Below are 69,970 nucleotides of genomic sequence, written 5' to 3' on the forward strand. Positions count from 1 at the left end.
ATCCTGTAATCCCGTAATCCCAGCACTTTGGGAGGCCGAGGTGAGCCCAGGAATTTGAAACCAACCTGGCCGACATGGTGAAACCCCGTCTCTACTAAAAATACAAAAATTAGCCGGGTGTGGTGGCACGTGCCTGTAACCCCAGCTACTCGGGAGGCTGGGCAAAAGAACTGTTTGAACCCAGAAGGCAGAAGTTGCAGTGAGCCCAGATTGCGCCAATGCACTCTCAGCCTGGGCAACAGAGCGAGACTCCATCTCAAAAACAAACAGGCTGTGCGTGGTGGCTCACGCCTGTAATCCCAGCACTTTGGGAGGTGGGCGGATCGTGAGGTCAGGAGATTGAGACCATCCTGGCTAACACGGTGAAACCCTGTCTCAACTAAAAATACAAAAAATTAGCCAGCCGTGGTGGCGGGCACCTGTAGTCCCAGCTACTTGGGAGACTGAGGCAGGAGAATGGCGTGAACTCAGGAGGTGGAGCTTGCAGTGAGCCGAGATCACACCACTGCACTCCAGCCTGGGCGACAGAGAGAGACTCCATCTTAAAAAAAAAAAAAAAAAAAGGGACCCAAGCTCGGATGCCAGGCCCCTGAACATTGAATTTGGCTCCTTCGGAAATCTCCTAACTAAGATCAGGCTGAACCTCAGGGGCTGGGACAGAGCTGAGCCCAGCAGTGGCGTGCCGGGACTTCTGCTGCAAGGAGGGGACCAGAAGCTGCAGGGTGAGAACCCAGCATGGTCTGAATCTTGTGAACTCATCCCTGAATCTGGCCTTTTTTTTTTTTTTTTTTGAGATGGAGTCTCGCTCTGTTGCCCAGGCTGGAGTGCAGTGGTGTGATCTTGGCTCACTGCAACCTCCACCTCCCAGGTTCAAGCGATTCTCCTGCCTCAGCCTCCTGAGTAGCTGGGACTACAGGCGCACACCACCATGCTTGGCTAATTTTTGTATTTTTAGTAGAGACAGGGTTTCACCATGTTGGCCAGGATGGTCTCGATTTCTTGACATCATGATCCACCAGTCTCAGCCTCCCAAAGTGCTGGGATTACAGGCGTGAGCCACGGCACCTGGCTTGAATCTGGCCTTTGAATCAGATCCCTCCTGAAGCTGGCATTGCCCTTTCCAGAACTTCAGAGCAACGTGATGCCTAAAGTCCTCTTGGCTTTCCCAGCTGCCTAGGTGTTGCCCAGTCTTGGCCACAGGTGACTTAATTGTGGCTCCTGTCTCCAGGACAGATTAGAGAGATGCACATAGTCTGTCTTAACCTCCTTGGTTTTTGTTTGGTTTTGTTTTTGTTTTTCTTTGAGACGGAGTCTTGCTTTGTCGCCCAGGCTGGAGTGCAGTGGTGCGATCTTGGCTCACTGCAATCTCCACCTCCCAGGTTCAAGCGATTCTCCTGCCTCAGCCTCTGGAGTAGCTGGGATTACAGGTGCCCACCACCTGGCTAATTTTTGTATTTTTGGTAGAGACGGGGTTTCTCCATGTTGGCCAGGCTGATCTCGAACTCTTGGCCTCAAGTGATCTGCCAACCTTGGCCCCCCAAAGTGCTGGGATTATGGGCTTGAGCCACCGCGTCCAGCCTCAACCCCCTTATTTTGTCCACCTGCTGGCTCATCTCCCTTCAGGGCCAAGGAAGAGAAGACGAAAGAGTGTGGCCGGATCTCCACGCTTGCACGACACCAGGAAACCTCATGTGGCCAGCTCCAGCCCATATTGAAAGGGGTTTCACTCAACATAAAAAGAGAAGCATCTTCACTCACAGCTGTCACCTCTGCAGGGTTATTTGACATTTCAGGTCCAGTAACTCCCGAGGTATCCTCTCGACCTGTGTGGCCCAGAAGATGTCCTGAAAAAGAGCCCATGGGGAGAAATGACTTTGGTGTCACATAGGTCCAGGAAACACTGTGCACCAGGGTCCCTTCTTAGAAGGTCAAAGCTCCTATTTTATGTATGTCTGTGTGTATTTATTTATTTATTTAGAGACAGAGTCTCTGTCACCCAAGCTGGAATGCAGTGGCATGATCTCAGCTCACTGCAACCTCCGCCTGCCAGGTTCAAGCAATTTTCTCTTAGCCTGCTGGGTAGCTGGGATTACAGACACCCACCACCATGCCCAGCTCATTTTTGTATTTTAAAGCCCCTATGAACAATTCAAGATAGCCAGGCCTGGTGGCATGCACCTGTAGTCCCAGCTACTCTGAAGGCTGAGACAGGAGGATCGCTTGTGCCCAGGAATTCCAGGCTGCAGTGAGTTATAATTCCACCACTTCAGTCCAGCCTGGGTGACAGAGTAAGACCCTGTCTCTAAAAAATAAATAAAAATTAAAAATTAAAAAAATTCAAGGCTCTGATAAGTCCTGCAAGATAATAGCCGGTCTGACTTTGTGTTTCCTAGGCTTCTTGGATCCAGAAGCTTTTCCCCCTCCCAAAGTAATAGTCAATGGAGCATCACTTGGGAAACACATCCAAAATGCAGAGGGCATCCTTCCAGAGTTCCGAGAAGGAAAAACAGGAGTTGGAGAAGCATCTTGCTAAAGAGGCATAGAAGGCAGGGGATACTGGAGATCCACGAAGGCTCAGCCTCTCTCAACCTCCAGGAGCCCCCATCTCCAGAGCCACTGTCCCCAGAAAAGGTGTCATTGAGCAGAAACCTCAGAGGAGGGGAAAGATTCCTTAGCTGTCTAAGAGACAGCCTCAGGTAGGCTGGTGCGCCCAGCCAGCAAGGGAATGAGAGGCATCTCCCAGCATGCCCTGGGGAAGGTACAGCCTGGTCCTCTGGTTGGACTTGAATTCTCAGACCAGCTCATGTCTGTCTACACCTGACTCCCCAACTCTGCACAGTAGGACATATGACATCTGTCCCCCACCCCCCTCCCTGATTCTGTCCTCTCCTAGGTCTTCTGCATCTGCCTAGGGTGTGAGATGACCTCCTAACCCCCCACCTGGGGGCTTGGAGGCTCCTGTCCTCTTTGGAGTGGAGGAGAGAGAAAAAACTCCTGCCTCAGCTACCTCCCGCCTGCTTAGACTCTTGGCTGCCTTCTGAAGCCAGACAATACAGGGAAATGTTTGCGCCCAAACAACTTTGCTGCATCAGGAACTGCTTGACCCTGCCCAGGAAAGTAAACTTCTAGAGCTCCACCCTTTTGCTCCCTCGGTCTGCAAACCAGGGATCAAAGCTGGAGGGGCAGCCCAGCAAGGGGTTATCAGAGCCAAAGGGGTCACAGGTGTCCCAAGGTGGGCAAGAGGGGAGAGCTCAGGGGTCGCCTCTCTCTAGGGACCCGGGCTTGCCTTCCTGGCTAATTCAGAAAAGGAGTTCTGTCCTTGACAGTGAAATATGCAAAAGCCAGATTGCCAGTAGTTTTCTGGAGAGCTATGGCTCTGAATTTAATCTGGTCTAAAGATAATGAAAATAGCACTTTGACTTGATTTGAAAAATGTATTAATTCATTCCACAAGCATTTGCTGCACTTGGGTTCTGTGCCAAGCCTAGCGTTGGGCACTGGAGATCCAGTGTGGATCAGCTAAACGCTGCCCCGGAGAGACCCACGGTCTAATGGGGGAGAGAGACACACAAATGGAATCGGAGGGCAGGCATCTCTGCTTGGTCCCCAGCTGAAGTTCCCCCTGGGAAATGCCAACCTTGGCTAAACTAAAGGCTCAGGAGATTGGCACACACATAGCTGGGACAGGTTAGGGGGCCTGTCACTAAATACACCTGCAGCCATCTGGCCGCCCTACCATGGAAACTATAGGATCAGTGCATAGTTTCAAAACCGGACGTCCTGTCCTCATATTCGATAAAGACTCCAATGCCCTCCAGGGTCCCCTCCCGGCAGCCCTTCCCTTCCTCTCCGATGGGAAGTCCCTTTGCCAACCTCAACACAGCCCTGAGGTGATGAACATCAGCTGTGAGCCAACATTGAGAAAAGCAACACGGGGCAAGAGAAGATCGGCTTCTCCTGGCTCATGGGCACAAACACATTCACAAATATGTGGACACTCCCAGAGGATGACCTCCGGGCATTCCAGTGCGTCGACCTTTGGGACATGTCAGCTTCCCATTTCCAGCAGCGGGCTGTGGAGGGGAGGGAGAACCAGTGATCCAGTGACTGCCTCCCCTGTCCAGGCTCCCAACTCAACCCTAGTGGAGCTTGGACAGCAACTCATCCTGTCTTAGCCTTTGGGGACATCAAGCACGGGGTGGAAGGGGCCAGGAAGATGGAGAGCAGGAGGCCAGGGGCGGCTAAGGTCAAGACAGTCAGTCTGTTTGTCATGGCCCCTCACGCCCACCTCGCCCGCATGCCAGAGACTGTGTGTTTTCGTCTTTTTCTTGGAGGGGGAGGGATGCGGCTCAGGGCCTTGAGTGATGAGTTAAGTGACAATGAATTTGAACCACATGGAGCCCGGGCTTAAGGGGAAAGTGTTTTGGTGAAATGCAGCTGGGATTTCATCAGCCCCCACCCCCCAGACGGTACAAAAATAGTCCAGGCCAGGCAGGCTGTGACCCACAGGCCTGGCCCAATTTCGCCACCCCCTGTCCTGGAGAAAGGCTCGGAGTGGCCTCTTTCCCTCGATCTGGGTTTCGTAATCTGCCTCTTTGTTTTGGTCGCTGGTTTGTTGATGGGCTGGGTTTGTCTGGGAGAATTTGCTCCCTCTGGAAGAGAGGGTGAAGCCAGGAGACCCTCTCTTACTGTTTGTAACAAGTCTCCTTGGGGCGTCGGGGAGGGGCCAGAGCTGGGCTTGCTGGCCCCAGGCAGGGTAAGAGTGACATGGTCACGGCTTGGGACCAAGACCAGCTCGGGGAGCCCTGCAGCTTTGGGGATGTGGGTGGGTCATGGGCACTGGGGCAAGAGGTGGGCTTCACTCAAGCAAAAGCTGAAAGGTCTATCACCCTCTCAAAGCCAGCTCCACCCTTCAGAGGGGGAAACTGAGGCAGAGGCAGGGTGTGAGTGATCCCAGGCACTGGAGTCTGTTAACAGCATGGAGGAGGCATCTGGAAGTGTTTGTGGGTTGAGAAAATGACAAAAGCCCTTTGCCCCAGTCCCTCTCAGCTGAGCCCAGGAAGGAAAGGAAGGCAGGGCTGCCTGAAACCCCCACCCCAGGGCACACCCGGAAGGTGGACAGGCCCCACCTCCCAGAGCTTCTGTCACACATCATCTCCTTCCCTCCTTCCCCATATGTGAATGGTGGTAGCCACCTCCCTGGGTTGGGATGAGGGGAGGTGACCCTAATCGTGCCCTTGCAGGCTGGTGGCAGCAGGACCCACAGGGCGGCAGCTCCCAGAGGGAAAGAGATGCACACGCTGTGAGGCCAGGGGCTGCTGGGACGGGGAGCGAGCCTGGGGTAACAGGGCCATTAATTTGACAGTCGAAAGTCACATCATCCAGGCTGGGCACAGTGGCTCACGCCTGTAATCCCAGCATTTTGGGAGGCCAAGGTGGGCAGATCCCCTGAGGCCAGGAGTTCGAGACCAGCTTGGCCAACATGGCGAAACCGTCTCTACTAAAAATACGAAAAATTAGGCGGGCATGGTGGCGGGCACCTGCAATCCCAGCTACTCTGGAGGCTGAGGCAGTAGAATTGCTTGAATCAGGGAGGCGGAGGCTGCAGTGAGCCGAGATCACGCCATTGCACTCCAGCCTGGGCAACAAGAGCGAGACTCCATCTTAAAAAAAAAAAAAAAAAAGGCCGGGTGGGGTGGCTCACGCCTGTAATCCCAGCACTTTGGGAGGCTGAGGTGGGCAGATCCCGAGTTCAGGAGATAGAGACCATCCTGGCTAACATGGTGAAACCCCATCTCTACTAAAAATACAAAAAATTAGCCGGGCATGGTGGCAGGCGCCTGTAGTCCCAGCTACTCAGGAGGCTGAGGCAGGAGAATGGCGTGAACCCGGGAGGTGGAGCTGGCAGTGAGCCAAGATCGCGCCACTGCACTCCAGCCTGGGTGACAGAGCGAGACTCTGTCTCAAAAAAAAAGATAGAAAGAAAGAAGAAGAAAAAAAGTCACGTCCAGAAACTCGGCCCATCCTGGGTACCTAGAACAATGCTGGGTCTTGCCATCTTGTCTGTTGGGATCATGTGTGACAATCCCCAAGGGAACGAGGCTGCAGGGACACAGGTGTTCAAGGCCGCTTTGAGAACTAGTCTCCCATCTCGCGGGACTCAGGCAGGACCCGGGTGACCGACCAGAGCACCGAGGTCCAGAGAGACCCGGTCCTGGGGACCAGGGGTGGACACAGGGCAGGTGGCCCTTAAACACTGCTGGACATGTGCTTTAGGACCATAGCAAGGGACATGAAGGGTGACTCAGACTGACCCGGGGTGCCCATCTGTACTCAGGCCCTTGGGGTGGGGTGAGGGACCAGGAAGGGCCACCTTGAGAGACTGTAGGGGTAGCCAGAGTGGCTGGGGGTAAAACCAGAGCCTTCTGTCCAGCCCCAGGCAGGGACGCTGAACCCATCACAATTCCCTGCCCAGGGGCTGAACCAGCAGCTTCCTCCTAATACCAAGTTCAACAGTGTAAAGTCAAGTTAATCTTAGCCTTACCAGAATCACAGCACTTTGGGAGGCCAAGGTGGGAGGATCGCTTGAGGCCAAGAGTTCAAGACCAGCCTGGGCAACATAGCAAGACTACATCTCTACAAAAAAAAAAAAATTAGCTGGACGTGGTGGTATGTACCTGTAGTACTAGCTACTCAGGAGGCTGAGGCCGGAGGATCACTAGAGCCCGGGAGTTGGAAGCTGCAGTGAACTATGATCATGCCATTGCACTCCAGCCTGGGTGACAGAATAAGACCCTGTTTCAAAAAAAAAGAAAAAGAAAGAGGTCGGGCATGGTGGCTCACGCCTGCAATCCCAGCAATTTGGGAGGCCGAGGTGGGCAGATCCCCTGAGGTCAGGAGTTCGAGACCAGCCTGGCCAACCTGGTGAAACCCCATCTCTAATAAAAATACAAAAATTAGCTGAGTGTGGTGGTGCATGCCTGTAATCCCAGCTACTCGGGGAGCTGAGGCATGAGAATCACTTAAACCTGGGAGGTGGAGGTTGCAGTGAGCCAAGATCGTGCCACTGAACTCCAGCCTGAGCGACAGAGCAAGACTCTGTCTCAAAAAAAAGAGAGAAAAGAAAAAGAAAGAAACTTCCTCCTCTGTCCCCTTCAGGCCACAGCTCCCCAGGGAGAGCCAGGCCCCTAGGACCTCAAGACAGGGCCCATGTTGGTCCTTCCTGCCTCAGTCTCCCCATGCAGGGCTGGGCCAGAGCACCTCAAAAGCACACAGGAAGCGTGGCCGGGGCGACCCCTTTCTCCCTGCCTCTGCCCCCTGCCCCAGGGACCCCAGGACCCAGCCTGTCTGGAAACCCCTGCTGGCCTGGCCTCCTTCCCTGCTCTTGCTACCCAGAGAGTTTCTGTTCCCTCCACTCCATTGTTCTCCCAGTACCGCTGGCCCTCTCCACTGCCCTCGGCCCTGGGCCAGCCCCCACAGGCCAGGCTGAGCCCAACTGGGGCACAGGGACATCACGCCAAGGCTCTGGGAAGCCTGGTCCCACACCCGGAGTTTGGGGAATGCGGGAAGTTTCTTCTCGGCCCTCTTGGCCGAGGTGCGAATTAGGGGCTCGATGAGGCAGCTCCACAGAGACACACCAATGGAATCGGAGGGCAGGCGGCTCTGCTTGGCCCCCAGCTGAAACTCCCCCTGGGAAATGCCAACCTTGGCTAAACTAAAGGCTCGGGAGATTGGCACACATATGGCTGGGATGGGCTAGGGGGCCCGTCACCAAATGCACCTGCAGCCGTGTGGCCGCCCCACCATGGAAACTAGAGGATCAGTGCATAGTTTGCAAAACCAGAGATCCTGTCCCCACGTCCGATAAAGACTCCAATGTCTCCTGGGGTCCCCTCCCAGCAGCCCTTCCCATCCCCTCTAATGGGACATCCCTTTGCCAACCTCAACACAGCCCTGAGGTGATGAAGTCACCTGCACTGAAGTCCCGGCTCTGCCGCTTCTCAGCTATGTAGATACATGACTTTGCCTCTCCGAGCCTTAGTTTCCTCATCCGTAAAATGGGGATGACACTGGGACCTTCCAGCCAAAGGTGTTGTGGGGAGTATGTGGGATATCACATCACGGAGAAGTCCTCTCTGTGTGCCTGGCACGAAGGAAGGGCCCGGTGAAGAGCACCTCTCATGCTTCCTAGAGAGGGGTGGGGACTCTGGGTGACGAGAGAAGTTGCTAGAGCATACCTGCGGATGGGATGAGATAGGAAGGTCCATCAGGATGGTCCAAGGATGATGCCAACGGCCCCAGGGTGCTTTCTGCTCATTCTGTCTCTGTAGGTCCGCTAGCAGGTCAGACAGCTGCAGACACAGAGGGAAGCCCCCCTCACACACCCAAGGGGAGACCCCCAGCCCCAGCCTTGGAAGCCCTGGTGATCATAAAAACAATTAGCCAGGCGAGGTGGCACATACCTTCACCCCCAGGTACTCAGGAGACTGAGATGAGAGGATCACTTGAGCCCAGGGGTTTGAGACTAGCCCTGGGCAACATAGCAAGACCCAATCTCTATAAAAATTAAAAAATTAGCTGGTCATGGTGATGTGCACCTGTAGTCCCAGCTACTTGGGAGGCTTAGGTGGGAGAATCGCTTGAGCCTAGGAGTCTGAGGCTGCAGTGAGCTATGATTGTGCCACTGCACTCCAGCCTGGGCAACAGAGCAAGACCGTCTCAGAAAAGAAAAAAAAAAGGCGTGGGCCGGGCACAGTGGCTTGCGCCTGTAATCCCAACACTTTGGGAAGCTGAGGCAGGTGGATCACCTGAGGTCAGGAGTTCGAGACCAACCTGAGCAACATGGTGAAACCCCGTCTCCACTAAAAATTCAAAAATCAGCCAGGCATGGTGGCACGTGCCTGTAATCCCAGCTACTCCGGAGGCTGAGGCAGAAGAATTGCTGGAACCCAGGAGGCAGAGGCTGCAGTAAGCCGAGATCGCACCACTTCACTCCAGCCTGGGCAACAGGAGTGAAATTCCATCTCAAAAAAAAAAAAAAAAAAAAAGTGTGGAGGTACACAGGCTTTGAAGTCAGACCCTCTGGTTTGAATCCCAGGCAGCACCCTCACCTCAGGGTCAGGTGTTCCCCCAGGAGACTAGGCCACAGTGGGTGGGTCCTCCAAGGTTGACCTCTTGGCCCTCCACAGCCCCAAATTCCCACCCTTTAAAAGAGCCAGGGGAGGCCGGGCACGGTGGCTCACGCCTATAATCCCAGTACTTTGGGAGGCCGAGGCAGGTGGATCACGAGGTCAGGAGATCGAGACCATCCTGGCTAACATGGTGAAACCCCATCTCTACTAAAAATACAAAAAAAAAAAAATTAGCTGGGCATGGTGGCGGGCGCCTGTAGTCCCAGCTACTCGGGAGGCTGAGGCAGGAGAATGGCGTGAACCCAGGAGGCAGAGCTTGCAGTGAGCTGAGATCGCGCCACTGCAGTCCAGCCTGGGCGACAGAGCGAGATTCCCTCTCAAAAAAAAAAAAAAAGAAGAGCCAGGGGAACCCAGCTCCCTGGCCACCGGAATCAGATCATGCAAAGCCCATCTTTGTTTGACTTTGGAAGGCTTGACAAGGTGGGACACTGCCCTTCCACACCTGGACACCTCGTCTGACGACCTGGGGGAGATAGGACAGATGGTCCTGGTAACTCAGCCAATTCTGCTTCTCCTCCTGGGCACAGCCCAGGGACATCACCTCTTAGGGCCTTAGCGCCATCCCTCTCACTGTCTGGCTCTGTCTACCTCTGTCTCTGCTCTTTCTGTCTCCACAACCCCACCCCAGCTTGCAGAGAGGCCGGATGTAGCAGTGGTCCATCCTGGCCAAGGACACAGATTTGGCCAGGCATGGTGGCTCAGACCTGCAATCCCAGCACTTTGGGAAGCCAAGGCAGGAGGATCGCTTAACTCCAGGAATTTGAGACTAGCCTGGGCAACATAGTGATACCCCATCTCTTTTTTTTTTTGAGATGGAGTCTCACTCTGTCGCCCAGGCTGGAGTGCAGAGGTGTGATCTTGGCTCACTGCAACCTTTGCCTCCCAGGTTCAAGTGATTCTCCTGCCTAAGCCTCCTCAGTAGCTGTCACTACAGGTGCATGCCACCATGCCCAGCTAATTTTTGTATCTTTAGGAGTTGCACCATGTTGCCCAGGCTGGTCTTGAACTCCTGAGCTCAAGCAATCTGCCCGCCTCAGCCTCCCAAAGTGCTAGGATTACAGGCATAAGCCACCACACCCAGCCATGAGACTCCAACTCTAAAATATATAAATATGTATTTTATATATATATATATAATATATATATAAGCCAGGTGTGGTAGCTTACACCTGTAGTCCCAGCTACTCAGGAAGCTGAGGCAGGAGGATTGCTTGAGCCCAGGAGTTTGAGGCTGCAGTGAGCTATGATCATGCCACTGCACTCTAGCCTGGGCAACAGAGACCTTGTCTAAAAAAAGGGGGAGGGAGACACAGACTTTGGAGCCAGTCTTCCCGGTTTGCATCCCAGCTCTGCTACCCAATAACTAAGCAGAACTTAAGCCTCAGGTTCCCCATCTGTAAAATGGGTTAAATGGTAACAACAGTGCCTCCCTCCCAGGGAGACTGGAATGAGTTAATACAAGCAAAGCCCTCAAAACAGTATCTGGCCCATAGCGAATATTTAATAAATGCTAGCCCTCGTTATTTTTTATTTGTGTCTTCATCCTGCATGTTTGCTGACTCAAATTTTCCTTGGGTAAGGAGGTGCGGGAGAAGGCATGGGGCTCTGTGGTTTGAATTGCCTGTTGCTCCAGGCCTCCGGGCTGCAGGCTACAATAAAGCACTTCTTTCAATCTGGGCCAATGATGCTTCGATAAAGCTTGACCACAGGATGCAGGATCGCCAGGCTCTGCAAACACAACCCAGGCCTCGGAGGCCGGGCCAGCACCAGAGCTAAGACTGTTCCGGGCAGGCAGGCAGCAAGGTCCCCAGTTCCAGGCCACGGGCTGTGGCCATCCCCTGCTTCCCTCCTCACCCCCCACTCACCCCAACCCTGCATGCCAAATCTCCGGCCTCCACCCCAAGGCTATTCACATCCCCTATCCTAGAAGACTGAGAATCTGGGAAGGCAGCATCGCAGAATCCTTGAATCTTGGAGTTACAAGGCTTTAGCATAGTGCTAGGAGGTTGCCTCACACAGCCTCAGACTCCTTGCAAGAATAACCTCTGCCGACTGGGTTCGGTGGCTCATGCCTGTAATCCCAGCACTTTGGGAGGTCGAGGCAGGCAGATCAACTGAGGTCAGGAGTTTGAGATCAGCCTGGCCAACATGGTGAAACCCCACCTCTACTAAAAATACAAAAAATTAGCCGGGTGTGGTGGTGCATGCCTGTAATCCCAGCTACTCTGGAGGCTGAGGCAGTAGAATTGGTTGAACCTGGGAGGCAGAGGCTGCAGTGAGCTGAGATCACACCATTGCACTCCAGCCTGGGCGACAAGAGTGAGACTCCATCTAAGAAAGAAAAGAAAGAAAGAAAGGAAGAAAGGAAGAAAAGAAAGGAAGAAAGGAAGAAAAGAAAGAAAGAGAGAGAGAGAAAGAGAGAGAGAGAGAAAGGAGGGAGGAAGGAAGGAAGGAAAGAAGAAGGAAGGAAAGCAGGCAGGCAGGCAGGCGAAGGAAAGAAAGAAAGAGAGAGAAAGAAAGAGAAAGAGACAGAGAAAGAAAAGAAGGAAGGAAGGAAAGAAGGAATAACTTCTACCATTGCCATGTTCCTGACAGAGAGCAGTCCCACCAGCTTGGATCCCTCCATGACGGGGAGCTCACTACCACAATTGTGACTTAAGATTCCCACGTGCTTTTAGCTCATTAGGATCACATGTCCCTAGTGAGGTCAGAGGGGCCTACAACCCCACTGAAAAGGAACCTGTCCAGGCCACCACCAGGCAGTTCCCATGGAGTGTCTTTGCCCAGGCAGCCTTTTGTGCCTGAGATGGTCATTTCTTCCAGATGCCCTTGGGTGACCTCCTCCTCAGGCTTTCTTCTCTGAGTCTGGGGCCCCTGGGGAGACATCCAGCCTCTACAGTGCCAAGCACGGGTGTTGGCAGGGAAGGAGGGAGAAGAGAGGATTCCTGGGAAGGGACAGCAGGGCTGGTTGTGTGAAGTGAGTTTCGTGATGGGGACCCCAGTGCAGCGCCCCACCCCCCAACAGTTGGTGGCACCCCCTGCTGTGCCCAAGGCATCCCAGGGGGACGTGGGCAGCCAGGCGATCCAGGGGGCCTCAGAGGCTTTTTCAAGCGCTACCAAGGGGCTGCCGGGTGTGTTGGTGCAGAGTGGCTGCTGTCACCACCCCTGGCAAGGGACTTGTTTCCAGATTATGTCTAAACTAATCTATTCCCCAGGCAGCACCCAGGAGAAGCCCCATGAGCCCTCTGCACACAGGACCCTGCCTCAGGACAGGGAACCCAGGCAGCACCGACTCCAGACCCAGCTAGGCACGGGGAGAGGCGGGGTGACCACAGGGCTCCAGCTGTCCAGATGTGCAGCCAGCATTCTGCCGTAGAGACGGGGCGGAGCTGCCGCGAGGGGCCCAGATGGGCCGCGTTAACCTGGGAACAGGTTCTTTGGGGCCCAGATGCTCTGTGTTTAGCCGGCTAGCTGGTTTTGGTCTCCAGATGTGAGCCTGGGGTGAGGGGCGGGACACAGATCCAGATGTGTGCACTATATGCAGGCGAAGCCGTAGGGACCAGCTGCAGCACCCAGGCCCAGGGCCCTCCTGATCATGCCTTCTCCAGCGCCTCAATCCACGCCTACAGGGCCCTGGTCCAAGAGGGGGTCAAGGTTCACTCAGGCTCAGAAGTTGGCAGAGCCCACAGGCACCCTCATGGCGGGAACAGGGACAGAGCCCAGGGACCTGCCCAGTGCCACACAAGCCAGGGACAGGCAGGACCCCCAACAGGAGTAGAGAGTCTGGGGTCCCTCCAGCCACAGGCAGCTGCAGGTGAGGGGCTTGGGGAAATGCCTTCCTCTCCCTAACCCACACAGACACTCTCAGACACACACAATTAAGTAATCTGGACAGCCCTGGCCAACCAGTGGGAGGAGGTGCTGCATTCACTGTGGAGGAGAATTATCAGGGGACACAGTCCTGCCCCAGGGGGATCTCAAAGAATCCAGCCTTCTCTGGGGGCCCCACCCCTCAGCCTCCTCCTGCTCAACCCAGGAAGTGCAAGAGCCCCGCTAGGTGGAGGACTTGGGGCTGACCGCTGACCCCCCAATCCCAGGCACTTTTGGGATCTCAAGCCCCCAACCCCAAGCCAAGGTGGTCAAAGGCGAAGAGGCGTGAAAGAAGAAAAGGCACTACCACTGCTAAGCAAGCGCTGGATGGAGGGGGCCGGAGAAAGCCTCCCGAGGGATCCCAGACACGACGGCTTCCCAGGTGCCCGGCCATCCTCACCCATCTAGCACAGATATGGGGGGCAGCTGGGGAAGCCCAGAGACCCCTGCATTAGCCCCCAGCATGGTCCTGAGACCCTGCAGCCTCCCCCTCCTGCCACCCAGAGGGCCTCCATCCTAGATAACCCCAAGTCTCCCAGCAGCCCCCTTCTCAATACCAACAGCTGCCCAAGGTCAGCTGCCTCTCCCCAGCACCCTCCATCAGCCCCTAGAAGTGCAGCCGAGAGTCCGGGCGCGGTGGCTCATGCCTGTAATCCCAGCACTTTGGGAGGCTGAGATGGGCGGATCACCTGAGGTCAGGAGTCCGAGACCAGCCTGGCCAACATGGCGAAACCCCGTCTCTACTAAAAATACAAAAATTAGCCGGGCATGGTGGCGGGGCACCTGTAATCCTAGCTACTCAAGAGGCTGAGGCAGGAGAATTGCTTGGACCCAGGAGGTGGAGGTTGCAGTGAACTGAGATCGTGCCCCTGCACTCCAGCCTGGGGGACAGAGCAAGACTGTCTCCAAAACAAAACAAAAAAAGAAGTGCAGCTGAGAAGGCAAGGACCGAGGCACAGGGCAGGACTTCAGGAAAGCCCCTTGTCCTCTAAGTTTCAGTCCCACGACTGTCCAGCGGCCCCAGCTCTGGACTCTGAGACAGGAAGTCATCGTGGCCACGGCGGCCACTGGTCAAGGTCAATGATCAAGTCCACCTGACCATAGGGCAGCCTAGCAGGGGAGGGGCGAACAGGCACAGCTACTCTTGGGGCCATCGGGCATCTTGCCAGCTCCTTCTCACCCTGTCGGGGCAAAGCAGCTCAGGAGAGAGACAACAGGACCGGCACAGTCTGGCCTGGGTGGGGAGGCTGGCTGGGGGAGCTGGATTGAAGCGAGAAGCGCTAATAGGTTATGTCAGGCGAGCGCTCTGGGGAAGGGGCCGCGCCTCTCGGCTCTGGCAGCCCCACCTGGGGCCTGAGCCCAAGAGCTGGGGCCTGGAGAGAGACGCTGGCTCAGTGCTGAACCCAGTGTGCAGACCGGGGAGCAGGAAGGCAGGACAGAAGTGAGCCCCCATCCCCCACTGGGCCTGGGGCAGCAGGGGGTGCTGGTGATAGACACACAGACCCCTCTGGTGGGCTAGGCAGGTCCCAAGTGACAGAGGCCGCCCATGCTTACATGATGGGACTGGGCTTGGTGGAGAGCGAAGCCCCAGGGGGTGGGACCACCCCTCTGCTCAGGGGAACCCTCTTATTATGTATCCCCTCATTTCCTTTTCTGTCCAGTCCCCCCATCCTGGGCGCCAGGATCCCATCCCCAAACCCTCCCGACCCTGATCTCTCCCCCAAACTCCCGCTGCTCTGCGTGGACTTCACCAGCCCCTCCCCCATCCTTCAGTGCGCACTTTGACAGCCCCTAACACCGCAGCCTTTCCTGGGGTTGGGATGAGGTCAGGATGAACCGGGGGACAGGGAGAGGCCTGCAAATGAACCCCTCGCCCGGGAATGTGGGTTCCAGGAGCTCCGGGAGGTGGAGAGGGTCTCAGAACAAGAGGCGGGAGGGGGGTCAGGGAAGGGCCAGGAACTCGGGCCGGGGCCTGCGGGCAGACTGAGGAGGGGGGCCCTTACAATCACAACGGGGCAGCCAGGGCCCTGTGTGTCTTGGCGAAGTGGGACCCCTGGCCCGCCAGGTATGTAACAATTCCAGCCATTTCCTGCCCTATTAATGAAAAAGGGACTGATATAAATACACGCTCAGCATAAATAAATACAGGCCAGGCCCAGGACTGCATAGCAGACAGATTGCGTGAAGCTGCTGGCCGGCCTTGCAGCCAGCTCCCCCCACCCTGCCCATGCCCCGTCCACCCCCTGACACCGGCCACCACTTGTTTTCTTCCAGTAGGCCAGGGCCCCTCCATGCTCACAGGCCTGAGACAGACGGACTGACTGCTCCCACCCCGGGCCTCAGAAGCTGCAGCCCCCAGAAAGGCAGCAGGCCTGGGAGATGGGGAGCCAGGGAGTGGGGTCCCAAGAGCCTCCCATGCCTGCCCTGAGCGGGGACCGCACGTGCACAGACCAGGCAACAGCCCTGTGACATCTGGGGTGCTGTGATTATACCCTGATCACAGGAGGGGAAACTGAGGCTCTCAGGGTTTAGTAAATTGCCAAAGGTTACACAGCTGAGAGGTTGTGGATCCAGCATCCAAACCCAAGGCTCTCTGACCCCAAGGCCTCTGCTGTGCCCACCATTGTGAGTGGCAGCCGAGGGGAGATTCTGGCCTTCTCCCTTTCCCCCAGGATGCCAGGGACCTTGGAAGGCCGGAAGAATTCAAGTCCTAGAAGAGATCTTGCAAAAGCAGCAATAACTCCAGGACAGGGGATTCAGGGAGCCAGAAGTCAGCCAGTGTAGGGCCTTATTGGCAGGCTGCGTAGACAGGGGGACTGCTCCTCTCCTGCCCCACCCCACCTCTTACCTGGGCACTGAGGAACAAGGCCTGGCATCAAGGAACCCCAAATGCTGACTCTCGGCCAGGCGCAGTGGCTCACACCTGTAATCCCAGCACTTTGGGAGGCCAAGGTGGGCAGTTCGTCTGAGGTCAGGAGTTTGAGACCAGCCTGGCCAATATGGTGAAACCCCGTCTCTACTAAAAATACAAAAATTAGCCAGGCATGGTGGCGCTCACCTGTAGTCCCAGCTACTCGAGAGATGAGGCACAAGAATTGTTTGAACCTGGGAGGCGGAGGCTGCAGTGAGCGGAGATCATGCCACCGCACTCCAGCCTGAGTGACAGCGAAACTCTGTCTCAAAAAAACAAAAACCAAACCAAATGCTGACTCCCTTATCGGGGATCACCCCACCCATCCCGCATTGCACAGACATGGGAACCGAAGTCCAGAGTGGGCAAAGAGAGCCTCATCCAAGGTCACACCCAGTGACCTAGGCGGGCAGAGGCAGAGGCACAGAATCCAAGCTTCTGTCCCCAAGCCCGGATCTTCTCCATGGGGCTTGGGCCACATTCCTGTCCATCCCCACCTTGGACCCAAACTGCTCTGGGGCCTCCTCCTTTCCTCCAGTCCCTGCCTCAGCAAAGAGCTGACATCACCTACTCCTGCACTCATGCTTCCCTGAAAGCTGTGTGTATGTTCTAGAATCCCAGTCATGTTACCCCTCTGACCAGGTGCTTATAGGTCCTTCCTGGTACATGTTCTGCCTCATTGGCCAGATGGGACCCCTCAGATGTCCCTCCTAGAGCAGGACAGCCTTGCTGCTTAGACTTGGAGGAAGGGTCTGGAAGTTCACCCACATCCACCCTGAGCTGTAAGGGAGGCCCTCACTGAGCTGGGAACCCAAGTGGAGAAGAGCCATGCTCACACCACCACCCTCTGGCTTGGGAGTAGGTGAGAGGTAACTGCAAACACTCAAGAAACCATCCCTTCCCCTCTCAGCAGAATCACTCACCTGAAGGCTGAGTCTTGGGGATTGGAAGCATCACAGCCTGAGCTGGCATAGCAGCATCAGCCACCCATGCAGCAGGACCCTGTGTCCTTACTCACAGGTTAGGGGAGTGCTGAGATACTGGATAGGTTTCCCCTTTCCCCGGGGAGACAGATGGCTCTTCAACAGATAGCAGGTGAGTGGGTGTGGTTGGTTCTGTGGATGAATGGATGGGTGGGTGGGTGGATGGATGGATGGATGGATGGATGGATGGACGGATGGATGGATGGATGCATGAATGGGTGGATGAATGGGTAGATGAATGGGTGAGTGGATGGTTAGGCAGATGGGTGGCTGAATGGATGGGTGGTTGGGAGGATGGATGGATGGATGGGTAAATGGATCAGTGGATGGATAGATGGATGGATGGATGAATGGATGAATGGATGGATAGAAGGGTGGATGGACGGGTGGATGAGTGGGTGGGTAGATGGATGGATCCATGAATGGGTTGATGAATGGGGAGATTAATGGGTAAGTGGATGGGTAGGCAGATGGGTGGGTGAATGGATGGGTGGGTGGGTGGGTGGATGTATGGATAGGCAAATGGACCAGTGGATGGACAGATGAATGGGTGGATGGATAGATGGATGGATGGATGGATGGATGCATGAATGGGTGGATGAATGGGTAGATGAATGGGTGAGTGGATGGGTAGGCAGATGGGTGGGTGAATGGATGGGTGGTTGGGAGGATGGATGGATGGATGGATATATGGGTAAATTGATCAGTGGGTGGGTAGATGGATGGATAGGTGGGTGTGTGGATGGATGGATGGATGGATGGATGGATGCACGAATGGGTGGATGAATGCATAGATGAATGGGTAATTAAATGGGTAGGTAGATGGGTGGGTCAATGGATGGGTGGTTGGGTGGATGGATGGATGGATAAATGGATCAGTGGATGGATGGATGGATGAATGCGTAGGTTGTTGGGTGATGATGGATGGATGGATGGATGGATGGATGAATGCATAGGTTGTTGGGTGATGATGGATGGATGGATGGATGGATGGATGGGTGGATGGGTGGATGGGTGGATGGATGGGTGGATGGGTGGAGGGATGGATGGGTGGATGTGTGAGTAGATGGGCAGGTGAATGGGTGAGTGGGTGAATGGATTGGTGGGTGGGTGGATGGATGGTTCTGTGGATGGCTTTGTGAGTGGGTGGATAGGTGGATGGATGAATGGCCAAGTGCATGAATGAATGGGCTCCTTGAAGCCTGGCTCACAACTGTTTCTCAAAGATTTCTAAATCTCTGAAATGTGAGGCCCTGGCACCCCCCAGAGGCCAAAGTCTCTAACTGCCCATCTCCCCTAAAGCCCTGGGCACCAATACTTCTGAGAACCAGGGGCACGCACCTAGAGAAAGTTAAGGATTCTGGGAAACAAAAAATCTAGAGACCCAGTGCTGGTTCTGCCCTTGACAGACTGTGACCTTGGGAAAGTTCAACCTTCTGAGGCTCAATTTTCTCAGCTGTAAATGGTGCTAATCAAACCTGATGCCTGTGTTGCTAGGAGATTTAAACCAAATTATGAGTAAATTGTCTGAGATGTTTGATATCTGGCCCATAGAAGATGCTGACGGAAAGTGATTTCCTTCCCAGAGGCAGTCCTGGGCTCACATGCAGGCACACACATGCACATCACTCACACTACATCTCTCCAGCCCATTAGGGAAGAGGGAGTGAGACCATAGGCTAGGCCAGACCAGGAGAGGCAGATACATTTATTCTCTGGGAGTTTCTTGCTCTGGCAAAACTGTTCCAGACTCTGAGTCCGAGGACGCAGACAGTGAGGGCAGCAAGGAAGACCCTGAGACCTCCTGGGTTTCAACCTCCTGGGCCTCGGCCAGCTGGGTCGTGTGCTCAAAGGCAGCCTGCAGCAGGTGGGAGGCCAGGCAGGTGGTCCAGGTGATGAGATAGGCCAGGTGCCAGGAGGTGAGGGCAGTCATAGTCTCCACCCACCAATACAGACGTCTCAGCTGTGCCAGGAGCTTCCTCACCACGCAGTTCACTTGCAAGGCCTGGAACAGGGAGACAGATGGGCAGGTGGCCCTTAGGAGCTCATAGGGTTACACTGCTTGGCTGTGGCTCCCCCCTGCAAGCCCAGCCAGCCCTGACCACACCCAGTACCCCAGGTTTGCCCTCCACACCCCAGCCTCACCCCGAGACCACCCACCTTACTGAGCTGCCTGCCCAGTCGGAAGCAGTGGGACTTCTGACACACCCTCCAGGTCACTACCACCAAGAGCAAGGCCACCAACATCAGGCTATGCAGACATGACAAAAACAGGTCTGTCCAGATGGCCACAGACAGGCCCAGCTGCTCCCAGGCACTGAGCAAGGCCAGGCCCAGGCCCTTGGTGCTGCCCCACATGCCAGCCCACATCAGCCTGGGTCCCTGTAGCACCAGCCACACGGGGACCTGTATCAGAGCCAGCCCAGCCCGGAGAGCCTGGCCCAGGGGGCAGGCTGCAGCTCCCAGGGGTAGGTGGGCCTGCCAGTTACAGGACCCCCGGGCCTCCTGGGCCAGCCCTGACACCCAGTGGTTGAAGAGGTTGATCTTGAGGAGCAGGAAATTATAGAGGTGATCTCGGTTCTGAACCAACTGCAGAAGAAGAGAGACAACCGTCAGCCATCATCACCCTCCTGGGACAGGAACCCCACTTTTTCTTTTTCTTTTTTTTTTTTTTTTTTGAGACGGAGTTTCACTCGTTGCCCAGGCTGAAATGCAATGGCGCTATCTCGGCTCACTGCAACCTCCACTTCCCAGTTTCGGGCGATTCTCCTGCTTCAGCCTCCTGAGTAGCTGGGATTACAGGCGCCTGCCACCACGCCTGGCTAGTTTTTGTATTTTTAGTAGAGATGGAGTTTCACCATGTTGGTCAGGCTGGTCTTGAACTCCTGACCTTAGATGATCCACCCGCCTCAGCCTCCCAAAGTGCTGGGATTACAGGCGTGAGCCACCGCGCCTGGCCAGGAACCCCACTTTTACTGTAGAGGTGAAGCTGCTGGACCACCTTGAGTCAGATCCCCATCTCAAGGCCTCAGCTCCCCGCATGTGCAAGGATGAACTCTGTCCACTTTGAAGGACTCCCTTCTGAGAAGGGAACATTAGAAGGTGTTTCATATTGTATTTGGGTTCCTTTCCATTGGATATTTTTTTTTAAGAAACAGGATCTCACTCTGTTGTCCACGCTGGAGTGCAGTGGTATCATCATAGCTCACTGCAGCCTTGACCTCCCACACTTAAACAATCCTCCCATCTCAGCTTTTCAAAAAGCTGAGACCACGCAAGTGCATGCCACCATGCCTGGCTATTTTTTTTTTTTTTAAAGAAATGGAGTCTTCTTATTATGCCTGGGCTGGTCTTGAACTCCTAGGCTCAAGCAATCCTCCCCCCATTAGCCTCCCAAGTAGCTGGAGCTATAGGTGCATCTCACTACGTCCAGTTAATTTTTTTTTTTTTTTTTTGTAGAGGCGGGGTCTTGCTATGTTATCCAGGCTGGTTTCGAACTCCTGGCCTCAAGCAATCCTCCTGCCTCAGCCTCCCAAAGTGCTGGGATTGCAGGCATGAGCCACTATACCTGGCCTCCATTTGATTTAAATGATTATTTACAATACTCCAGACTGAAGGAGGTTGCATGGCTATTATTACCATGTTACGATCCCCCACCCCAATCCTGTGGGCTTTGAACCCAGGTCACTTGTCTTCTTCCAAGTAGCTGGGCTTTGCCTCTGCACCAGTTGTCCCCTGGCATCAGGAGGGCTGCTGGGGGCAAAGGACAATGCCATTAGGGGCAGGGAGGCGTGAGAGACATGGGGCAGGGGTCACATAATTCACGACAGACCTAATGAGAAGGGTGAAGGAGAGAGATCCAGAAAGACTTCCAGATTTCCAGCCGGACACGGTGGCTCACACCTGTAATCCCAGCACTCTGGGAGGCCGAAGCAGACAGATCACCTGAGGTCAAGATTTCGAGACCAGCTTGGTCACCTGGTGAAACCCCATCTCTACTAAAAATACAAAAATTACCTGGGCATGATGGTGCATGCCTGTAATCCCAGCTACTCGGGAGGCTGAGGCAGGAGAATTGCTTGAACCCAGGAGGCGGAGGTTGCAGTTTGCCAAGATCGCGCCACTGCACTCCAGCCTGGGTAACAGAGTGAGACTCCATCTCAAAAAAAAAAAAAAAGAATTCCAGATTTCTGATCTGGGTGGTGAGTTGGACAACGGCGTCTCCCATTCACTGAGATGAAGCTGCAGGACTGGGGTGAGGTGGGGGAAAGCTGTTCTTGAGTCCTGGAGTTGAAAGACCCTTCATCAGAGCTGGAAAGCCCCCAGCCCTTGAGTGACACCAATCCACCCACCTGGACCCCCCATCCCCGTGTCCACAGGCCCCACCATCTGAGATTGGCTGCAAGACCCCCCACTCATGGGCTGGATTTGCAGAGCTTGGGATGTGGAGGGTGGAGCTATGCTGAGACCAAAGAGTCCAGCAGGGAGAAGAATTAGGGTAGAGCTAGGAAATAGGACCTCCCAGGTTATGGTGCTGAGACCAGGGAGGAGGGAAACCTATGATATCCCACATGATCCCACAAGATCATTTCTATAGGAGAGGAAATGGGCTCAGAGTGGTGAAGTGATTTGCCCAAAGTCACACAGCTAGAGAGTAAAACAGCCAAGATGCAAATCTTTTTTTTTTTTTTTTTTTTTTTTCTGAGACAGAGTTTTGCTCTTGTTGCCCAGGGTTGCCCAGGCTGGAGTGCAATGGTGGGATCTCGGCTCACCGCAACCTCCGCCTCCCAGGTTCAAGCGATTCTCCTGCCTCAGCCTCTTGAGTAGCTGGGATTACAGGCATGCACCACCATGCCTGGCTAATTTTGTATTTTTAGCAGAGACAAGGTTTCTTCATGTTAGTCAGGCTGGTCTGGAACTCCCGACCTCAGGTGATCTGCCCGCCTCGGCCTCCCAACGTGCTGGGATTACAGGTGTGAGCCACAGCTCCCGGTCCCAAGATGCAAATCTAATGGTGTCTGTCTTTCTCAACTGCCCCCTGTTATATGATCTTGGCTCACTGCAGCCTTGGCCTCCCAGGCTCAATCTATCCTCCCACCTCGGCCTCCTAAGTGTGACTGAGTTGTGACCCCAACCGCAAGCATGTGTATGTTTAAAAGAGATGAATGGGCCAGGTGCGGTGGCTCACACCTGTAATCCCAGCACTTTGGGAGGCCGAGGTGGGTGGATTACGAGGTCAGGAGTTTGAGACCAGCCTGGCCAATGTGGTGAAACCCTGTCTCTACTAAAGATACAAAAAATTAGCTGGGCGTGGTGGCGCACGCCTGTAATCCCAGCTACTTGGGAGGCTGAGGCAGGAGAATTGCTTGAACCTGGAGGTGGAGGTTGCAGTGAGCTGAGATCGCACCATTACACTGCAGCCTGCGCGACAGGGCAAGACTGCATCTGAAAAAAAAAAAAAGAGAGAGAAAGATGAATGGGCCAGACGCGGTGCCTTATGTCTGTAATCCCAGCACTTTGGGAACCTGAGGCGGGCAGATCACAAGGTCAGGAGATCGAGACCATCCTGGCTAACAGGGTCTCTACTAAAAATACACACACACAAAAAAAAAATTAGCCAGGGATGATGGCATGTGCCTGTAGTCCCAGCTACTTGGGAAGCTGAGGCAGAAGAACTGCTTGAACCCAGGAGGCAGAGGTTGCAGTGAGCCGAGATCGCACCACTGCACTCCAGCCTGGGCAACAGAGCGAGACTCTGTCTCAAAAAAAAGAAAAAATGAATGGGAAAAACAATGATTCACCCATAGGAGTGACCCTCAATAGAGAAAATGCTGCCAGGTGTGGTGGCTCACATCTATAATCCCAGCACCTTGGGAAGCTGAGGTAGGAGGATCATGTGAGGCCAAGAGTTGGAGACCAGCCTGGGCAACGTAGTGAGACACCATCTCTACAAAATACAAAAATTAGTCAGGCGTGGTGGTGCACACCTATAGTCCCAGCTACTTGGAGGCTGAGTGGGGAGGATTGCTTGAGACCGGGAGTTGGAGGCTGCAATGAGCTGAGCCGGCACCACTGCACTCCAGGCTGGGCGACAGAGCGAGACCCTGTCTCTAAATAAAGAAAAGAAAAGAAAATGTCAGCACTGTAGTTTGGAGTGGGGCTTCTGGGAGATGTCAGATTATTCTGGAAGACAGGCAGCCACCTAGTTCCACTGGATGGGACAGGCAGGGCTTGGGTCCGGCAGCTCTGAGGTGGCTTTGTAAAGGGCCTGGTGTGTGGTCCCCACCCCACTTACCCCCAGCCCCCACTCACCAGCACTGAGAGCCTCATAACCTGCAACAGAATCCCCAAAAGGCTGGATCTGACTGGAGGAAGGGCCTCCATGTCTGGCCTCCCCCACCTACTCCGGCTGGGAGAAGCAGGGTGACCTCACAGATGCCACAGGGTGGGGACCAAGTTACCATGGGGACCCGGTTGCCGCCAGAGACCCACTGCCTTTACCTGGCTCCTGCCGCTCCACTGCTTCCTCTGAAACCTCAGTCCACGTCTGAGCCCAACACGGCCAAGGAGGTCTTAGAGCCAAGCTTCCTTCAGGTCAGATTTCCCCAGATCTTGGAACAGGAATCAAGTGCCGCCTAGGAACGGGGTTCATGCCTGGATTCCCAATGCTTTGGGAGGCCAAGGTAGGAGGATTGCTTGAGGCCAGGAGTTTGAGACCAGCATGGGCAACATAGCAAGACCCTGTCTTACAAAAAAACAAAAAAAGAAAAAAAATTAGCCAGCCTTGGTCATGCACACCTGTAGTCCCAACTACTCAGGAGTCTAAAGTGGGAGAATCGCTTGAGCCCAGGAGATAGAGGTTGCAGTAAGCCAGGATCACTCAAGCCTGGGTGACAGAGCAAGACCCTATCTCTAAACAAAGAAAAAAAATTGAAGGGTGTTGAGTTTATTTGGGGAGTGGGCCCTGCAAGCATCCATAGGAAGTCAGAAAGTGAGGCAAGGGGCCAGGCACGGTGGCTCACACCTGTAATCCCAGCACTTTGGAAGGCCGAGGCAGGCAGATCACGAGGTCAGGAGTTTGAGACCTGTTGGGAACAGGTCCCCAAAATCTGGCCATAAACTGGCCCCAAAACTGGCCATAAACAAAATCTCTGCAGCACTGTGACATGTTCGTGATGGCCATGACACCCACGCTGGAAGGTTGTGGGTTTACCGGAATGAGGGCAAGGAACACCTGGCCCACCCAGGGCGGAAAACTGCTTAAAGGCGTTCTTAAACCACAAACAAGAGCATGAGCGATCTGTGCCTTAAGGACATGCTCCTGCTGCAGATAACTAGCCAAACACATCCCTTTATTTCGGCCCAATCCCTTTGTTTCCCATAAGGGATACTTTTATGGGAATCTAATCTAATCTATAGTTAATCTAATATCTGTAGAAACAATGCTAATGACTGGCTTGCTGTTAATAAATACGTGGGTAAATCTCCGTTTGAGGCTCTCAGCTCTGAAGGCTGTGAGACCCCTGATTTCCCACTTCACACCTCTTTATTTCTCTGTGTGTGTGTGTGTGTGTGTGTGTTTAATTCCTCTAGTGCTGCTGGGTTAGGGTCTCCCCAGCCAAGCTGGTCTCGGCAGAGACCAGCCTGACCAACATGGTGAAACCCCGTCTCTACTAAAAAAAAAAAATTAGTCTGGCATGGTGGCGTGCACCTATAATCTCAGCTGCTCAGGAGGCTGAGGCAGGAGAATTGCTTGAACCCAGAAGGCAGAGGTTGCAGTGAGCTGAAATCGTGCCACTGCACTCCAGCCTGGGCAAGAGAGTGAGACTCTGTGATAAAAAGAGGGAAGGGAAGGGGAGGGGAGGGGAGGGGGAGAGAGAGAGAGAGAGAGAAAGAAAGAAAGAAAGAAAGAAGAAAGAAAGAGAAAGAAAAAGAAGGAAAGAAAGAAAGAGAAAGAAAAGAAAGAAAAAGAAAGAAAAGAAAGAAAGAAAGAAAGAAAGAAAGAAAGAAAGAAAGAAAGAAAGAGGAAGGAAGGAAGGAAAGAAAAGAAAGAGAGGCAAGGACAGATGAGTTTGTGAGCAGGGTTTGAGTTCAGACAACCGGGGCTGATCCCCAAAATCCCCTGGAAAATGGTGCAGAACACACCTCAGAGTCACCCCACCCAGGAGCATGAATACTGGGGTATTTATCTTCCATGACCTGTCTGCTTCCTGTTGGACATTAACTCCCCCTGAACCTCCGATCTTACCAGCACAAACACCAGAGAAAGCCCTCCAGCAGATGGTCGGGTGGGGGTCTTGCAGCAGGCGGCTCAAGCAGTGTGCATGGAAACTAAGGCAGAGGACTCTGGGGTAGGGAGAGCAAAAAGGAATCCAGAACAAATAAACCCCTAGACATGTGATGATGGGAGCCTTGACCAGGGCTGAGGCCCTGGAAATGGAGACAACAGATGCCAGAAATCTGTAGCAGTTACAACAGATAGAATTGGAGGATGTCAAGACCCACGATGATCTGAGACGTTGCCCACTTGCATGCTAACAAGTTAGCCAACCAGAGCTCCACGGCTGCCACAGGAAGACATGAGACTCCCAGGTCAGAGATCAAAGACAATGTTACTCATGGCAATAGCAGTGAACTAGGTTATAAGCATTTTCCATTCATTCCTTGAGCTCCAGAACCCACAGGGTGATATGACAAGGGCCAGATGATGCCTGGCAGTATCTGAGGTGGGTGTGTTACAGGAGAGGTGGCTTGAGTTTAGGGAACCCAAATCTTTTATTTTTTCTTTTTCTTTTCTTTTTTTTTTTCTTTTTTTTTTCTTTTCTTTTTTTTTTTTTTGAGATGGAGTCTTGCTCTGTCACCCAGTGCAGTGGTACAGTCTCGGCTCACCGCAACCTCTGCTTCCGGGGTTCAAGCGATTCTCCTGCCTCAGCCTCCCAAGTAGCTGGGATTATAGGCGCCTACCACCATACCCGGCTACTTTTTTGTATTTTTAGTAGAGACAGGGTTTCTCCAGGTTGGCCAGGCTGGTCTCAGACTCCTAACCTCAGGTGATGCACCCGCCAGTGCCTCCCAAAGTGCTGGGATTACAGGCGGGAGCCACCTTGCCCAGCCTTCTTTTTTTCTTTTTTTGAGATGGAGTCTCACTCTGTCGCCCAGGCTGGAGTGCAGTGGCACCATCTCCGCTTGCTGCAACCTCTGCCTCCCAGGATCAAGGAATTCTCCTGCCTCAGCCTCCCGAGTAGCTGGGATTACAGGCACGCACCACCAAGCCCAGCTAATTTTTGTATTTTTAGTAGGGATGGAGTTTCACCATATTGGCCAGGCTGGTCTCGAACTCCTGACCTCAGGTGATCCGCCTGCCAGCACCTCCCAAAGTGCTGGGATTACAGGCATGAGTCACCGCGCCTGGCCAGGAAACCCAAATCTTTTCTAATGTGCAGTAAGCAGGGCTGCCTTTTGCCCCAGAAGGAGACATTATATCTTCCAAGGTTGTCTGATATACAGATATCCTAGAAAAGAAAGTCCAGGGCAAAAGGCAATCCATTAGTGCCTCACTCACAAGACATACAGAAACGTGAAAGACACATAGACAGAGGCATCCCAACAGAGGAATGAACAGGAAAAGAGGTAAAGCGAGACAGGGGTCAGGGATACCCCCAACCCAGAAGACTCGAGTGAAAGGCAGAAGGTAGCACTGCCCACCAAGTGGGGGCGGGGAAGAGAAGGAGTAGGTTTGGGGAGAGAGGCAAAGGGATTGCTGGGGGTCAGAAGGTGGTGGCTGAGCCGGGTGCAGTGGCTCACTCCTGTAATCCTAGCACTTTTGGAGGCCAAAGCAGGCAGATCACTTGAGGCCAGGAGTTCAAGACCAGCCTGGGCAGCATGATGAAACCTGGTCTCTACCAAAAATATAAAAATTAGCTGGGTGTAGCGGTGCATGCCTGTAATCCCAGCTACTCAGGAGGCTGAGGCAAGAGAATCTCTTGAACCCGGGAGGCAGAGGTTACAGTGAGCCGAGATCAGGCCACTGCACTCCAGCCTGGGTGACAGAGCAAGGCTCCATCTCCAAAAAAAAAGGAAGGAAGGAAAGAAGGAAGGAAGGAAGGGAGGTAGGGAGGGAGGGAGGGAGGAAGGAAGGAGGGAGGGAGAAAAGAAAAGAAAAGAAAAGAAAGAGAGGTGGCTGAGACTGGGATTTGCAGTTTGTTTTCCCTCCTCTCTTTGGTTTGCCACCACCATCACCTGGCATCCCTGTCCCCAGAACTCCACTGCCACAGAGGCTGAGCTGATATCTCCAGCCTCATACTGACCACACTCCCTGTGGTCAGTGTGGGAGCTAGAGCAGAAGAGACCTCACTCTGCCCCACAGCCCCTATGGGCAGCCCCATGGGAATGCTAGGCGCATGTCTCAGTCCCAGCTCTAGTCACCTGCCCTTCCCTGCCCCCACCAAAGCCCTGGTCTTGGTCCCCAAGCTAGACTCCAGCCAGGGCTCTTTGTGGCTCTGTGGCTGCCCAGACCACAGGAACAGGTGCCCACAGAAGCCTGGATACCTAGTGTCAGAGGTCCGGAGCCTCCACTGGGGTGTGAAACCGACTCAGGATGTCCCCTAAGCTAACTGAGGGAGAGCAGTCCCAACCACGCAGGTCCACAAGCCAGAAACCCCGGGATCACCTTCTCATCTTCCTGCCTTCTCCCCTTCCTGCCAAGCCACTTCTGAAGGCAAGGGCCGTGAACCTGCCTCACTGCTGCATCCCATGCTTAGAACGATGCCAGGGGCACAGAAGGAGCTCTGTGTAAATTTGTTGAATTAAGAAATGAAGGCTGGCTGGGCACAGTGGCTAATGCCTGTAATCCCAGCACTTTGGGAGGCCGAGGCTGGTGGATCACCTGAGATCAGGAATTCTAGACCAGCCTGGCCAACATGGCGAAACCCTGTCTCTACTAAAAATACAAAAAAATTAGCCGGACGTGGTGGCACGTGCCTGTAATCCCAGCTACTCAGGAGGCTGAGACAGGAGAATTGCTTGAACCTGGGAGGCAGAGGTTGCAACCAATGAGCCAAGATCATGCCACTGCACTCCAGCCTGGGTGACAGAGCGAGGCTCTGTCTCAAAAAAAAAAAAAAAAAAAAAGAAGAAGAAAGAAAAGAAAAGAAAAATGACGGCTGGGTGCAGTGGCTCAGGCCTGCAATCCCAGCACTTTAGGAGGCAGAGGTGGAAGGATTGCTTGAGCCCAGGAGTTTGAGACCAGCCTGGGCAATATAGCAAGACCCCATCTCTACAAAAAAATTCAAAAATTAGCCGGGCATGGTGGCACGTGCCTGTGTTCCCAGCTACTCAGTAGGCTGAGGCAGAAGGATCGCTTGAGCCCATGAGGTCGAGTCTGCAGTAAGCCTGATTGCACCACTGCACTCCAGCCTGGGTGACAAAGTAAGATCCTGTCCAAAAAAAAGAAAGAAATGAATAACGGCCCTACCTACCAGGTTGCACCTGAAGGTAGCAGGACCTGCTGTGGGAGGAGCCTCCAACGTAGATCAATCAACTGGGAGCCTTGAACCCTCAGTCCAAAGCTTCCCCCCGCTAGCGCCCTTCTGTTTCTTACTCAGCACCAGGTTCAAGGCCATCCATGCACCATTGCTCTGTGTGGCTTTGGAGTTTCACTTTGCAGGGTAGCAGGGAGGACCAGGCGGGAAACCCCAGTTATCAGTAGCCGCTGCCTTGCACAACGCCGCGGGGAGTGGGGCGCCGTTCACCGGCCTCTGCCCTTCTCCGCCCCAGGACCCAGGATGAGAGGAGAAGCAGGAAGCCCACCTCTGAGGTCTGCCAGCCCGGGTACCCATCGGCTCTCAGGTGCGCCCCCTGAGGGTGCAGGACTGCAGCGCGGCCGCACGGGGGCAGCAGACACCGGGGCGCGCCTGGGCGCCCCGCGCGAGTGGGTGGAGAGTTCCCAAAGACTCGCTTGGTCCCCAAGCCCTGCGAGGCCGGTTTCCCGGTAACAGCAACGTCACGTCATCCCCAGGAGTTTGCCCTGTGCAGGTCTTGTCATGCCTGGGTTGCTGGAGGCAAAACCACGGAGAAATGATCAGGACCAAAATCTTTTTTTATGTCATGTTCCTAAGTTAAAACTTCATTTCGTTTCAAATCTTCACTTTTTTTTTTTTGGCCAAAAAATACACAAAAAGGATAAATATGTCTGTATACTTATTGGAGCTTGGTGTTTCTTCTTTCTGTTTTTTGTTTTTGTTTTTAAATATTTTAGAGAGGGGGATCTTGCTATGTTGCCCAGGTTGTCTTGAACTCTTGGCCTCAAATGGTCCTCCTGCCTCAGCCTCCTGAGTAGCTAAGCTACAGGCGTGCACCACCATAACCGGCTATTTGTGTGTGTGTGTGTGTGTGTGTGTGTGTGTGTGTGTGTGTGTGTCTGTAGAGATGGGGTTTCACTAAGTTGCCCAGGCTGATCTCAAACTCCTGAACTCAAGGGATCCTCTCACCTCAGCCTCCCAAAGTGCTGGAATTACAGGTGTGAGCCACCACCCCTGGCCTGCATTTTTTCTTTCTGAAGATGGTTTTACCCAAGCCAATTACATGCGAAAATAATGATCAAAAAGCAATGAAAGTATGAAGGACTGGATCCTGGTTAAAGAAATAGATTCAGAGATGACAAACTTGGGTTTGAACTGAGCTACTACAAGAGCTCCTGCCCCAAATTTCCTTATCTGTAAAACTGGAAAATACTTAGAACCAGGCAGGGAAAGTTGTGGGGAGAAACCAATGAAATAGAGCCTGTGAGGGGTCTTTGACAGCGTATGGGAGCTGATAAGTAATGAAGTCGGTATCTGTGAAGGAAAAGGAACTCAAGAATTTTTCAAAACAAAATAAGCTACAAATGGGACAAAATTGCTTTCAAATAAGTGCAAACTTGTAAAAAAGAAACCACTCAGGGTGCAAAAATTTTATTAATTCACAAACCAATGTGTGGAAATCATTATTGCAACCAGTTTTCAGGCAATTCACTTGGACATGATTTTCACCCGACATGGAAATTCACATGGGAATTCACATGGAATTCACCCGACATGATTTTGAAATTTGAATTTTAAAAAGCTCACTGCCAAATGTAAAGAAAAATCTTTGCTTCCTTAAAATTAATTCAAAAATTTTTGAATAAAAATGAATGGAAACACTTTAAAAATGTTTTAAAAGGGATATAAAGTCGTCAAACCATCCCATGGTTCAAAAACATTATTCATCCCAAAATAAAGTGCCGAGAAATGGACAAAAAAGCATAAATGCAGGCCGGACACAGTGGCTCACACCTGTAATCCCAGCATTTTGGGAGGCTGAAGGAGGATCGCTTAAGCCTAGGAGTTCAAAGCCAGCCCTACAGCATAACAAGACCCCTGTCTCTACCAAAAAAAAAAATACAAAAATTAGGCAGGAGTGGTAGTGAACACCTGTAGTCCCACCTACTCAGGAGGCTGTGGTGGGAGGATCGCATGAGCCCAGGAGGTGGAGGCTGCAGTGAGCTGTGTTTGCGACACTGTACTCCAACCTGAGTGACAGAGCAAGACTGTGTCTCAAAAATAAATACCTAAATAAATTTGAAAATAATCAACATATAACAAAAAGCAATGGAAATTATTCATAACATTCACCAATTCATTTATCAACCAATTTGTTCAGAACCAAACTTTTTAGACATTTGTTTTCTGCCAGCTCACCTAGACCTTTCTCTGGGACATTCTCCCAGCACCCCTGCCCCATCCTCATCCACTCCCTCTTTCTCTAGTTGCTCTTTTTATTTTTGTTTTTGTTTTGTTTTGTTTTGTTTGAGACAGTCTCACTCTATCACCCAGGCTGCAGTGCAGTGGAACATTCTTGGCTCACTGCAACCTTCGCTCCCAGGTTCAAGCGATTCTCCCACCTCAGCTTCCCGAGTAGCTGGGACTACAGGCACACACCACCAGTCCCGGCTACTTTTTGTATTTTTAGTAGAGATGGGATTTTTACCATGTTGGTCAGTCTGGTCTTGAACTCCTGACCTCAGGTGATCCACCTGCCTTGACCTCCCAAAATGCTGTGATTACAGGCATGAGCCACCCCGCCCAGAAATGCTGGGATTACAGGCATGAGCCACCCCGCCCAGACTCGCCTCAGCTTCTTGAGTAGACTACAGATGCATGTCACCAAGGCTGGCTAATTTAAAAAAAAAATTTTTTTTTTGTGGAGGCAGGATCTTGCTATGTTGCCCAGGCTGGTCTTCAACTTCTGGCCTCAAGCAATCCCCCTTCTTCAGCCTCCCAAAGTGCTGGAATTACAGGTGTGAGCCACCACGCCCGGCATCTACCTGCTCTTTTGTCTCATGTCCTAAAGCAAATGTTTCCAGGACATTTCCTAGGGTTTCACAAAGTTAGAAATAAAATAAGAAAAAATAAAATGTTCCTCAAGGCCCCCTCACCTCTCTGTTTAAACCATACTGTGGGTCGGGCGCAGGGGCTCACACCTATAATCCCAGCACTTTGGGAGGCCAAGGCAGGTGGATCACCTGAAGTCAGGAGTTCGAGACCAGCCTGGCCAACATGGCGAAACCCTGTCTCTACTAAAAATGCAAAAATTAGCCGGGTGTGGTGGTGCATGCCTGTAATCCCAGTTACTCAGGAGGCTGTGGCAGGAGAATCGCTTGAACCTGGGAGGCGGAGTTTGCAGTGAGCCAAGGTCACGCCACTGCACTCCAGCCTGGGTGACAGAGCAAGACTGTGTCTCAGAAAAATAAATAAATAAATAAATAGTAAATCATATTGTTGAAAGAAGTCCTGCAGCCCCTCACGGCCACCACCAGCCACCGCCACTGCCCTGGCCCAAGTCACCAAGCAAAGCCAAAAGCTGTGAGAGCCTGGGGGAAATGTTTGCAACGCTGCAAACAGTATCCACAATCTAAAGTATCCAAGGAACTCTTACAAATCAGTAAGATAAAATTAAATGACCCACATGGAATTTTGGTTAGCCAGAAGGAGTGAGTTCAAGACATGTGTTGTACATCACGCTAACTATAGTTGATAACAATCTCATGTACACTTGAAAATTGCTGGCTAGGCACTATTGTTCAAGCCTGTAATCTCTCTCAGCACTTTGGGAGGCCGAGGCAGGTGGATTGCTTGAGCTCAGGAGTTGGAGACCAGCCTGGGAAGCATATTGAGACCTTGTCTCTATTTAAAAAAAAAACGCAAAAATTAGCCAGGCATGGTGGCACGCGCCTGTGGTCCCAACTACTTGGAAGACTGAGGTAGGAGGATTTCTTAAGCCCAGAAGGCAGGGGTTACAGTGAGTGGAGATTGCACCACTGCACTCCAGCCTGAGCAACAGAACAAGATCCAGGCAGGAGGGAGGGAGGGAAGGAAAGAATGAAGGAGGGAAGGCGGGAAGGAGGGAAGCAGGGAAGGGAGGGAGGGAAGGAAGGAAGGGAAAAGAGAGAGAGAAAGAGGGAAAGGAAAGGAAAGGAAGAAAGAGAAAGAAAGAAAGAAGGAAAGGAGGGAGGGAGGAAGGAAGGGAGGGATAAAAGAGAGAAAGAAAGAAAGAGAGAGAGGAAGGGAAGGAGGAAGGGGGAAGGAAGGGAGGAAGGAAGGAAGGAGCGAAGCAGGGAGGGAGGGAGGAAGGGAGGAAGGATGGAAGGAAGGAAGGAAGGAAGGAAGGAAGGAAGGAAGGTTGCCAAGAGAGTAGATTTTAAATGTTCTCACTGCAAACTAATGATATGAGTATGTGAGGTGATGCATATGTTAAAGGGCTTGCTTAGTCATTCAACAATACATCCCTACATCAAAACATCATGTCATACACCATTAATATATACGGTTGTTCCTTGTCAGTTAAAAATAGGGAAAGGGAAAAAAATCAAACGACCCAATGGAATACAACAGCAAAAGCCATTCACAGAAAAGGAAACTCCAGGAGCCAATAAACCGATGGAAAGAGGTTCAACCTCATTAGTCATTAGGGAGGAATGCACATTGAAACCACAGTGAGATATGATCTCACCCTCATTTGCAAAAACAAAAAAGTCTACAGCACACGTGCGTTGATGACTCTGTAGGCTAACCAGAGTCTCAGACACTGCCTGTACCCTGATTCAGTAGTGCCCTTCTGGTTTTTAGTCTCTGGGTGCCACCCATGGTAAGAATTGTATTAAACAGCCTGGACGCAGTGGCTCACATCTGTAATCCCAGCACTTTGGGAGGCCAAAGTGGGAAGATCGCTTGAGGCCAGGAGTTGGAGACCAGCCTGGACCACATAGGGAGACCCAGTCTCTATGAAATATTTTTAAAAATTAGCTGAGCATAATAGTGCATGCCTGTCAACTCAGCCACTCAGGAGGCTGAGGCAGGTGGATCACTTGAGCCCAGAAGGTTGAGACTGTAGTGAGCTAGGATTGTGCCACTGCACTCCAGCCTGGGCGACAGAGTGAGATCTTGTCTCTAAAAAGAAAAAACAAGAAAAAAAAGTATTGCACAAAGCTGTTCATTAAACACACATGTGAAACTGAAGCAAGAGCCTAACAAAACAATAATTACTCCTACTACATGCAGTGTGCTCTTCCAATATCTACTCATTCTATTTCACAACCAGCTGAATTGTTTTCACTACCCTCCAGTGGGTTAAAGCATTCCTTCCAGAAACATCCACTTGTGAACAAAGAGACATGTGCATGGCAACGTTATTTCCTATCCCCAGGAAAGGGGAGCTGTATCAGCTGGGTGTGTCAGCTTGAGGCTTGAGGGATGACTAAGCGGTGGTGAAAACGAACCCAGTCCGCAAGCATCAACACAGAAAGAGCTCATAAATGGCCGGGCGTGGGGGCTCATGCTGGTCATCCCAGCACTTTGGGAGGCCAAGGCGGGCAGACCACTTGAAGTCAGGAGTTTGAGACCAGCTGGGTAACTTGGTGAAATCCCATCTCCACTAAAAAGACAAAAAATTAGCCGGGCCTGGTGGTGCATGCCTGTAGTCCCAGCTGCTCGGGAGGCTGAGGCAGGAGAATCGCTTGAACCCAGGAGGCGGAGGTTGTAGTGAGCCGAGATTGCGCCTCTTCACTCCAGCCTGGGCGACAGAGCAAGACTCCATCTCAAAAAACAAAAAAGCCACTGAAGCAGAGTTGAAGGAAGAGTGGGGCAACATGGCAAAACCCCACCTCTACGAAAAATACAAAAAAAAAAATTAGCTTGGTGTGGTGGTGCACGTCTGTAGTCCCAGCTGCTCGGGAGGCTGAGGTGAGGGGATTTTCCCGGCTGGAAAATAGTGCAAAGGCCCTGTGATAGCCTTGGCACAGTCCAGGAACAGCAGAGGCCAGAGTGGCGGATCGAGGAAAAGAGACGCTACAGATAAGGAGAGGAAAGAAGCTGGATTTTAGGTTTTAAGCAGGGGCGTAAACTCATCAGATGGATACTGTAAAAACACCACTCTGGCTGGGCTCAGTTTGTTAACTATTGAAACGCTCATGAAGAAATACATGGGGAGTTACTACACTAGTCTCTTCTTTTGTGTGTGTTTGAGATTTTCTTCTTCTTTTTTTTCTTTTAGTTTTTTCAGATAGAGTCTTGCTGTGTTGCCCAGGCTGAAGTGCAATGGCGTGATCTTGGCTCACTGCAACCTCTGCCTCCCCGGTTCAAGTGATTCTCCTGCCTCAGCCTCCCAAGTAGGTGGGATTACAGGCATGCACCACCATCCCTGGATAATTTTTGTACTTTTAGTAGAGACAGGGTTTTGCCATGTTGGCCAGGCTGGTCTTGAACTCCTGATCTCAAGTGATCCACCCACCTTGGCCTCCCAAAGTACTGGGATTACAGGTGTGAGCCACCGCACCTGGCTGGTGTAGTTTGAGTCCACAGGATTTGCTGATGAACAGGGTGCGAGATGGGAGAAAAACAGCTTGAGCTGAGCCCCTGAGTGCAAGGTGGTTCAGGGGCATTTGCAGAGACGGGCCCTGAAGAGGAGCAGATTTGGGAGTGGAAAGAATCACTCTCGGGTCTGGGCTTGTTGCCAGACCTGTGGCCTCCAAGGAGATGTCAGTTTCATGGCTGGGTGAACAAGTCCAGAGTTCAGGGGAGAGCCAAGACTAGGAGTCATCAATTTGGGAGTCACCCACAAATAAACAGTATTTAAAACCACGGGACTAGATGAGATCACCTAGGAAGTGGGTGTACACAGAGAAGGAAGAAGACCCAGGACAGAGCCAGGGGCCTCTCCTAAGCTTAGAGGTAGGAGAAGAGCAAGGAGGAGGCAGTGAAGAAGATGAGGTAGGAAGAAAACTCCAAGGAAGGGAAGTTGCCATCTGGTCCTCAACAGCCCCCACACCCCATCAGCACCAAGGTCACCCCTCCTCAGCCGTCCCTGACTCTTGACACTCCAGCTCTTGCCAAGTAACTGCAACAGCCTCGGAACTTGCGGTTCACCCAGCTGGCTCTCCCTGCCGCCTTCTGGAGCCATCTTGGTAAAATGCAAATCTGAAGCCACAACTCCCCATTACACATTCAGGGTTAGAAAGCACGTCCATAGACCAGGCGTGGTGGCTCATGCCTGTAATCCCAGCACTTTGGGAGGCCAAGGCAGGCAGATCACCTGAGGTCAAGAGTTTGAGACCAGCCTGGCCAACGTGGCAAAACCCCATCCCTACTAAAAATACAAAAAAAATTAGCTGGGCGTGGTGGCACATGCCTGTAGTCCCAGCTACTTGGGAGGCTGAGGCAGGAGAATTGCTTGAACCCAGAAGGCAGAGGTTGCAGTGAGCCAAGATTGCACCACTACACTCCAGCCTGGGCAACAGAGTGAGACTCCATCAAGAAAGGAAGGAAGGAAGAAAGGGAGGGAGGGAGGGAGGGAAGGAGGGAGGGAAAGGAAAGGAAAGGAAAGAAAGAAAGAAAGAAAGAAAGAAAGAAAGAAAGAAAGAGAAAAGAAAGAAAGAAAGAAAAAGAAAAGAAGGAAGGAAGGAAAGGAAGGAAGGAAGGAGAAAGGGAGGGAGGAAGGAAGGAAGGGAGAAAGGGAGGAAGGAAAGAAGGAATGAAGGAAGGAAGGAGAAAGGGAGGGAGGAAGGGAGGGAGGAAGGGAGGGAGGGAGGGAGGAAGGGAGGGAGGGAGGGAGGAAGGAAGGGAGGAAGGAAGGAAGGGAGGGAGTCCATAGCCTGGGAACCAAGCTCTCCATGGCCTGGGTCCTGCACACATCAAAATGGACACCTGTAACATTCCCCGCTCATCACACAGGTGCACATGAAGGAACACACGCCCTCACACCCCAGGAGCAGCACAGGAGCCCGCACTGTGGCAGGCCAGGTCTCCCCAACAACTGTTTCAGTACTGACTGAGTGGTTAATTTAAATATTAAAAGCCAGTGCCCTTATACAAAGGCTGGGATGTAACAAAAGCCCACCAAGAGTTTTGCCCAGGCCTTTCCTGGGCCTTAAATCACGACAAAATAATGAAGGAATTCTTAACAGGACCATTTAGAATTAAGCAAGTTTTATTTTGGGTCTGAAGAAACTCCCCAGGCCTCCACAAACAAATTTATTGGCGGTCTGAAGGAACTCCTCAAACCTCCATGATTTAGCAAGAGATAACAGGAATCACCCCAGCACCTGGACCCATTTAGATAAGTAAATTTACTGAGGTTCCAGAGGAAGAGCTTCGGGACTCAGACCTTAGTCATGGATTAAAAGAAATTAATCACTTATGTCTTCAGATGAATGCACACTTACACATAGACATATAGCTTAGAAGGTGTATAGCTCTGGAAAACTTTGTAACTTTGAGTTAGTCGGGTGATAATTTCCACGCCTTCTCCCTGTAAACGGTTACAGAAATAAAAACTCTTTTCCTCCCCAGTTTGTGTGCATCTCGTTATTGGGCCACAAGAAGTAGCAGCCCGACCCTCAGTTTGGTCTGGGAACAGTACCACAAGCCATTCTCCCCTCCCTCCTTCCTGGATGGAAAGCTCACACCCCACACCTGAGCCTCAAAGTGCCAGATCACACTTTCCCAGCTTCTGTGGCTTCTGGAAATACCCTCCTCCCATAGAAAGAAAGAGAAAGGCCAGGTAGGTTCCTCACACATGTAATCCCAGCATTCTGAATGCCAAGGAGGGAGGATGGCTTGAGCCCAGGAATTGGAGACCAGCCTAGGCAACATAGCAAGACCCCATCTCTACAATTTTTTTTTTTTTAATTAACCAGGCTTGGTGGCAAGCACCTGTAGTCCCAGCAACCCAGGAGGCTGAGGCAGAAGGATTGCTTGAGCCCAGGACGTAGAGGCTGCAGTGAGCTAGGATTGTACCACTGCACTCCAGCCTGGAAACAGAGCAAGACCCCTCTCAAAAAAATAAAATTAAAATTAAAAATATAAAGGACAAAAGAGAGAGAGGGAGGGAGGAAGGGAGGGAGGGAGGGAGGGAAGGAGAAACAAGGAAAAGCTCCTGCCATTCCTAGCCTACTTTGGGCTTTGTTTTGTTTGTATTTTGTTCTTTGAGATGGACTCGCTCTGTTGCTAGGCTGGAGTGCAATGGCGCAATCCTGGCTCACTGCAACTTCCGCCTCCCAGGTTCAAGCGATTCTCCTGCCTCAGTCTCCCGAGTAGCTGGGACTACAGGTGCCCGCCACCATGCCCAACTAATTTTTGTATTTTTAATAGAGACAGGTTTTCGCCATGTTGGCCAGGCTGGTCTCGAACTCCTGACTTCAAGCGATCCACCCACTTCGGCCTCCCAAAGTGCTGGGATTACAGGCATGAGCCACCACACCTGGCCTGCCTTGGGCTTTGAATGTAAGGATGCAAGGAATGTTCAAGTTGCTGCCACCATTTGTGACCAGAAGGAGCCAACAGTGCAAACACACAATGTGGCAAGTGAGAGGTTGGCACCAGGGTCCTTGTGAGATCAGTGGGCCCCTGGCCTGGCCCCTGTGCTGCTGACCACTGGCCTTCTTGCTGTAAGAAAAATACCAAACCCCTAATATTTAAACCACTTGGGGTTGGTTTTTGTCGTGTTTTGTTTTGTTTTGTTTTGTTTTGTTTGTTTGTTTGTTTTTGTTTTTTTGAGACAGTGTCTGCTCTGTTGCTCAGGCTAGAGTGCAGTGGCACAGTCCTAGCTCACTGCAGCCTCAACCTCCTGGGTTCAAGCGATCCACCTCAGCCTCCTGAGCAGTTGGGACCACAGGCACGTACCACCACACCCAGGTAATTTTTGAAGTTTTTTGTAGAGACAGGGTCTTCCTATGTTGCCCAGGCTGGTCTCAAACTCCTGGGCTCAAGCGATCCTCCAGCCTCGGCCTCCCAAAGTGCTGGGATTATGGGTGTGAGCCACTGCACCCAGCCAATGGATCATTTTAATACATCTCCCACCCCAAACTGTTTTCTCTTCCCCAAGCCCCCAAGCTCCCTCTGTCACTTTGGCAGCAACTAGACTTGGTGGGAGGGGAAGCTTGATATCCACGGCCCGTAGTATGTAGGGTCCAGCCCTATGGGGCTTAGCGGGTGTTCTCCCCGTGTGCGGAGATGAGAGATTGTAATAAATAAAGACACAAGACAAAGAGATAAAGAGAAAACAGTTGGGCCCGGGGGACCACTACCATCAAGATGCAGAGACTGGTAGTGGCCCTGAACCGGCTGGAAGTGCTGATATTTATTGCATAGGAGACAAGGGGGCAGGGTAAGGAGGGTGAATCTTCTAAGTGATTGACAAGGTGAAGCAAGTCACGTGATCATAGGACGGGGGGCCCTTCCCTCTTAGGTAGCCGAAACAGAGAGAGAAGGCAGCATACGTCAGCGTTTTCTTCTATGCACTCATAAGAAAGACCAAATACTTTAAGACTTTCACTATTTCTTCTATCGCTGTCTACTACGAACTTCAAAGAGGAACCAGGAGTAGAGGAGGAACATGAAAGTGAACAGGGAGCGTGACTATTGAAGCACAGCCCCACAGGGAGGGGTTTAGGCCTCCGGATGACTGCGGGCAGGCCTGGGTAATATCCAGCCTTCCACAAGAAGCTGCTGGAGCAGAGTGTTCCCTGACTCCTCCAAGGAAAGGAGACTCCCTTTCGTGGTCTGCTAAGTAACGGGTGCCTTCCCAGACACTGGCGTTACCGCTTGACCAAGGAGCCCTCAAGTAGCCTTTATGTGGGCGTGATAGAAGGCTACCTCTTGCCTTCTAGGTCACTTCTCACAATGTCTCTTTAGCACCTGACCCTATACCCGCCGGTTATTCCTAGGTTATATTAGTAATTAAAAGCTAATGATTAATAATGTTTATAATAATGATTGATAATTGTCCATGATCATCTCTACATCTAATTTGTATTATGACTATTCTTATTCTATTTTCTTTATTATACTGAAACAGTTTGTGCCTTCAGTCTCTTGCCTCGGCACCTAGGTAATCCTCCGCCCACAGGAGTGAGAGGGTCATTTTCAGCAAAAGACACAGAAAAGGCTTTGAGGCTCCAAAAACTTAAGACTTGAGGGGAGTAAAGGATTAGAGGCAAAAAAAATAAAGCTTGATGAGTCAGAGAAAGGCCTTCCAGCCCCAAGGCTAGAACAGGCTCCTGGGCCAAGGAGGAGAAAAACTGGAGGAGGCTTGTGCTTTGAGGTATTTCAAGATGTTTCAGGCACATCTCATACTTTTCCTGCCCCAAGCGTTTCAGTCATTTAATCAGCTGTTTCTCTAAGGAGCTCTGGTTCCTTTTAGTTGATAACGCTTTTTTTTTTTAAAGAGATGGGGTCTCGCTGTGTTGCCCAGGTTGGAGTGCAGTGGTGCAATTTCTGCTCACCGCAACCTCCGCCTCTCAGTTTCAAGCGATTCTCCTGCCTCAGCCTCCCGAGTAGCTGGATTACAGGTGCGTGTGCTACCACTCCCAGGTAATTTTTGTATTTTTAGTAGAGACGGGGTTTTACCATGTTGGCCAGGCTGGTCTTGAACTCCTGACCTCAAGTGATCCACCCGCCTCGGCCTCCCAAAGTGCTAGAATTACACACATGAGCCACTGCACCTGGCAAGAATGCATTTTTAGAACCAGATCTGGATGCTCGTTGTGGTGATTACTACTGAAGCGTTAATTGTGTTTAGGTCATTTTGGCAGACAAAGCTAGGAAACTCACAAATACACACACATACATGTATGTCTATTTACATATCTTTCCATTTATTTATGTTAAAACCCATGAGTTTACTCTAATATCTCCCACTCTCCTCCAACGCTACAGGGTTCCTTCTACTCATCACCCTGTAAAACCAGAAAATCTAAGACAGGTCTCAGTTAATTTGGAGAGTTTATTTTGCCAAGATTGAGGACGCACGCCTGTGACACAGCCTCAGGAGGTCCTGACGTCATGTGCCCAAGGTGGTCGGGGCACAGCTTGGTTTTATACATTTTAGGGAGACATGAGACATCAATCAATGTATGTAAGAAGTACATTGGTTTTGTCTAGAAAGGTGGTGACAACTCGAAGCAGGGAGGGGGCTCCAGGTCACAGGAAGGTGAAAGACAAATGGTCGCATTCTTTGAGTTTCTGATAAGCCTTTCCCCTGTAATCTCAGCTACTCAGCAGGCTGAGGCAGGAAGTGGAAGTTGCATGAGCTGAGACTGAGCCACTGCACTCCAGTCTGGGTGACAGAGCGAGACCCGGTCTCATAAAAAAAGAATGCCTTCACCATCTGGGAATGCAGTCCAGTAGGTCTCAGTCTTATTTTACTCAGCCGCTATTCAAGATGGAGTTGCTCTGGTTCAAACATCTCTGACACTTCGACACTTCTACCCCCTAAACATCTCTGAAGATCACCCACTCCTCTCCGCAGTCATGACCTCTACCCAAGGTCATGCAACCATCACCTCCTGCCTGGACAGCTGCAACAGCCTGCCAAATTCTGCCTGCCCAAACCCTTGATTCCAACACAGGTCCTCTAGACCAGAGCTTCTGAACATTCAGCTGCCTAGAAATCGCCTGCAGAGTTTGCAGAAACACAGAAACTCTGGGCTGCATTCCCAGCAATCTAATTCTGATTCAGAAGGTCCCAGGTCAACTGAGAATTTTTACTTTTTTTTTTTTTTTTTGAGATGGAGTCTTGCTCTGTCACCCAGGCTGGAGTGCAGTGGCGCAGTCTCTGCTCACTGCAATCTGTGCCTCCCAAGTTCAAGCTATTCTCCCACCTCAGCCTCCTGAGTAGCTGGAATTACAGATGCCCGCCACCACGCCCAGCTAATTTTTGTATTTTTAGTAGAGATGGGGTTTTGTCATGTTGGCCAGGCTGGTCTCAAACTCCTGACCTCAAGTGACCCGCCCACCTCAGCCTCCCAAAGTGCTGGGATTACAGGTGTAAGCCACCGCGCCCCGGCCTAATTTTTGCATTTCTCACAAGCTTCCCTAAGGCATCTCCTAGAGGAAACCAAGATGTTACGGAGGCTGACGCTGCATATCTTCAGGTCACACTTCCAGCCGCAAGACTCTCTCTGCTGTCCAATACAGTAGCCACTAGCCACATGTGGCTATTTAACTTATTAAAATAAAATGTGCCAATACGGTTTTTTAAAATAAAATTATTAAAATAAAATTTGCCAGGAGGCAGAGGTGGGAGAATCGCTTGAGACTAGGAGTTTAAGACCAGCCTGGACAACATTTTTTGTCTCTACAAAAACTACGAAAATAAAAATAAATAGATAAAATTTTAAAAAGCCGGGCAAGGTGGCATGCACCTGTAGTCCCAGCTACTCAGCTACTCAGAAGGCTGAGGCAGGAGGCTGGCTTGAGCTTGAGTTCAAGGCTGCAGTGAGCTATGGTCAAGCCACTGCACTCCAGCCTGGGCGACGGAGTGAGACCCTGTCTCATAAAACAAAACAAAAATAAAACAAAATAAGTAAATACAAATACAAAGTAAAAATGAAAGCTAATCCTAGGTCCCTCTCCTGCCCATAAGAATTCAGAGACTCCCCAGTGCCTACAAACCTCATGCTTTTAGGAAGCATAAAGGACTTCAGGAGGCAGGAGGGCAGTTGGAGGGGGATGGTGGAGGTGCTGCTACCTGACGGTGGAGGGGGAGGCCGGGGCCAGACCACCGAGAAGCCCCTAAACCCGCGCAGCAGGAAAACATCTCCGCAGTCCCTGCTCTACCAAGGCTGGAGGAGGGCCACAAGCCTTGAGCTCATTGGCTGGCGGTGGGAGGTGGGGGGGGCGGACTGCCAGCGCCTTCCTTTGACTGGCTATTTTCTCTCAGCGGAAAGCCAATCATTGCGTGCAGGCGGTGAGGGTGTGGCCAGGGTCGCAACACAGGCCCCGCCCCGAGTCCCGTTGCCCACACGCCCCGGGCGCGCTGGATTGGCGGTGAGTTCTGACTCCGGCCTCCTTCGAGACCGTTTCGCTCCGGATGTCGCCCACCTCCGACCCTCTCCCAGTCGGAGGGCGGGAAAGAGGAAGACAGATCCTTCCTCCAGCCGCGGGGCACCCCCTTCTCCCACCTTGCCCTTCCCCCAGCCCTGCAACCCCAGAGTGTAAATATCCAAGCCCGCCCTCTCTGCGCTCAGTGTCCCCATCTGGGATAGGGGCCGGGATAGGGGTCGCGCTGGCAGGAGGCCTGGCAGCCTCCTCTGCAGGGGGAGGAGGGAAGGGGGAAAAGAGGGGATGGGCGATTGAGGTGGACCTCGAGACAGGGCAACGGTGTCCCCACAGGAGCATGGCCCAGGAGGAGGGTGGGAGCCTGCCCGAGGTGCGGGCGCGGGTCAGGGCCGCGCATGGCATCCCCGACCTGGCCCAAAATCTCCATTTCTATGACCGCTGGGCTCCGGACTACGAACAGGTAAACTCATCTGGGGCCTTGCCTCCACTAGACCAGCCTCCATTTTTCTACCTGTAAAGTGGGGAATCAGCCTTGCACCCGGGGGCGGCTGTGAGAACGAAGTGAGGCCTGGCTAAGAACCCTACAGTCCTACCCCTTCCAGAACCCGCCCCACAGCTCTGGATTGGCAGCCCCATCAGGGGCCATGACCTCCTGAGGGGGGCTGCCTGGAGGAGGTGCTATTGAGAAGTCACTGTGGGGCCGGGTGCGGTGGCTCACACGCCGTAATCCTAAGCCCTTTGGGAGGCCGAGGCGGGCGGATCACCTGAGGTCAGGAGTTCGAGACCAGCCTGGCCGGCATGGTGAAACCCTGACTCTACTAAAAATACAAAAATTAGCCAGGCCCACGTGGTGGCAGGCGCCTGGTAATCCCAGCTACTCGGGAGGCTGATGCAGGAGAATTGCCTGAATCCGGGACGCAGAGGTTGCAGTGAGCCAAGATCTCTTCACTGCACTCCAGCCCGAGTGACAGAGGGAGACTCTGTCTCAAAAAAAAAAAAAAAAAAAAAAGTCATGTGGACTCAGCAGAGAGAGCCGCTTGGCCAGGAGAGAAGGTCCCTGGAGGGCTGAGTCTACTGTACAGTGGGCTGGGGGCTAACTCTCCAGTCCTGGCCCTTTAGCAATGGGAAGCACCTCATGCCTGGGCGTCTCCTCATGCTAGCCCCAGCCAGGCTTGATCCCCAACACACACAGCTTAGCCTGGCAGACTCTGAGACCACCCCATAAGGGAGATTCCACAAACACTGGGGCACTGGTGTTGTAGGCCCGGCACTCTTTCCCCAGGATGTGGCCACCCTGCAGTACCATGCGCCCCGCCTCGCAGTGGACTGCCTCACACAAGCCCTTCCAGGCCCGCCCCACAGTGCCCTGATCCTGGACGTGGCCTGTGGCACAGGCCTAGTGGCTGCCGAGGTGAGGCTCTTCCGGATCCCCTGCCTACTCCTTAGCCCCGCACTTCCTCAAATCTCCTACTGCCCCTGGCCCCAGAACCCTGCCCCGCACCTCAGACTCACTGTTTCAAATGCATGAGACAGGACCAGGCATACTGTGGCTCACACTTTGGGAGGCCAAGGCAGGAGGACAGCTTGGGGCCAGGAGTTTGAGGTCAGCCTGGGCAACATAGCAAGACCCCTGTCTCTACAAACAAATTTAAAAATTAGCCAGGCAGGGTGGTGCACGCCTGTAGTCCCAGCTACATGGGAGGCTGATGTGGGAGGATCACTTGAGCCCGGAAGTTCAAGGCTGCAGTGAGCTATGATCACGCCACTGCACTCCAGTTTGGGCGACAGAGAGAGACCTTGTCTCAAAAATTTAAAAAAAGCAAACGCATGGGCCACATTCAGTGCAGAGTCCACTGCCCTGCCAAGGTGCAGGGACCCAGCCGGGAAGTGTCAGGTGTGAACCATGACTGAGTCTCCCACCCCTACCCCAGCTGCGGGCTCCAGGCTTCCTCCAGCTGCATGGGGTGGATGGGAGCCCAGGGATGCTGGAACAGGCCCGGGCCCCCGGCCTCTATCAGCGCCTCAGCCTCTGCACCCTGGGCCAGGAGCCTCTGCCCAGCCCGGAAGGTACTTTCTCTCCCACCTCCACACCCCGAGGCCCACCCTCATGAAGCCCTTTCCCTTGCTGATCCTCCATCCCCCTCCCACACTAAGCTCCCAGTCCCTCACTCAACCCTGCACCCCACGATCTGACTGCAGCCCAGAACTGGGCCATACTTACCTTATCCTCTAGGGGACCTGGGTCCTGCAGATGCGGGTAGTAGCCTCGTCCCACCCCTAGGGTGGTCTGAGGCCACACCATAGACAAAGTACCTTCCAAGCATCACACCATGTCCCCACCCCCCCACACACACACAGGGACCTTCAACGCGGTGCTGATAGTCGGTGCCCTCAGTGACAGCCAGGTGCCCTGCAATGCGATACCTGAGCTACGTGTCACCAAGCCAGGTGAGGAGCAGCCCAGCCAACCACCCCCAACCCCCGTCACCATATACCTTCCCCTGTGCATAGTGCAGACACAGGCCCCAGAGCCCCTCAGGCTAAGCGAGGGGCAGCGTCCTGCCCAGCGTCACACACAGCCTAGCCTAACATCCCAGCCACCAACAGCAGACCCAGGCAAACAGGCGGGGCAGACAGGTGGCCAGCTCGGCTCTTATCCATGGACGACCAGGAGCAACTCCACCCTCCTCTGCAGCCTCCATTTCCCAGCCTGGGAGTCAGGTGGTATAAATGCTACAATCCAGTCCCCGTAGGACTGCAGTGAGAATCAGGTGAAATCCTGTCTCTAAGGTTTTTGCTTTGGTCCTGGCCCACAGTGAGGGCTCAGTTCTGTTCCTTCCTCTCCCTGCTTCCTCACTCATTCATAGACTGCCTTTGGGGCGTCTCTTTCTCTTTGCTGGTCTCAGTCTTCTCATCTGGGAAATGGGGCTGCTCAGGGGAGATGAGAGCTGTGAGCACCGTTTGTAAACTTTGCACATTGCGCTGCCCGGGCAGGTGTGTTTCCCGTCTCCTGCTGTGTTCTTGCTCAGCGCTTTGCTCTGCTCTGGGCAGAGGGCTCAGACCCTGCCCTCTGGGCCTTGATCTCCAACCCACTGGGGCCCAGGAAGGGGCCAGAGAGCACAGGGCCTGGTCAGAGGTGGCCCCACGAGAGCCGTGAGTGCTCACTGCTCCCAGAATTTATTTATTTATTTAATTTGAGACAGAGTCTTGCTCTGTCACCAAGGCTGGAGTACAGTGGCACAATCTCAGCTCACTGCAACCTTCACCTCCCAGGTTCAAGAGATTCTCCTGCCTCAGGCTCCCAAGTAGCTGGGATTACAGGAGCCCACGACCACACCCAGCTAATTTTTGTATTTTTAATAGAGACGGGGTTTCATCATGTTGGCCAGGCTGGTCTTGAACTCCTGACCTCAAGTGATCCGCCCACCTTGGCCTCTCACAGTGCTGGGATTACAGGCATGAGCCACTGTGCCTGGTCCTGCTCCAAGAATGTAGAGAAGAGAGGCATTTCCGAGACCAGGTGAGGAATCCACGTGGGGCGCACCCTAAGGCAGAAAGGAGAGGGGCTGAGCATGAGAACGAGGAGGCGCTGGCTGGCTGCAGGACAGGAAATCATAGAGGTAAAAATGCTTCCTCTCCCTCCCATCTCTGCACCCCTTGCCAGGCCCAGCAGAGGCTGTGGCTAAGCCTGGGCAGGTCTGGGCAGGCATCCGGGGAGCCCTGAAGGCTGACAAATGCAGGGACACGGATGGGGTTAGCTGGAAAGGTCAAAGTTGGGCCCAAGAAGACAGGAACTTTCTACTGGGTAAAGCAGCCAGGATCGGACTTCCTAGCCCAACCTGTGCTTGCTAAGCCCTTCAGCCCCATCAGGCTGCCCATGGGTGACAATCTCCCCTGCTCCGGAGCCTCTCCTCTCACCGCGCTCCCTTCTATCAGCAACACCCTGCTTCTCCTTACCCCCTCCTCCAGGAAACCTTCCCAGACCAGTCACTGGGGCTTCCCCATCTCTCCTTCTCAGTGCACCTGAGGCCACCCTGGGCACACTATAGGTGCCTGGAACTGAGGTGACAAGGCCATTCAGCCAGCACTTACTGTAGGGCACTTCAAACACACATACCAGCCTTCCTGTGATGTTAGATAATCATCCTCTCTGTGCCAGCTGGGAAACTGAGGCCCAGAGAGGTGAAGGGATAGCCCAAGATCCAAAGCCCACATGGGAACTTTCTTCCTGTCCATTCAGACACAGTCACATCCTCCAGCAGAGGCGTGGGTGAGTGGTGAGGAGGGTGTCTCCTCAATCCAGGAGAATTACATCAAGAATTCCCCACCAGGCACAGTAGCTCACACCCATAATCCCAGCACTTTGGGAAACCGAGGCAGGGGGATCCCTTGAGCCCAGGAGTTCAAGAGCAGCCTGGACAACATAGCAAGACCCCATCTCTACAAAAAAAATGTTTAATTAGCCAGGCATGGTGGTGAGCACCTGTGGTCCCAGCTACTCAGGAGGCTGAGGTGGGAGGATTGCTTGAGCTCATGAGTTGGAGGCTACAGTCAGTTATGATTGCGCTGCTGCACTTCAGCCTAGGAAATAGGGTGAGATCCTATCTCAAGAAAGAAAAAAAAGGGGGGGTTGGGCAGGCACAGTGGCTCACGCCTATAATCCCCAGCGGGCAGATCACCTGAGGTCAAAAGTTCGAGACCAGCCTGGCCAACATGGCAAAACCCCGTCTCTACAAAAAATACAAAATAGCCAGGCGTGGTGGCGCGTGCCTGTAATCCCAGCTGCAAGGGAGGCTGAGACAGGAGAATCACTTGAACCCAGGAGGCAGAGGCTGAAGTGAGCCAAGAGCATGCCATTGCACTCCAGCCTGGGTGACAGAGCAAGACTGGGTCTCAAAAAGAAAGAAAGAAAGAAAAAGGAATTCCCGATGTAAAAGACACAGAAAGACTGCCCTGGGAAGGAAGCTGGAAGAATTTCTTGCCTTGAAGGGACAACCATCCCCAGCAGAGATGGCCCAGGACTGTGGCTCCTGCCCCTCCCCGACCTCACCTACCCCTCTCCCCCAGGTGGGCTGGTGTGTCTGACCACCAGGACCAACTCGTCCAACCTTCAGTACAAGGAGGCTCTGGAGGCCACCCTGGACAGGATGGAGCAGGCTGGGACGTGGGAGGGCCTGGTGGCCTGGCCTGTGGACCGCTGGGAGCTGGCTACCTCCGAGCTGGAGGTGGTATCTGGCATCTCTGCCAAGGATGGCTTCATCTCCGGCATTGTCTACCTGTACCGAAAGCGGAAGGCGACCCAGGTTGAGGAAGTGAGATCCAGCCCCCAGCCCCCAGCTGGCCCCTGACTCCATGTGGCCTTAGCTGGGCCCATCTGCTGGGCCTCCTCTGCCTCCCCTGTAAAATGGGACCTCCAAACCAACCCTGCCCCTCAGAAATGCCCTGCCTATTAAATGAGCTCCCAGAAAACAGTGGCATCTGTTCCTGTGGGTTCCAGAATCGAGACGTGGCAGGGTGTGGTGGCTCACACCTGTAATCCCAACACTTTGGAAGGCCAAGGCAGGAGGATCTCTTGAGACCACAAGTTCAAAACCAGCCTGGGCAACATAGTGAGACCCCTATCTTAAAGAAAAATAGTAAAAATTAACACTTTGGGAGGCCGAGGCGGGAGGATCACTTGAGGTCTGGAGTTCGAGACCAGCCTGGCCAACATGGCGAAACCCTGTCTCTACTAAAAATACAAAAATTAGCTGGGCATGGTAGCACACCCCTGTAATCCCAGCTAGTTGCGAGGCTGAGGCAGGAGAATTGCATGAACCCAGGAGGCGGAGGTTGCAGTGAGCTGAGATGGTGCCACTGGGTGACAGAGCGAGACTCTGTCTCAAAAAAAAAAAATTGGAAAAATCAGCCAGGTGCCGTGGGTGCATGCCAGCTATTTGGGAGGCTGAGACAGCAGAATCACTTGAGCCTGGGAGGCAGAGGTTGCAGTGAGCCTAGAGCACACCACTGCACTCCAGCCTGGGCAACAGAGCAAGACTCTGTGTCAAAAAAAATAAAAAAAAGAAAAGAAAAAAAGCAAGAAATGATGGAGAAGACCCCTTCCTGGGGCCTCCCTGGATCCCTCCTTCCAGAGTGCTGGATCCGCTCACCTCTAACTTACTGACAAGAAAATGAAGCCTGAGCAAGCTTGGAACATGCTTTGCACAACAGTGGCAGGGCAGAGACTCAAGGCCAAGGCCAAGCCCAAGTGGTTGCTGAGGCCCAAGTCCTGTCCTGGACAGCTCCCCCACCCAAATTCGGAGTCCAAAATCCCAAGCTGTAGGTCTGGGCCTGGGCCACACTTGGTTTCCTCATCGATCAAGGGATCAGAATGCCGAGCTCTGGGCGTGGCTTGAAGGCTGCCCTCCAGGTGAAAGGCATTTGGTGACCCTCAGCACCTCAGGGATGTGAACAGGGCTGATAATAATTTCTCCATCCAAGAGAATGGGAAGACTTCATGGGGGAGGAGGCTGGGAGCTGGGCTTTCAGGATGAGCAGGATCCAGAAGGGTGGAGAAGGGAAAAGGGACATTCCAGGCTGGAAGCAGGGACCGGCTGTGCAAAGGCTGGGAAGGGGGACCTGTAGGGTGACTCAGCAAAGAGGAACAGACCAGCCTGGCTGCCCAGACAAAGCTGGAAAAACAGCGGGGTGGGGGTGGCAGGTGGCCCATACCTCGGAGCTGGGAGCCCACGTGGGGACGTCCCTCCTGGGGTCCCCAACCCTTCACCGGGGTCCCAGGCATACACTGTTTCCTGTATATGGGTTTACCCTCCAACCCATATACAGTGGACATGGTGATACCTTGGGGGCCCATTTAATTTCTTTTTTAAGGTGATACCTTGGAGGCCCATTTCGATTTTTTTTTTTTTTCATTAAGAGATAAGGTCTCGCCCCGTCACCCAGGCTGGAGTGCAGTGGTGCGATCAAAGCTCACTGCAGCCTCAAACTCCTGGGCTCAAGCAATTCGCCTACCTTGACCTCCCCAAGTACAGGGATTACAGGCATGAGCCACCACACCCAGCTAATTTTTTAAACTTTTTGTAGAGATGGTGCCACTATGTTCCCCAGGCTGGTCTCAAACTCCTGCCTCAAGCGATCCTCCCACCTCGACCTTTTAAAGTTCTGGGATTGCAGGTGCTCACTACCGCACCCGGCCCAGCTCCAATTTTTCACAATTCCCTGGATCTCGTTTGTTTTTTTTTTTTAAGTGTTTATGTCCCGGCCAAAACACAGTGGTCCTGCCCCTGACTGACCCCACCCCCCACCCCCGCACCCAGGCCTCCAGCCCTTCCCCACCCACCTCCACAGTTGAAATCAGAGACAATAAAATTTCCTCCTGTGCACAGGTCCCATTTATTGTAGAAAATAATAATAATTACAGTGATGAATAGCTCTTCTTAAATTACAAAACAGAAACCACAAAGAAGGAAGAGGAAAAACCCCAGGACTTCCAAGGGTGAAGCTGTCCCCTCCTCCCTGCCACCCTCCCAGGCTCATTAGTGTCCTTGGAAGGGGCAGAGGACTCAGAGGGGATCAGTCTCCAGGGGCCCTGGGCTGAAGCGGGTGAGGCAGAGAGTCCTGAGGCCACAGAGCTGGGCAACCTGAGCCGCCTCTCTGGCCCCCTCCCCCACCACTGCCCAAACCTGTTTACATCACCTTCGCCCCTCCCCTCTAAACCCGTCCATCCACTCTGCACTTCCCAGGCAGGTGGGTGGGCAAGGCCTCAGCCATACTCCTGGGCGCGGGTTTCGGTGAGCAAGGCACAGTCCCAGAGGTGATATCAAGGCCTACCCGGAACAGAGGAGATGCAGGCAGACAGAGTGGGGAAAATGTAAATGGGGACAGTGGCCAACACCGATGCAGGCAGATCCCAAAGTCAGGGTTAAGCCATCCTGGCCAGCAGAAGCCAGCTCCCCACTCCACCACCACACCCTGTCACTTCCGTCCCTCCCCAATATCCAGAGGAGGGTGGACTCTGTTCTTGCTAGCAGGAGGCGGCCTTGGGAAGGTGTCCGAGTGGGCCAGAGAGGCTGAAGGCTGCTGCCTTCCTGCCTGGCTCAGTCTCTGCCCAGTCCCCAGTCCCCAGCAGCCAGTGGCCGGTGGCAGGGCCCTCCTGGGGTCACAGCCTGCGCTGAGCTCAGTCCAGGGAAGAACAAAGCAGAGAGGAACAGAGTGGAGCCGTGGCACCTTACACGTAGTTGCTGGCAGCAGCAGAGCGGGCAGCAGAATACTTGGCGGAGTAAGGCTTGTCTGTGCGGGGTGGACAGTTGCAGCAAAGCAGCCCCCCGCCAAGGAGCAGCAGGCCGGAGGCGGCCCAGCCGACGTAGAGCGAGGCACCCATCTCCCGCTTCTGCCCGGAGGCCACCAGTGGATTGTAGAAGTCTTGGATGATGTTGTGGGCCGTCCAGGACACGGGCACTATCACCATAAGGCCGGCCAACAGGAACACCACGCCCGCCACGATCATGGTCTTGGCCTTGGCGCTTTCATCCTCCAGGCAGTTGGTACACTTGCCCCCCACCACGGACAGCAGCACGCCCAGAGCGGCCACGATGATGCTAATGATGACGAGGGCGCGGGCCGCCTGCAGGTCCTGCGGCAGTGCCAGCAGCGAGTCGTACACCTTGCACTGCATCTGGCCGGTGCTCTGCACCACGCAGTTCATCCATAGGCCCTCCCAGATGGTCTGCGAGGTGACAATGTTGCTGCCGATGAAGGCCGTCACGCGCCACATGGGCAGCGCGCAGCACAGCATGACGGCCAGCCAGCCCAGGACGGCCAGCGCAATGCCCATTACCTGTAGCCCCATGGAGGCCATTGTTCAGCGTCCGCGGGAGTTGAGGACCTGGAAGGCTGAGGGGATCCGGCTGTGGGGGCCGTAGGATTCCAAGCGCTGGGGACGGACTTAACGTTCGCAGAGTGCACCTTTGCACTGTGAGTCAGGAGATAAAGCCAGTCCTGATGCGCAAGCCAGCAAGTGTGAGCAGACCAGTTCCTTCCAGCCGACAGCTGCCAGGGCACTCTCTCTCGGGGACAGGTTGAGCAGTTATATGGCTCTGGCAGAGGGGCGGGGGCAGAGGGAGGGGTTTTCATCACTGGGGCCTCCTCCTGACCAGTTTCTCTGGATTCCTGAGCCCAGGCCAACAAAGGCACTTTTGAGGCCCCAGCCCCGGGTCCCTGAGTCACTATCCAGTCTCAGAAGAAACTACTCTCTCCCCTTCCTCAAAGCCCATGCTGAGGTCACCCGGGAGACAGACACTGAATCACAGCCCAGGGACAGCTGGATGTTCACAGGTTAAGGCCAGGGGGCAACCAGACCCAGCCAGGTTTGGGAACCTGAAGACCAGGGTCCCCACAGGCCAGTGCCTCCTCATGCCAGGCTTAGGTGGGAGGACAGAGTGGGGACCCTGAGGGAGAGAATTTGAGAATGAAGTCTTGGAAACGTCCACGAGAAACCCCACCTTGATTATTGTCATTTCTTGTCCTTATCAGTTTCATCACTGGCAGTTTCACGACTGTTGTGAGTATGATCATTCATGCATCTGGCCTCACCAGCAGTCTTTGCGGCATTGGCCGGATAAAGTTACGTGTAGGGGAGTGAGGAGCCAGGAGGCCAGGACTCTGGGGTACATCACCCACTCTCACCCATCTTTATCACCCAGCTTCTCTGCTTGGCTAGAAGAGGGGCCTTGGACATGATGCACCTTCAGCCAAAAAGAGACAGAAGCCTGTCCCCTCTCCACTTCCATGGAAGTTTAGGCTGGTGGGCTCTGTTCCTGCCGGGATCCAGCTTGCCCAGAACTGGGTGGGGCCAGTCACCAACGACAAACATGAACTAGATCCTGGAGACATCATCACCCCAGTAAATGGGTGTTTACCCTGTGGAGACATACAAAGCCTTCCAATAAAGCCAGAGTGGGTGCAAAGTCCCATGAGATTTCAAAGGGAAGGGGAACTCTTCCGGGGTGGAGGTGGTGGTGCTGAGGGAGCTTGACTGCAAAGGGGTGCTGTGTGGCACAACTCCAGGAGGCGCCAGATTCTTGGAGTATGCTACAGAAGGCATCGTGAACAGGTCCCCCAGAAAAGTTTTGCAAGGCAGTGGGACAGGCTGAAGGAGGACATTCTGGTAGACGGTGGGCCAGGCTGGACAAATGCAGCTCGTTCTGGGATGACAGCCCTCAGGAGAGATGTGCAAGGCAGCGAGGCTAGTGAAGGAGGACATTCAGGCAGAGAGAACAAGGGCAGAGGTGGCAAGGTGGGGAAAGGCAGCTCGTTCTGGGAACAGCCAGGAATCCAGTTTGACCAGAGACTGGGCTGGGGAGGGAGGGACCAAAGTAAAAGGGTCAGAAATTTCTGCCTGGAATGTCACCAAGCCCTGGAAGATAGAGGGAGGGTGGAGGGTCTAGGATCAGGAAGAGCTTGGTTCAGGGCAGATGACTGAGGGGACCTCTGGGAAGGGGTCATCGTGGGGGTGATTGAGAGTGTCTAGGGCTCATCCCAGCCGCACTGAGGGAGCTCCTCCTCACCCGCCGTGTGGTCATTTTGCATCTCTCTTCCCAACCATGCTGGGAGCTCTGCAGGGGCCAGGGCTCCAGTGTGTTCCTGAGCCGCCGCCATTGTCCAGCACTGGTGGTTGTGTGTCCAGTTCTGACCCAGAAGGATGCATAGTCCTTGAGCTTCCTGAGGGAAAGTCTTCAAGAGTGCCATGGTTTGGGTTGAAGCAATCAGTGAGTACCCATGGGAGGTATTTGAGATGGATCTGTTGACCGGCTAATGAAGCACAGGGCAGGCTGGGACAATCTAGCATGATCCACCTGTGTTACAGACGGGAAGTTGAGGCCTGGTATTGTGGTTAACTCTATACACATCCGTCTTCCCTGCTAGCCTGGGGCTCCTAGAAGACAGGAACAATGCCTTCTGCAACCTCAGTGCCCAGCATCTGGCTTGATACATCACAGATGCTCAAGAAATGTGAGGAGTGGTTGCTGCGGCTCATGCCTATAATCCCAGCACTTTGGGAGGCCAGGATGGGAGGATCGCTTAAGGCCAGGAGTTTGAGGCTGCAGTGAACTATAATCGCACCATTTCACTCCAGCCACGGGCAACAGAGCAAGACTCTGTCTCAAAAGAAAAGAAAAAGAAATGTTTGGGCCGGGTGCAGTGGCTCACACCTGTAATCCCAGTACTTTCGGAGGCCAAGATGGGCGGATCACGAGGTCAGGAGTTAGGCCAACATGGTGAAACCCCATTTCTACTAAAAAATACAAAAATTAGCTGGGTGTGATGGCGCACGCCTGTAATCACAGCTACTCAGGAGACTGAGGCAAGAGAATCGCTTTAACCTGGGAGATGGAGGTTGCGGTGAGCCGAGATCGCGCCATTGCACTCCAGCCTGGGTGATAGAGCGAGACTCCGTCTAAAAAAAAAGAAAAAAAAAGACATGTTTGATGATGGAAAGAACGAAGCATTCTCCAGTTTCAAATCACACTCCTATACCTTGACCCCCATCATAGGCACACACACCAAAGCAAACAGAGATGGTTTCTGCCCAGACCACGCCTCCCTGGGGCTTTCTTTACAAGGCTCCCTCTACACACAGAGTCTATGGGCTGAATAACACCAAAGATAAGTAACATCATGATTGGCGATAAGTGCTTTCCTGGAGATGACCTCATCACAGCCTCCTGCCAGTCAGCAGGGCAGGGACTTTTATTGCCTTGGCTCAAAGGAGTACACTGAAGCCCAGAGAAGGCCAGGGGCTTGCCCAGGACGGGTGGGCACTCCAGCATGGGTGCCTCCTTCCCCAGGTGCCTCTTACCTGTGGTCCCAGCCAGGTAGCCTTTAACAAGCTTTCTGAGTAGACACGTGACTTGGCCAGATGGCCAGAACCTGCCCTCCCCAACCCCCCGCCCGCCTCCTGCCCCCCCGGCCCCCGCCCCGCCACTTCCTGCCCTTGCTTTCCTGGGACACAGCCAAGTGCCACTTGGAGAAGCAGGCATGGGGGAGGGGAGCATGCAAGCCCTACAACAGTCCACCTGTGGCCCTACAGAAGTGACTAAGAAGCTGTCCTTCCCTGCCAGGCATAGCCACGCGTATCGGGAGCTGAGAGCAGGGAGGGGTTGGGGGTTGAGGAGAGGGCAGGTACAGAGGCTCCAGGCATAGAGCAGACACAGGGCAGGGGAAGAAGCACAGAGCTCACGCAGGGCTAGGGGACCCAGGTGTGAAGGAGAGGCCAGAAGGATGTCCTTGGGGATCAGCCAGTAGCTCAGCACAAGTGGAGCTGGAGAGAGATTTGTTGATGCTTTGTTGATGCCAAGAGACCGTTGGCTCAGTCCCACCCACCTGCTGCGGGAAAAACACCAGCAAAGGCAAGGTGCCTCTCTCCTCTCCGGTCCAGCTCCCACAGCCCTAAGGCAGAGGAAAACAAGGAAATTTACCTCTAGGCCTGCATCTGGCCCTCTTCCCAAAGCCCGAAGATCTTTTACAGGAACACCTTATAAGACATCTGCCATTCATCACCTTGGTTTTGGGGTCAGAGAGTACAGGGTTGGCACTCATTTATTTTCTTTTTCTTCTTTATGACATGCACTGTGTGATTTTGTGCTGACAGAATTGGATCACGTGCTGTTTTTTCTGTTTGTTTTTTGTTGTTGTTTTTTGTTGTTTTTGTTGTTTGTTTTTTGTTTTGAGACGACACGATCTCTGCTCACTGCAGTCTCCACTTCCCGGGTTCAAGCAATTCTCATGGCTTAACCTCCCGAGTAGCTGGGAGTACAGGCGCACACCACTACGCCCAGCTAATTTTTGTAGTTTTAGTAGAGACAGGGTTTCAGCATGTTGGCCAGGCTGGTCTCAAACTTCCAGCCTCAGATGATCTGCCTGCCTCGGCCTCCCAAAGTGCTGGGATTGCAGGGGTGAGCCACTGCGCCTGGCCACACGTGCTGGTTTCTATCAAGGATAAAAACCACCAGATCAGCTCACCCATCTCTGCCCACCCCGTAAACCATCTTTCCAGCCCAGGAACCATCTCTGAGCCACAGCTTCCTCCTTTGTAAAAATGAGGATGTTGCACCCCCTCCAGGATCAAAAATCAAAAACAGACGTGAAATGAGATGGGGATGTGAAAATGCTTCATGAGCCAAAAAGCTCAGGACAAAAGCTGGGAAGCTGTGTATCCATAAGCCATCCTACCAGCCCTGTGACCTTGGAGAAGCCAATTCCATCTCTGAGCCCCAACTTCCTCCTTTGTACAATGAGAACACTGGGGCCCACTCCCCAATCTGAGATACATATGAAATGAGAGAAGGAAGTAAAAATGCTTCGTGAGCCAAAAAGTTTAATAGCAAGAGGAGGGAGCAAAGTTCCGGACGCAAAGCAGCTGCTGCTCAGTTCAGATCCTGATCATAACAGGTGGGAGCTAGGACTTTTCAGACCCCTGTCTCCAGAGTTCCAGGGGCTTGGCCAAGTCCCCAGTTGTTTTGTTTTGTTTTGTTTTGTTCTGTTTTTTTGAGACGGAATGTCGCTCTCACCCAGGCTATAGTGCAGTGGTGCAATCTCGGTTCACTGCAACCTCTGTCTCCCAGGTTCAAGCGATTCTCCTGCCTCAGCCTCCCGAGTAGCTGGAACTACAGGTGCTCGCCACTACGCCCAGCTAATTTTTGTAGTTTTAGTAGAGACAGGGTTTCAGCATGTTGGCCAGGCTGGTCCCGAACTTCTAGCCTCAAGTGATCTGCCCTCCTCAGCCTCCCAATGCTGGGATTGCAGGCGTGAGCTACCGCGCCTGGCCCCAAGTCCCCAGTTGTAACACACACACATGCAGCTTGCCCTGAGTTCAGCTCCTTGGGAGTCCCTAGCAAAGGGGCAAAAACAAAGTCTCCCTTCTAACCCCAAGCTCCCGCTGGCATCTGAGCCCCAGAGCCAGTGATGGACCACTGTCCTGCAGCCAAAAAGATCTCTGTGAGCTGAGCAGTCTAGCTCCCAGAGCCCATACTCCATGTCTTCTGGGAACAGGAAGACTAAAGCCAGGGAAGCCAGTATATATTAAATTGATTCCTAGGGCGGACACAGTGGCTCACACCTGTAATCCCAGCACTTTGGGAAGCTGAGCTGGAAGGATCACTTGAGCCAAGAGTTCTAGACCAGCCTGGCCAACATGGTGAAACCCCGTCTGTACTAAAAATTAGCCGGGCATGGTGGCATGTGCCTGTGATCGGGAGCTGCTCGGGAGACTGAGGTGGGAGAATCGCTTGAACCCAGGAGGCAGAGGTTGCAGTGAGCTGAGATCACACCACTGCACTCCAGCCTGAGCGACAGACCAAGATCCTGTCTCTTAAAAAATAAAAAACAGTAGGCCGGGCGCGGTGGCTCACGCCTGTAATCCCAGCACTTTGGGAGGCGGAGGCGGGCGGATCACGAGGTCAGGAGATCGAGACCATCCTGGCTAACATGGTGAAACCCTGTCTCTACTAAAAATACAAAAAATTAGTCGGGCATGGTGGTGGGCACCTGTAGTCCCAGCTACTTGGGAGGCTGAGGCAGGAGAACAGCGTGAACCTGGGAGGCGGAGCTTGCAGTGAGCCGAGATCAAGCCACTGCACTCCAGCCTGGGAGGCAGAGTGAGACTCCATCTCAAAAAATAAAAAATAGTAAAGGATGGATTTTTTTTCTTTCTTTAGGCAACAAGATCCTATTTCTTTCTGAAGTCCTTGAGCTCAGATTGGAGTCCTGGCACCAGGCTGAACAGGAGAGTCCCTGGCCCTCAGCCTGACCGCCCACACCAGCGGACCATCCACCCCCTCGGCCTGGTGCTAGGTGATGGCAGGCCTGGCTGACCAGTCTGGCAAGACTGGCTGAGCGGGTGCTGCCCCCAGGTTGGGCACCACGTGGGCCGTGGGTGGGGGCGGTGGCCACCTCTGGGGTTTCTTCTAAGGAAGAGAAGAAAGACCATACTGATGCCTCCTGGCTGGAGTCCCAGGGTCTGGCACTTCTGGTGGCAAGGATGGGGAGAGGGGCTGAGCAAAGGGAGGGGACTCGGTGAGAGAGCTTAGTTAGAGAGACTCAGAAGAGATGACTGTGTGAAGGGGAGGAGGCTTACACAGGGGACAGGACTTAGAGGACCGTTGTTAAATTACTTTCCCCCAAATCGGTGCATCGATTTCGGTTTATGTCTGTCAGTTTCAAAACACCTGGCCAGGCATGGTGGCTCATGCCTGTAATCCCAGCACTTTGGGAGGCTGAGGCAGGAGGATTACTTGAGGCCAGGAATTCAAGACCTACCTGGGCAACATAGTGAGACCCTTTTTCAAAAACAAATTTTTTTTTTTAATTAGCCAGGCATGGTCGCATACACCTGTAATCCCAGCTATTCGGGAGGCTGAGGCAGGAAGATCACTTAAACCCAGGAGTTGGAGGCTACAGCGAGCCATGATCATGCCACTGCACTCCAACCTGGGTGACAGAGCAAGACCTCATCTCTAATAAATAAATAATTAGCAAGCCCCGTATTTACCGTGACCTTCAGCATTCCCACCATCCTACCCAGCTGTCCAGCCCTTCACAGGCCATTCCCCCACTTCACAGGGAGGTCCATAAACCCTCCTTCCCACCCACCTCCCCCACTCCCTCCGGCTCCCGCCTCCTCACTTCAGGGCAGTCCTGTCTCTACTGGATTTTACTCCAATTTCCCAGAGGCGAGGGAGGAAGAGGACCTAAGGGCGGTGGAATTCCTGAAGACCCTCTAATCTGATGGAGGAGTCAATCCTCTCCAGCCCCACCCCTCCCTCTCCCCATCCAGGGCAGCCTCCTCCTGCCAGGCACCTCTGCCCTGGCCTCTCAGGGAGCAAGCCAGCCAGTAAACCATTTTTTGAGCACCTGCTTCGGGGCCAGGCACTAACCTAAGTGCCTTCGGATAACATTGAATAACAGGAAATCATTTTATCTCACTGCAAAACAGTGCAGGGGCATCATTGTCATTCTCTTGTTTTTGTTTTTAAGACATGAAGTCTCGCTCTGTCACCCAGGCTGGAGTGCAGTGGCACAGTCGTAGCTCACTGAAGCCTCAAACTCCTGGGCTCAAGAAAACCTCCACCTTCAGCCTCTGGTGTAGCTGGGACTACAGGTGTGCACCACCACACCCAGCTAACTTCTTGTTTTTTTGTAGAGACAGGTTCTCCCGATGATGCCCAGGCTGGTCTCGAACTCCTGGCCTCAAGAAGTGATCCTCCTGCCTCAGCCTTCCAAAGTGCTGGGATTGCAGGTGTGACCATGCCTAGCCCATTCCCATCTTAGAGATGAGAAAACTAAGGCTCTGGGAACTGATGTGACATTCCAGGGCCACCAGAATAATGGCAAGACTGGTATCCACACCCTGCCTAATGTCTGATTTTGGGGCTCATCCTCTACCCCTACTCTCCTATTTATTACTCTTCGTCTTTTTTTATACCTTCATTCTTTCTGGAAGGACATGCTGAGCGCACTGGGCCAGGCCCAGGGCTGGCATGGAGCTCATCAGAGTGTAATCAGGCCAGCCTGAATTTAAATAAACAGCTCCCACGCAGGGAAAACAAGCTCTGTGTGAGCACTGGAGAGTGAAAAATCAACTCTACCTGGGGCACACCAGGCAGGATTCCTGGAGGAGGTGGCAGGTGGAGAGGAGACCTGAAGGGTGAGTAAAAGCTTAGAGACCTATGAAGAGGAGAGAGCTCTCACAAAAGGAGAGTAGCAGGGACAAAAACGGGTGTGTGTGTGGGGAGGAAGTATCTGTGGAAAACTCAACTTGAGGAGTCGGAAGCCAGACAGGTGAGGGAATAGGGCTGGAAAGTAAGTTGGGAGCATCGGTGTGGGCCTCAAGGGCGCAACCCAGGAGCTTGGGTTAATTGGAGGGAGAGTCAGGAGGGTGGCCTTGCTGTGGGCTGGGTGATGGAGGACAGAGAAGGTAGGGCTTCACTGGGAGGGTGTCCCTGTCTCAGGACCAACCAGGACTCCCAGAGAAGCCCCCCTGGTCCCAGGCCAGGACAGGTCTTGTCACCAGTAGGCAGAGCAAGGAGCTAGGATCGTCCTATCCTGCTTCCTCTTGGAATATCGGAGGATGCCAGAACACAGAACCCAGAAGCCGGGCACACCCCTGAGGATGACGGTTTACAGAGAAGCTGTCTGCTTCTGTGACACACCAAGAGGCTGAGAGAAACCCGCACGCTGACCAGGAGACTCCTAGGTCGGCAGCCCATGAGTCAGCAGTGACAGAGCCAGGACAAAACCAAGGAATCTGGGATCATCAGCACCATCTCACCCCATTTCAGGGTGACTCAGAGATCGTATTATCCCTCCCGGCACAGAGGCCCCAGGCCTGGCCTCTCTCCTGCCCCGTGTCCCCGCCCCATCTCTCCCACGTCTCCCAGCATGGATGGGTGGACACCAGCCACGCCCTCTCCTGTCACACACAGATACTAATCTCTTGCCTTCTCAGAGCCCAAGAAGTCCAGCTGCCAGATCTTTGCCCTATTGCCAGGTGTACCTACTGACCCAGCCCTGCCGGAGCCCTCATTCCCTGCCAGCTCCCATGTCTGGATCATCTCAGGCCCCCGGAAGGGCACACCCCTCTCTGACCTGTCCCCTCCCCTGGGGAGCAGGAGGCAGGGTGGGGCCAGGAGCAGCCACACTGGTGATTAGGTTTGAGCTTTGTAATTTTTCAATTTTTTTTTTTTTTTTTTTGAGGCAGAGTCTTACTCTGTCACCCAGCCTGGAGTGCAATGGCGCGATCTCCACTCACTGCAAGCTCCACCTCCCAGGTTCAAGCGATCCTCCTGCCTCAGCCTCCAGAGTAGCTGGGACTACAGACGCCCGCCACCACGCCCGGCTAATTTTTGTATTTTTAGTAGAGACAGGGTTTCGCCATGTTGGCCAGGCTGGTCTCAAAATCCTGACCTCAAGTGATCCACCCGCCTTAGCCTCCCAAAGTGCTGGGATTACAGGCGTGAGCCACCACACTCAACTCAATGCTCTTTTTATATCAGGGCGTAAGCATCGTGGCTTGAGCTTTTGAAGTGTGCTTCAGCGCTCACCCACAGCACTCATCTCCCACCTCTTTTCCTTCCTCCCTCCCTCCCTTTATGCTTTCTTGCTTCTCTCCAACTGAGCAGGGGGAGTGTGGATGCCCAGGGGCCTGCCAGCTGCCACCCAGTTGGTGTCACTACCCCCCCAGCATCAGTCTCCATCCCCATGTCCCCATACAGGCTGGCTCTCCTCACCCACATCCGTGCAACAAGCGTCCATGTTTATTTTCTTTCAGTCAATTTCATTCCCATTCTTTGCCATCTCAGCAGGCTGGCAGAGAACTCACAGTCAGTCCTTCCTGTAGCTCCCGCTCTGACCTGGATATATGCGGTCCCAGGACATCAGGAAGGGAAGGCCCTCACTTGTCCCATCAGCCATTGCCAAGCTTTGGCTGCCATAAAAACCTCCAGGCTTCAGTTTGTGTGGTGTCTTCAGGGCCTGGGGCTCACTGGCCTTGCAGTCACACTGAGGAATCAGAAATCACTGGTGGGACCAGACGAGGTGGCTCACGCCTGTAATCCCAGCACTTTGGGAGGTCCAGGTGAGAGAATCACTTAAGGTCAGGAGTTCCAGACCACCCTGGGCAACATAGCAAGACCCTGTCTCTACAAAAAAAAAAACAATTTTTTTAAAGATTTTAGGCCGGACGTGGTGCCACACAACTGTAATCCCAGCACTTTGGGAGGCCCAGGTGGGTGGGTCACTTGAGGTCAGGAGTTCGAGACCAACCTGGCCAACGTGGCAAAACCCCGTTGCTACTAAAAGTACAAAAATTAGCTGGGCGTGGTGGCATATGCCTGTAGTCCCAGCTACTTGGGAGGCTGAGGTGGGAGAATTGCTTGAATCCAGGAGGCGGAGGTTGCAGTGAGCCAAGATCACGCCACTGCACTCCAGCCTGGGCAACAGAGGGAGACTCCGTCACAAAAACAAACAAACCAACAAAAAATTAAAACAGTTGTTATTGGGGTCTTTGTGAATAAAACAAAAATAAAATGGAGGCCGGGTGTGATGGCTCATGCATGTAATCCCAGCGCTTTAGGAGGCCGAGGTGGGCAGATCACAAGGTCAGAAGTTTGAGACCAGCCTGGCCAACATGGTGAAACCCTGTCTCTACCAAAAACACAAAAAATTAGCGGGGCATAGTGGAAGGCACCTGTAATCCCAGCTACTCAGGAGGCTGAGGCAGGAGAATCACTTGAACCCGGAGGCAGAGGTTGCACTGAGCTGAGACCGCACCACTGCGCTCCAGCCTGGGCAACAGAGCGAGACTCTGTCTCAAAAAAATAAAATAAAATGGAAAAAAAAAGAAGAAACAAAAAAATCTGTAATCCCAGCACTTTGGGAGGCCAAGGCGGGTGGATCACCTGAAGTCAGGAGTTCAAGACCAGCCTGGCCAAATGGTGAAACCCCATCTCTACTAAAAATACAAAAATTAGCTGGGCGTGGTGGCGCACGCCTGTAATCCCAGCTACTCGGGAGGCTGAAGTAGGAGAATTGCTTGAACCCAGGAGGCGGGGGTTGCAGTGAGCCGAGATCGGGCCACTGCATTCCAGCCTGGCGACGAGCAAAACTCTGTCTGAAAAAAAAAAAGTGTTTTTTTTAGTTTAAAAGAGGTTTTTAAACTCCAAAAAATGTATGCAGATACTTCTGCCCTCATGGCGGGGAGAATAACATGAGTATGGGCTGTACAGGGTGACTTCGTTCCAAGGGGTGCAGCACAGGAAGGGTAACGTTACAGTGGAGAAAGCTGGCAATCACTGCCCCAGCCAGGAGATCAAAGTCAACATCAGTAGTTATTTGTCATGTTAATAATCTATACTCGTGATAGAATGTAAAGCAAATGGCACTTTACCTGTGATCTTTCTCCTAAAAACCCATAATCCTAATCTAATCATGAGAAAAACATCAGACAAATCCCAAGACAGGAGCATCTGCGATATAGCTGACCAGCACTCCTAAAACCTGAAGATCGTCATAACAAGGAAAGGCTGACACTGTGGCAGCCAAGAGGAGCCGTCGTTACGTGATGACTAAATGTCACCTGGTGTCCTGGGTGGGCTCCTGAAACAGAAACAGAACACTGGGGAAGAGCCATAGAAATCAATATATGTAAACGAAAGCAAATATGTGTAAATAAATGTAAATAGTATGTAAGTAAGTGTAAATTGTATGTAAATAAATGTGATATGGGATCCCAGATGAGATCCTGGAACAGAAAAAGACCATTAGATAAAAAACCGTGTGGCTGGGCAAGGTGGCTTACGCCTGTAATCCCAGCACTTTGGGAGGCTGAGGAGGGAGGATCACTTGAGGTCAGGAGCTCAAGACCAGCCTGGGCAACATGGTGAAACCCCGTCTCTACTAAAAGTACAAACATTAGCCAGATGTGGTGGCGGGTGCCTGCAGTCCCAGCTACTCGAGAGGCTGAGACAGGAGGATTGCTTGAACCCGGGAGGCGGAGGTTGCAGTGAACTAAGATCACACCACTGCACTCTAGTCTGGGTGACCGAGCCAGACTCTGTCAAAAATAAATAAATAAATAAACAAAAAAAACCTGTGGCAATCCATATAAAGCATACACTTCAGTTAATAACATTGTATCAATATTGATATCAACATTGGTTCATTAACTGAAACAAATAGGCAGTATTAATGTAAGATTTTAATAGTAGGAGAAAGTGTGGGGATACACAGAACTCTGTATGATCTTCTCAATTTTTCTATAAATCTGAAGCTGTTCTTAAAAATAAAGCCTATAGGCCAGGCCCAGTGGCTCACGCCTCTAATCCCAGCACTTTGGGAGGCTGAGGCAGGCAGATCACCTGAGGTCGGGAGTTCGAGACCAGCCTGGCCAGCATGGTGAAACCCCGTCTCTACTTAAAATACAAAAAAAATTAGCCAGGCGTGGTGGCAGGCATCTGTAATCCCAGCTACTCAGGAGGCTGGGGCAGAAGAATTGCTTGAAACTGGGAGGCAGAGGTTGCAGTGAGCCGAGATTGTACCACTGCACTCCAGCCTGGGCAACAGAGCAAGACCTGATCTCAAAATAATAAATAAATAAAAATTTAAAAAATAAATTAAAAAATAAGAGCTGGAAGAAAGAAAGAAGAGGCCGGGAACAGTGGCTTGAGCCTGTAATCCCAGCACTTTGGGAGGCTGAGGCGGGAGGATCTCCTGAGGTCAAGAGTTTCAGACCAGCCTGGCCAACATGGTGAAACCTCGTCTCTACTAAAAATACAAAAATTAGCCAGGCGTGGTGGCACTCAACATAGTTCCAGCTACTCAGGAGGCTGAGGCACAAGAATCACTTGAACCTGGGGGGTGAAGGTTGCAGTGAGCCAAGATTGTGCCACTGCACTCCAGCCTGGGCAACACAACAGACTCCATCTCAAAAAAAAAAAGGAAGAAAGGAAGGAGGGAGGAAGGGATGAAGGAAGGAGAAAGAGAAGGAAGGAAAAAGGGAGGGAGGCAGGGAGGAGGGAGAAAGCAAGGGAGGGAGAGAGAAAGGAAAGAAGGAAGGGAAGGAGGGAGGGAGGAAATCAAAGGAAGAAAGGAGGGAAGCTGAGCCCCAGCCTCACCTCCTCTAGGGAGACTTCCTGGCTTCTGCTTGGGCAGTAAAGGGGCATTGAAGGAGCCAGCAGGCAGGACTCAGTACTCAACGTTGCTCAAGTTCCAGAACCTCTGGTGGAGAATGTCCTGTTCACAGGAGATGCATGCTGAAGTTCTGAACAGTCAATTGTCATGATGTATTCATCTAGCTTTCAAATGGTTCAGGAAAAAGCAAAGTGCGTGTATGTAGGGAGAGAAGAGATAGACTGCAACCATAGTAATGTTAGCATTTGGTGAACCGGAGCAAAGGGCATCTGAAAGTTCACTGGACTATTCCTGCAACTTTTCCGTAGATTTTTTTTTTTTTTTGAGATGGAGTCTTGCTCTGTTGCCCAGGCTGGAGTGCAGTGGTGTGATCTCGGCTCACTACAACCTCTGCCTCCCAGGTTCAAGTGATTCTCCTGCCTCAGCCTCCCGAGTAGCTAGGATTACAGGCGCCCACCACCACGCCTCGCTAATTTTTGTATTTTTAGTAGAGACGGGGTTTCACCATGTTGGCCAGGCTGGTCTTGAACAACTGGTCTCAAGTGATCCGCCCACCTCGGCCTCCCAAAGTGCTGGGATTACAGGCTCAAGCCACCGCACTCAGGCTTCTGTAGCTTTTTAAGTTTTTCTTTTTTCCTCTTTTTTTTTTTTTTTTTTTTTTTTGATACAGGGTCTCACTCTGTTGCCCAGGCTGGAGTGCAGTGGTGCCATCTTGCCTCACTGCAACCTCAACCTCCCCAGGCTCAGGTGGCCCTCCCACCTCAGCCTCCTAACTGAGACTACAGGCACATGCCACCACACCCAGCTAATTTCTGTATTATTTGTAGAGATGGGGTTTTGCCGTGTTGGCCAGGCTGATCTTGAACTCTTGGGCTCAAGCAATCCACCCACCTTGGCCTCCCAATGTGCTAGGATTACAAGTGTGAGCCACTGTGCCCAGCCAGCCTGGTTTTAAGTTTGCAAAATAAAAACTGGAGAGAAAAATTAAGAAGGGGAGAGTCAGGTGAGTGAGTAGGAGGAACTCACCTCCTAGGTGGAAAAACATGTGTGCAAAGGCCCGGAGGCATGGGAGAGCTGGGGTAGGACCTGGGGCCTGGGAGGTGTGGCTGAAAGAAGGTGAGAGAGGGCAACTGGAGGTGGAGGGGCCGGTGCTATGGTTTATGGTTTCCATATTTGTCCACTTGAAATCTCATGTTGATATTTTTTTTCCCGAGATGGAGTTTTGCTCTTGTTGCCCAGCCTGGAGTGCAATGGCGTGATCTCGACTCACTGCAACATCCGTCTCCCGGGTTCAAGTGATTCCCCTGCCCCAGCCTCCTGAGTAGCTGGGATTACAGGCATGCGCCACCACACCCAGCTAATTTTTGTATTTTTAGTAGACACAGGGTTTCACCATGTTAGTCAGGCAGGTCTCAAACTCCTGACCTCAGGTGATTCGCCCACCTCGGCCTCCCAAAGTGCTGGGATTACAGATTTGAGTCACCTCGCCCAGCCCAGTGTTGAAAATTGATCCCCAGTGTTGGAGTTGGATCTGGTGGGAGGTGTCTGGGTTCTGGGAACAGATCCCTCATGAACAGCTTGGTGCCATTCTTGCAGAAGGGAGCGAGTTCTCACTCTTAGTTCCTGCAAGAACTGGTTGTTGAAGAGAGCCTGCCACCTCCTTTCCCCCACTCCCCGCCAACTCTCTCTACCTTCTGTCATCATGTGATCTGCAAACACCTTTGGAAACTTCCTGAGGTTCTCACCATAAACGGGTGCTGGCTGGACGAGGTGGCTCACGCCTGTGAATCCAAAGCTTTGGGAGGCCAAGGCTGGGGAGGATTACTTGAGCCCAGAAGTTCAAGACCAGCTGGAGCAATGTAGTGAGATTCCATCTCAAAAAAAAAGGATGTTTTTTAATTAGCCAGGTGTACCGGTGCACACCTATAGTCCCAGTTACTTGGGAGGCTGAGGTGGGAGGATCACTTGAGCCAAGGAGTTGGAGGCAGCAGTGAGCTAGGATCTCACCACTGCACTCCCACCAGGCAGCAGAGTGAAACCTTGTCTCTCATAAAGAGGCAGATTTCGAGACCAGCCTGGCCAACATAGAGAAACCCCGTCTCTACTAAAAATACAAAAATTAGTTGGGCGTGGTGGTGAACACCTGTAGTCCCATCTACTCAGGAAGCTGAGGCAGGAGAATTGCTTGAACCCAAGAGGTGGAGGTTGCAGTGAGCCCAGATTGCACCACTGCACTCCAGCTGGAGGAACAGAATGAGACTCCGTCTCAAAAAAAAAAAAAAAAAAAAAAAAGCAGCAGATGCTGGCACCATGCGTCCTGTACAGCCTGCAGAACCATGAGCCAAATACACCTCTTTCCTTATAAATTTATCCAGCCTTGGGGGGAAGGGGGAGGGATAGCATTGGGAGAAATACCTGATGTAAATGATGAGTTAATGGGTGCAGCACTCTAACATGGCACGTCTACATATCTAACAAACCTGCAGGTTGTGCACATGTACCCTAGAATGTAAAGTATAAAAAAAAAAAAACCTTATCCAGCCTCAAGTATTCCTTTATAGCAGCACAAAAGGGACGAAGTCATCCAGAGAAGCCAGAATCTTCAGGGTGAGATGCTAAGAAGAGCTTCGGTGCAGGTGTGCCAGCCCAGGGACAGTGCGGGGACGGCAAGGGGACAGAGGCAGCAGACGATCAGCTCAAGGCAGGATGGACCTGCTTCCTTGAACCTGGCTTCCTCATCCAGCCCATCCTTGCCCAGGCCCCAGAGCTACCCAAGGGCTGGGTCATACCAGCGAACACACACATAAGGCTCTCCCTGTCCCCATGTCCCCAGCTCCGTGACCACCAAAGCCACAATTCCCTGCTCTCTCTCCAGCATCTGACCCAGCACCCTGTACGTCTGGCTTCACTGCTTTTGGGGATGTGGCATTCCCTGTCCCATCTAACATCACCGTGAATGAGTCTGGTCCAAAATGACCTTCCCAATTATTTCCCTTCTCTGTGTTCTGGATGGACTGGGGAGAGATCAGACCTTTTTATCTTGGAGGACAAGGCCAGTAACATTTATTTATTTATTTATTTATTTATTTATTTATTTATTTATTTTTATTTTTGAGACGGAGTTTCGCTCTTGATACCTGGGCTGGAGTGCAATGGCGTGATCTCGGCTCACTGCAACCTCCGCCTCCTAGGTTCAAGCGATTCTCCTTCCTCAGCCTCCCGAGTAGCTGGGACTACAGGAGCACGCCACCACGCCCAGCCAATTTTGTGTTTTTAGTAGAGACGGGGTTTCTCCGTGTTGGTTAGGCTGGTCTCAAACTCCTGACCTCAGGTGATCCGCCCACCTCGGCCTCCCAAAGTGCTGGGATTACAGATGTGAGCTGCTACACCCAGCTCTTTTCTATTTTTTATTTTTTAGAGACAGGGTCTTACTCTGACACCCAGGCTGGAGTACAGTGGTGCGATCATAGTTCACTGCAGCCCTAATCTCCTGGGGCTCAAGTGACCATCCAGCTTTAGCTTCCTGAGTAGCTGGAACCACAGGTGCATGCCACCATGCCCAGTTAAAATTTTTTTTTTTTTTTGGTAGAGGCAGGGTCTTGCTATGTTTCCCAGGCTGGTCTCGAACTCCTGGCATCAAGTGATCCTTCCACCTTGGCCTCCCAAACTGCTGGGATTATAGACATAAGGCACTACATCCAGCTCTTGTTTGTAGTTTCTCTTTGTAGTGATGAAAATGTTCTAAAATTGACTGTGATGATGGTTGCGCACCTCTGTGAGTATCCTAAAAGCCATTGAAATGTGCATTTTGAAAGGGGGAATTGTATGATATGTGACTTCTATGTCAATAAAGCTGCTTCAAAAATAATAATTAGCACTTCTCGAATGCCTGTCCAATGCCAGGCTGGCCCCCCACAGCCACTGTTAACCCGCAGGACACAGAAGCTTGGTGGATTAAAGTGACTCACTCAGAGTCACACAGTTAGTGGAGTTAGGATTTGAACCCAGAACCACTGGTAAACAGTTATAGCTCAATAAAGCTGCCTCAGCTATTCTGGAGGCTGAGGAGGGAGGATCACTCTGGCCCAGAAGTTTTTGGGGTTTTTTGTTTTTGTTTTTGAGACGGAGTCTCACTCTGTCACCCAGGCTGGGGTGCAGGGGTGCGATCTCAGCTCACTGCAACCTCCGCCTCCCAGTTTCAAGCAATTCTCCAGACTCAACCTCCCAAGTAGCTGGGATTACAGGCACATGCCACCAAGCCCAGCTAATTTTTGTATGTTTAGTAGAGACAAAGTTTCACCATGTTGGCCAGGCTGGTCTCGAACTCCTGACCTCAGGTGATCCACCTGCCTCAGCCTCCCAAAGTGCTGGGATTACAGGCATGAGCCACCGCGCCTGGCCCAAGCCTAGAAGCCTGAAGCTGCAGTGAGTCATGACTGTGCCACTGCACTCCAGCCTGGGTGACAGAGTAAGCCCCTGTTTCTTAACAAAAAGAGAAATTCCAAACCCTTTATCCCTATTCCATATATTTCATATGTCCCTAAGTGATTAATCTTTCTGTCGTGATGGATTTGCCTATTCTGGACATTTCAAAGTAGGCATGGAATCATAGGTCTATGAAATGTCCAGAATCATGGAATCAATAATCACATATTATAGAGGCTTTGTGTCTGGTTTCTTTCACTTAGCATAATGTGTAACCAGGGTGTGTAACCATAATAAGCATCAAGTCTACCCAAGTTTGTTTCCAAGACATTACTGAGCCCCAAACTCACTTATGCTAGGGAGGAACTCAGAAACCCATAGGGCAGTTCTCCAAGGGCTTCTGGTCAGGCCATGGACATTCAGGAGGTGGTCAGAGCTGCCTGAGATGACGCAGGGCTGTGATAAGGGTGTGGAGACACAGCAAGGTAGTGGAAATTCAGGGTTCCTAGGTCCAGCATGTCCAAAAAAAAAAAAAAAAAAAAACCACAGCCTGCTAAAACAAAAATATCAACATTCTCCATAGAATTGTATAAAGATCCAGATTCCTATATCCTAATATTTAAAATATCTTGGAGACACTCCAAAATTACTCAGCATACAAAGAGCCAGGAGAATTTCAACTCACAGGAGAAAAGACTATCAACAGTGGTCAATGTTGAGATGACAAAACATTGGAAATATCAGATCAAGACTTTAAAGCAATTATTATCAAAATGTTGCAAGAAAGGCCAACACTCTTGAAATCAATGGAAATATAGAAAGTCTTTGCAAAGAAGAGAAGATGTAAAGAAGAGCCAAACAATTTTTTGTTTTCTTTTGAGACAGGGTCTCCCTCTGTCACCCAGGCTGGAGTACAGTGGCATGATCATAGTTCACTACAGCCTCGACCTCCCAGGTTCAAGTGATCCTCTCACGTCAGCCTCCAGAGTAGCCGAGACTACAGACATGAGCCACCACACTGTCAATATTTTATTTTTTTGTAGAAATGAGGTCTCGCTATGTTGCCAGGCTGGTCTCAAACTCCTGGTCTCAAGAGATCCTGCTGCCTCGGCCTCCCAAAGTGCTGGGACTACAGGCATGAGCCACTGCACCCAGCCCCAAACAGAAATTTTACATGTCTGTAATTCTAGCACTTTGGGAGGCAAAGGCAGGAAGATCTCTTGAGTCCAGCAGTTCAAGACCTGCCTGGGTGACAAAGCAAGACCCCATATCTACAAAAAAATTAAAAATTAGCCAGGCATGGTGGCTTGTGCCTGTGGTCTCAGCTACTCGGGAAGCTGAGATGGGAGGATTGTTTGAGCCCAGAAGGAGGCTGCAGTGAGCCATGACTGCGCCACTGCATTCCAGCCTGGGTGACAGAACAAGACCGTGTATAAAAAATAAATAAATAAATGAAAATAAAAAAATTTAAATAAAGTTTAGAACTGAACAATATAATAACCACAATAATAAAACAAAGCCAGGCTGGGCACGGTGGCTCAAGTCTGTAATCCC

The 69,970-nt window shown here is 52.5% G+C and overlaps 3 protein-coding genes across 3 annotated transcripts; 1 reads left to right on the plus strand and 2 right to left on the minus strand.

Annotated features, from left to right (window-relative positions):
* Positions 1-18,644: 18,644 nt before the first annotated feature.
* Positions 18,645-23,382, minus strand: TMEM270 (transmembrane protein 270). Its single transcript, XM_001148413.7, has 3 exons — positions 23,268-23,382; positions 19,116-19,544; positions 18,645-18,960 (listed from the first exon to the last, which is right to left on the minus strand). The coding sequence occupies exons 1-3, from the start codon at positions 23,337-23,339 to the stop codon at positions 18,664-18,666; spliced, it is 798 nt and encodes a 265-aa protein (XP_001148413.3). The 5' UTR covers positions 23,340-23,382; the 3' UTR covers positions 18,645-18,663.
* An 18,878-nt stretch (positions 23,383-42,260) lies between these two features.
* On the plus strand, positions 42,261-47,776 carry METTL27 (methyltransferase like 27). Its single transcript, XM_016945293.3, is given in 7 exon segments — positions 42,261-42,295; positions 42,641-42,767; positions 43,590-43,718; positions 44,239-44,374; positions 44,666-44,755; positions 47,375-47,495; positions 47,497-47,776. Coding segments are annotated over 6 exon segments (726 nt in total). The 5' UTR covers positions 42,261-42,295; positions 42,641-42,644; the 3' UTR covers positions 47,624-47,776.
* A 1,907-nt stretch (positions 47,777-49,683) lies between these two features.
* On the minus strand, positions 49,684-52,291 carry CLDN4 (claudin 4). The gene has a single exon (XM_054655791.2). It carries the CDS (start codon positions 51,162-51,164, stop codon positions 50,535-50,537), a length of 630 nt encoding a protein of 209 aa, XP_054511766.1. The 5' UTR covers positions 51,165-52,291; the 3' UTR covers positions 49,684-50,534.
* Positions 52,292-69,970: the final 17,679 nt, after the last annotated feature.

The sequence above is a fragment of the Pan troglodytes genome, chromosome 6, assembly GCF_028858775.2.
Source record: "Pan troglodytes isolate AG18354 chromosome 6, NHGRI_mPanTro3-v2.0_pri, whole genome shotgun sequence".
Taxonomy (NCBI): domain Eukaryota; kingdom Metazoa; phylum Chordata; class Mammalia; order Primates; family Hominidae; genus Pan; species Pan troglodytes.

Coding starts and splice junctions, on each gene's coding strand:
- TMEM270 (XM_001148413.7), bottom strand. CDS start 23,339: ATGGAGGCCCTTCCTCCAGTCAGATCCAGCCTTTTGGGGATTCTGTTG. Junction 19,545..23,267: donor TTATGAGGCTCTCAGTGCTG/GTGAGTGGGGGC, acceptor CTTCTTCTGCAG/TTGGTTCAGAACCGAGATCA. Junction 18,961..19,115: donor TGGGCAGGCAGCTCAGTAAG/GTGGGTGGTCTC, acceptor TCCCTGTTCCAG/GCCTTGCAAGTGAACTGCGT.
- CLDN4 (XM_054655791.2), bottom strand. CDS start 51,164: ATGGCCTCCATGGGGCTACAGGTAATGGGCATTGCGCTGGCCGTCCTG.